Raw genomic sequence first — 68,547 nt, forward strand, 5'->3', positions numbered from 1 at the left:
CATATATATATTTTTTTATAAAAATTAAAATTACAATTTTTTTCAAAAAATTGATAAAATTTTCTATTTTTTATATTGATAAATTTATTATTGGCTTAAAATTTTTCTTTAACTATTTCTTTTAATTACCTCAACTTTGATATTAGGAAAATAAATTAGGAAATCATAGAGAATTTTGCATAAAACTAAATATTCATATCTCTAAATTTTTTACTAACTCATTAAATTTTATTATTAAAGAAAATTTACCAATCTCAGTAGAATATTATAATGATTAAACAAGAGAAATAAAAAGGACGTACTAAAATTGATATTTCGTTATTAATTTACCAAAAAATCTAGGTATTAAATTAAAATTTCTAACTTTGTTATTTTATAACATATTTATTATTATAACAGCTTTAAAAATCCACAACAGAAAATCCTCATTGATTTTTAATATATATATTTTTTAAAATTTTTTTTAACTAAAACTTTAAGCATGTTATTTACCTAACGAGAAATTGATTGAATTTTCTTTTATTGGAAGAAATTATTAAATTTATTAATAATTAGTAAAATTTACACTTACATATTCAGTTTTTAAGAGTTGAAATAAATCGTTCTTATTCTTAAAAAAATATATAAAATTTAATCTTTTTATTACATTTTAATCCCTCACTTATGTTAAATAACTTTTATTATCTATCTTTTAGATAAAATAACATTTTAATCTCTTATATTTGATTTTCTTAGAAATTAAAAATTAATTTTACCTAAAAATTCAAGATTAAAATGTTTTTTAAAGCAAATTATAAAATATTTTAATTGATTAATTATATAATATTTTAATTATATAAGTAGATTATTATAAAATTAAAAAAATTAAGTACTAAATTTATTAAAAAAAGATATAAATGTTAATTTTATTAAAAATAAGAAAATTTAAGGTAATTTAATTTTTATTTTTATTCAAAGGAATATTATACTCTTAATATTTTTTCAAAATATCAAGAGGGCCTATTGTCCCCCTTGGCCCCTTAATACCTCTGTCAGTGTACGCACATACTATTTATAATCAATGTGAAAGTCTAAAAGCTCAACCTCATAAAAAGACTTATACGAGTTGTTGAGTTATACTCACATGTATCAACTCACTCTTCTAAATTTAATTATTTTAAAATAAATACATATATAACTTAAAAATAATACATACCACTTAATAAAATTATAAAATATATTAATTCATATAAATTGTATAAGCACATTATCTACATCAGATGTGAGACTCCGAAAGCTTAAGTAAATGCCGATTAAGGGCCTATTTGGATTAACTGTTGAATACAACTGATAGCTGTTAGCTGATAGCTGTTACTGTTAGCTGATAGCTGATGATAGCTGTTTTATATTAAGTGTTTGGTAAAATTATATTTAGCTGTTGCTGTTAATATGTGAAATGACTAATAAGGGTATATATCATATAATTTATTTTATTATTTGAATAAATATAAAATTATACATTTATTACATTATATTATTTATTTTATTATTAAATTAAATATATAATTATTAAATTAATATATTATATTATTTAAATAAATATATAATTATTAATCTTTTATATTATATCATTTATTTTATTATTGAAATAAGAAAATAATTATTTGTTTAAGATAATTAAATAATTTTAAAAATATTGATAAAATAATAAAATAATTATTATTGTTAATAGAAAAATTTATAATTAATTTTAAGTTTTTAGATATAAATAAATATTTTATATTTTATGTTATTAATAAAAAATATTTTAACAAAGTTGAAATATATTAATTAAAATATTAAAATTATAAATAAAAAAAATATTAATAATATTAATTTTCAAGTTAAATAAAAAAGGATAATATGGTCAAAATAAAAAATAAAATCAGATTAGCTATCAGCTGATGAGAAATAGCTCTAAAAATATAATTGATACAAATTACAATTCATGAATATCATATTAATTGTCTATCAACTATCAATTATACACTTAATAGGTAAATCAAAATCCTCCTAAAAAGCCACCTGGGCGCTACAGCACAGCAGCAGAATCTCAAAGCCAAATAGAAGTAGGGCAGCTGCAACTAACTCAATTTCTACGTGGCAAAATCACGTCCGTTTATAGGAATCCGTATCAGGATGAGGCTTCCTGCTCTTTCCTTTTAAAATATCACACTATATATTCATCCCGATATTTAAACCTAACCCCATTTTCTCGTTGATTCTAGGCTTCTCCATTTTCTCGTTTATTCTTGGCTTCAACTGGAGCCAACAAGCATTGGGAGAGAAGTAAGGGTCCGACGGGCCCCAGAGCCACGCGGCAACTCGACGGTGATTAATCATATGCGAGGGAATCTCACATCCCAAAAATATAAACTCTGTTAAAATGAAAGAAAAAAGGAAAAATGTTTGAATCACTTTTTTTTTTCGTTGAAGAGGAAAAAAAAAATAAAAAAACTCAAAAACACGAGAAATTAAAAAGACATTTATGCAGGCCCAAAAAGGGGCCCACTAGCCCATCTAGCCTCCCTCATCTTCCCCTATATAAGGCACCTTCGCCGTTCATGCAATTCTCGCACAGTTCTACCTTCGTTAGGCGTCTTCTTTGAAAAAAAAAACCAAACCCTAGTTCGTCTCTCTGATCGTTATCCTTTTTGTTTTTCTTTCCGCTACTTTCTCTCATTTTCCTTCCCTTTCCGGGAAAATCCTTTCTTTCTCTCAATCACCCGGGAGTCATTCATTTTTCTTAGATCTGCATGGTTTGGGGTTATTTCGGTGCATAGAATCTGTCTGATTTACATTTTCTAGCGTTGGATTTGGAGTTTTCGTTTTGGGTTCAATTCTTCTGAGGGGTCGGAGTGGGGATTAGAGAGAAGAGTAGGGTAAAGAGAGGGGGTTGGTCCGGTCTCAATAGATCTTATACTGCTTCTTTTGAGGGGGTAGCCGGGGCCTCGGCCTCGGCGGGTTTTAAAGCCCCCACCTTCACAAACTGAAGAAAATCATAATCCTAACCATAACTTTTTAACAAACAGATCGTCGCGGAAGACGATGCCGGCCCTGGCTTGTTGCGTAGATGCTGCCCTTGCGCCTCCCGGCTACGCTTTTCATGCAGGGGATAGCTCCCTTCCGTCGCCGGTCCAATTTTCCGGCGTACCTCCGGCACCAACCACCACCCCCACTGCCTCCATCGAAAACTCTCCTTCCCATTGGTCACCTTCCCTCTCTTCTGCACTCTACAAGATAGACGCTTGGGGTGCTCCTTACTTTTCTGTCAACCACTCCGGCAACATTGCCGTACGTCCTTATGGGACTGACACCCTGGCTCACCAGGAAATCGATCTCTTAAAGATCGTGAGGAAAGTTTCGGATCCGAAATCCGTGGGCGGGCTTGGTTTGCAGCTGCCCCTCATTGTTCGCTTGCCTGATGTGCTGAAGAACCGGCTTGAGTCTCTGCAATCAGCTTTCAATTTTGCAATCCAGTCTCAAGGCTATGAGGCTCATTATCAAGGTGTTTATCCGGTGAAATGTAACCAGGACCGTTTTGTTGTTGAGGACATCGTGAGATTCGGATCTCCATTCCGGTTTGGATTGGAGGCCGGGTCGAAACCGGAGCTCCTCTTGGCTATGAGCTGCTTGTGCAAGGGAAATCCCGAAGCTCTTCTTGTTTGTAATGGATTCAAGGATGGAGAGTACATTTCCCTGGCGTTGCTAGCTAGAAAACTCGCTTTGAACACTGTGATTGTGCTTGAACAAGAAGAAGAACTTGATTTGGTCCTGGCATTGAGCAGGAAAATGTCAGTTAGGCCCGTGATTGGAGTGCGAGCCAAGCTGAGAACCAAACATTCGGGCCATTTCGGGTCCACGTCAGGCGAGAAAGGGAAATTTGGGTTAACCACGACCCAGATTTTACGGGTTGTGAAGAGGCTTGAGGAAGCAGCAATGCTTGATTGTCTCCAGCTGCTGCATATCCATATTGGATCTCAGATTCCCTCTACTGCCTTACTTGCCGATGGTGTAGGCGAGGCTGCGCAGATCTACTGCGAATTAGTCCGTCTCGGTGCCCACATGCAAGTACTCGACATTGGAGGTGGGTTGGGTATCGACTACGATGGATCCAAATCTGGTAATTCAGATCTCTCTGTGGCTTACGGGCTCGAAGAGTACTCTCTAGCTGTTGTCCAAGCTGTTAAGTTTGTTTGTGACCGCAAGAACATTAAGCATCCGGTGCTTTGCAGCGAGAGCGGCCGGGCTATCGTTTCTCATCACTCTATCTTGATATTTGAGGCCGTCTCTGCAAGCGTGTCTAGTGCTGCATCAATGACTTATGCTGGGTGTCAGTATTTTATTGAGGGGCTTACTGAGGATGCTCGTTCGGATTACAGAAATTTATCAGCTGCAGTGGTGAGAGGCGAGCATGACACCTGCTTGCTTTATGCTGAACAATTGAAACAAAGATGTGTTGATCATTTCAAAGAAGGTAGTATTGGTATGGAACAATTAGCTGCTGTTGATGGGTTTTGTGAATTGGTGGGTAAAGTAATTGGATTATCTGAGCCAGTTCGCACTTATCATGTGAATCTGTCAGTTTTCACCTCAATTCCTGATTTCTGGGGGATTGGGCAGTTGTTTCCTATCGTCCCAATTCATCGACTAGAGGAGAGGCCAGCAGTGAGAGGGATTTTGTCTGATTTAACATGTGACAGTGATGGGAAGATTGACAAATTCATTGGCGGTGAGTCAAGCTTGCCGCTGCATGAATTTGAAGGCGGTGGGCGGTACTACTTGGGGATGTTTTTGGGCGGGGCTTACGAGGAGGCGCTCGGTGGAGTTCACAACCTGTTCGGTGGCCCAAGCGTTGTGCGGGTTTCGCAGAGTGATGGACCGCACAGCTTTTCGGTGACTCGCGCCGTGCCGGGCCCGTCTTGTGGTGATGTCCTCCGGGTTATGCAGCACGAGCCTGAGCTTATGTTCGAGACTCTCAAGCACCGTGCTGAAGAATTCTGCCACCATGATGAAGACAGTGATGATGGCGGCGATAGTGATCATGGTATTGGCAATGCTGCTTTAGCTAGCAGTCTAGCTCGATTCTTCCACAACATGCCTTATCTGGTGGCTTCATGTTCATTGACTGCTTTGAATAATGGTGGTTTCTACTATTGCAATGAGGATGCTGCTGATTCGGCTGGTGGTGATGAGGACCAGTGGTCCTATTGCTGTGCTTGAGATTAATTAATTAGCCATATCCCCACCAACTTTATTTACCATCCATGGTTGGCTTTGTGCTAGAGGTCGTCTTGTTTAACTTGTGTTTATTTTTCCTTTGTTAATTCCCATTGTGATATCTGTCTTGTTCTTAAGAGCAAAAGATTGAAGATGCGGGACATTCTTTTGCATTTTGTGGTGAAAGAGGGGATTGGGAGACCGAATAATCCAGCCCTTAGTAAATTCGGAAATCTTGTTCCCTCTTTTTTATTGTGCCTCTAGTAAATCTTTTTTTCAAGAGTTTTTAATTCAATGATGCCTTTGTTCTATGCGTATGTTCTTTTCGGTTTTTTAGAGTCGTATATGCATGTTACAAAGTTGAATCAGTGCACAGTCCAAGTGAACAACATATTCATGTTCTATTGGTGGCTTGTTTGATTTGGTTGCTTTCTTTTTCCTGACTTCTGATCTTGTGTAGGCCCTTTCTCTTTGGTGGTTGGAGAAAAAATTTTTTGTAATATGGGGTTGTCTCTTTTTGTGGAAAAGGCTAGGTAGCAAGATTCTTAAATCATGTTTTGTGGGGTCTCTCCCTGTCTTATATTTTGTCTCGGAGAGGTTAACAAGAGTTTGGCACTTGAATTGGACTTTACCTTCTTCAACTCGAAGGGTTGCAATTTGACGTATCAATTGCTTGAATCAGTCAATAATTACCCGTTTGAATTGGTTCATACTTGTTTAGCATGACCCATTAAAGACGAGATAATGTAATTTTTCAGCACTAGAGGTTTCTTTGCGTAGTACATGTTTTTCGAGGGGCTTCCCGGTTTTGTTGACCACAATTTTGTGGCTTCCAGCTAAGCCTCTAGGCATCTTGTGGTCAAAAATTGGATGCAGTGCGGGGCGGTGGGTGCTAGTTGCGTGGGATAGATGTGAGGACCGTATGGGAGACCCAAATAGTGCCACTCATTGGAATTTTGATGGAATTGCAATGGATTTGTATTTGTAAAAGAAGGCAAATGAACATTAAGGTCACTATCTGTCTAATTTTGCGATCCCTTCTGCAAAACAAGGACTTGAAATTTTCAGCGTATGAATGAAATTTAGTGAGATGTGGATATCTTTTGCTATAATTCACTTTAGAGGTGCAAGTGGGTTCAATGCATCGAGTTTTCTGAAAAAAAATGCTTATATAGATCTTGTGCAATGAGCTCAAAGGTCTACTTTTAAACATCTTAAACGTACATTTGCTTTTATTCGCAGTTACTGTACTGGATAAACCTGGGGCATACGGATTGAAACTGTATCATTGACTCTAGATCGAATCCAATGAAATTTGATATATCTTTCAGTAATCTTTCCTTTATTATGAGCTGATTTATTATCTTTAGATGATGATATTGCTGAATCTCTGGTCTTGAAAAGAGTTGGAGGCGTAAGTTAAAAAAAAAAAAAAAGTAGTATAATATTTTTTATGGGCAAGAAGGTTGTGCTTTACTTATGCTTGTGTTATTTGCTGTTGGTTGTTCGTTTGGTATATGAAAATTTCCTTGAAATTGAGAACAAGGTGCCTTTGATGTGCCTGGTCATATTGAGAACTGTCTAGCTTTACTGTTCTAGGTCCCAATTTTTATTTGCGGAGATTGCCATGCATGTATAGGACAGCGAATACTGCTGTCTCCTGTTTAAGGAATCTTGCAGTGCTGATAGGTTTTCCCCCCATCAATTGTCAGTTAAAAACTTTACTTTCTGATGACATTTGCTCCAAGCATTTCATGTTAATAACTTGCAGGTGAATATCTGCCTGTGGCTTTACTTCTTTCACAAGCTGATCTCAAGTAATGTTCTTGTTTGTAACTTCAGTGCTGGATTTATGCCAAAAGCATAAGGTTTATCTATTCTTCAGAGGACAACTCAGAGGTTTCATCAATTTCACTTCTGTTTGGAGTTGAATAATTTCTAATCATATTCCTCAAATTCTGATGGTAAGGTCCACAATTTTTCTTGGGAACAAATATGGATGCATTCAGGGACATTTATGAACCTTGTTTACACTAATATCCTTCAAAATGATAAAGAAGATGCTTGTCCTGATATGTACAAATAGATATTCTGTAAGCTAGGAATTTTGCCACTCAGCAAGAGCCTTTCAAACTAATGAAATCTGAGTGTTAGAACATAAAATATTTTGTCCACCAAATATTGAGGCAAAAGTCGAAATTATATTTAGAATAACATCTCCTTTCCATTTAGAATTTGGTATTGAGTATTGGAACTTAACTACTGTATTCACTTTTTTGTACAAAAAATGGGAAGAATTTAAGCAAAGTGGTATAGTTATTGAACACTTTATAATAAATTGTCACATTCAAGATTCTATGATCTAGTTCTCAACATACCAATTGCCTTTTCTTTAATGGAGAATAAGCATCCACCAGTGCTCAAAGTTCACTTGCCAATCATGACCATACGAACTAGATTGAACTGTTTTCATGACTTTTTACATTTTTGTATTAAACTCTGCCTATGTGAGTTTAGCAAAATATAGTTGATTTTAATCTCGGATAAAGGAGGAGAGTTGCCATAAATTGATGACGAGCTTAAAATTCAGTAATCTCTTCTGACATGAATTATTATAATATAAATGTTAGGAAGTGCTCACCTAGGTACGCGTTACATCGACATTCGAGTGATATCGCCGCTTAGGTATGCTAGAGGATTTTAATGGAGCTGAATTGCAAAAAAAAATCCATATAATTGATCCCGATTAGTTTAGAATTAAAGTTTAATTGTTGTTTTTTACATTTTTGGATTAATAATGACACGAAAGTCTTGACATTTCTTCTGTTTTATTTTAGATAGACCTAGGAAAATGAACAAAGCATGTTGTGCTTAACCTTTCTTTTTCTGGGAAGTTATAAAGTCTTCAGTTTATTAGTTAATTTTTCTCTAAAATACAGCTCTTTCATACGTGCAGGAAAAAGCATTATCTTTGTTGAAGATTTAATTAAAGTGTTAATGATTGTTGATACTAGATTGCATTATGGCCTGTGTTTCACCTCATTTTGTAGCATTTTGTGATCTGGATGATAATTATATCACTTTTCAACTTGGGAACTATTCTCTATTGAAGAGCATCCATGAGGCTAGCAATGAATTTGCATTTTTGTGTCGGTTAGAAGCTGAAACTGCATCTCGGTGCTATCTTTGGACATCTGTGTTGATTCTATCTGCTTTGGAAGGATATTAACAAGACTTGGGAAACCATTTTCTCTTATCTTTTCTTGCACTACCATTCCACTTAGGCTTGGCGCGAGGTTTGGTTCCGGTTTGTTAGTTCTAGTTCTCAAGATTGAGGATTCGGGATCTGATCGAAGGGTTTCCCCTGGTTTAATTATTACGACCTGATCCCACAGACCAGACCGGTACTAGGACTTGGGTCAACATAAGGCCCCTGAAACCTATAGTAAACCCAACTAAACTCTAACCTATCAATAAGTCCATATTGAGCCCAATTTCAAAAAATTAACTGGATAGAATCCGGCCATAAAATGGACCATCCAACGAGGGAGTTCACAACTCACCCGACCTATAATATCAAACCAATCCAATTGGGGAGCTCAGCTTACCCATCAATCATTCACAATCCAAAATAAAATTAATGGGAGCTCAGTTCCCTCATCCATCATAGATATACAACAACACAATTATACGTACATATAGTTTATAAATTACAATTCCAAATTAATAAATATTACAGTCTCAAACTAAATGATATATTTCTACACATGCGGAGATCTAGAATTTATATTTGACAATACAAAATATAAAAATGATAACAAGTAGACCTACGAAAAATGAAAGCAGATTAAACACAAGGAAAAAACTCTCCTGTAACCTGGAAAAATAGTGAACAGGAGTGAGCATTCCACTCATAGAGTAAGATATTGATTTTACATACAATTTCTATAACTATCTAATTCTAATGCATCTTCAGAAATGAAATGCATCATCTTCATACAAGTCATACAAATTATATTAAGCCACATCAAAGATAATTTGGAGCACTCACACATCCGTGGCAAATCCATACTCACACATACATATATGGGGAGCTGATCCCCCTACCCAGCTCTCTTAGTTCCAACCTCTGCTAGTGAGATCAACTCAAAGCCAGACTTTCTCATATTATCCAAATGCGGAGGCTAGCGAATTCAACTCAAAACTGTGCCTACCCTAACTTATCCATAATAAGGATCGGGTTCTAGCAAGTCAAGCTCTAACCGCGTCTACCCGTACTATCCATACACACCACATACACACCAACCCACATACAAAGCTCCAGATTATCAAAACACAGCAACCAAAGTAATATTATCAAGTATAAATGCAAAATGGGGCATACCTAATATTTAACTACATAAAAATATAAGTATAAATGATGCATGAGTATGCCAGAAATATAATAATATTAAAATTATAAATAAAATTAATATCTACTCACAAACTTGTAGGAAATCACTGCAGTGGCTGGGCAGAGGAGAAAAGTTGACTCGGATCATCTAAAATAATTTTATAACAAATTCATCAATACTCAAATTTTAAACAAAACCTTTAAGAAATAAGACACCCTATTTTATGCTGGAAATCCGGCAGAGTTTCCCTTGCACCTAGAACGTACCCAACCTGCAAAAAGGTTTAAATAACGCTTCTAATTCTCAATTTCACACAACCACAACTCATTAATAACATATGGACCCTCTTGGGCCCTCCAATACATTCAAAACTCATAATCTGAAAAAATTACATCTTAGTCCTTGGAACTAACTTTTTAGCAAAAACCACCTAAACGAGCTTTAAAAATTCTAAAATTGTGTCCCGTGGTCATTAACAATATTACTAAATTAATACAAAAGGAATTATAATTTTCTAACCTACCACGAATATTTTATGAATTTTTAATCACTTAGGTTTCGGATTTATCTACGCCAATTTCAATGCTTGGGACACGTCTGAGACATCTGAAAATGGTGGGGTAGCCTATAATCTCGACCTAGTTCTAAAGTATTTTCAGCAGCCTGTCTATCCGACCCGAAATTGTAAACCCGGGCAATTATCAAATTTTCATAAAATGAAGGTACTTACGTGAAGCTCACAGTACCAGGAGTTAGAAAAAATTATTTACGGAATTAATTAAGCTCGTTTAAAACTCGAAAAATTATAGTGAAACTCGTGGGACCAACCGAAATTTTAGTGTCGAAAAATTTTGAAATTTATATCCTTGCGAAGCTCTCATCGTATAGAGCACGCTGGTACTCTCGGATTTCCAGTGAGATTTCCAGTTTGGGAGGAATTTAGCATAAAAATCAAAATAGGCTAAAATTTCCTGAGCAAAAGTTGGACAATCTACTAGATAAAAATTGATGTTCTTAGTGTCTATGGAAAGCTCTCGACGAGTAGAAGATGTTTGGAATAAGACCTGGTCTAATTGATGGCCGAATCAGTCGGATTTTGACTGGGAAGTCAAAGGGTCGTGCTACGCGCGCAAAGGAGAAAATGGCTAAATTTCCAGCGCTTTGGAGGGCGGCCGGTGATGAGGAAAGGTGGAGGTGGGGCTCCAGAGTGTAGGGGAGGGCTAGGTAGTGGCAACCGGAGATGAGGAAGGGTGGAGGTGGTGCGCTGGAGTGTGAGGGAGGGCTAGGTGGTGGCGGCCGGCGATAGGGAGAGGAGAGAAGAGAGAAATCGTGAGAGAAAGAGAGGGAGTGCAGGCGCGACGCCGGAAGGAGGAAGAAAAAAAGGGCCGGTTTGATTCGATCGGTCTAACTCAATCTAGTTCTATTTGATTGTTTCGATTCAGAAAACCCTAAATTGAATTTTTATTCTACCATGGACCAAAAACGATACCTAAAAATTTTGAAAAATTTTTAGAAAACTCAGAAAAATTTGTGAAGTCTAAATATATTTTTAGTTTTGCCACGTGATCTTTAAATTAATTTTTAAAAATCAACAAAGTTTATTGCCCTTGAAAATCAAACCCAATTTTTACAATTCCAAAAATTCCAAATAAATTTTCAAAATTTTAATGCAATAAAATATTAATATTTACATGTAAAATAGGTATTTTAAAAATTAGGGGTGTTACATTAGTCTTGGTTTCCATTTGGTTTTAGTTTAATTTTGGTTTGGTTTAATTTGATTTATTCAATTTGATCCAGTTTGATGGTCAATTTTTTTTAAAAAAAAAAATTAAAATGAAAAATCCAATTTTTACTTGAAATTGGATCGAATTAGCCAAAATCAATTTGGTCCTATTTTGATCCGACTCAAAACAGTTTTGATCAAATCCAAATTTAATTGATTTTATTTTAATTACTGAGCTATCCAAATTGAACCGTGTCCACGCCAAATTCCCCTTATCGTCGAGGCATTTTCAACTTAAACAGGTTTAGAATGACAAATTAAATTCAGAAGCTAGACAGAATGATAGTGCTTTAGTTATTTTATGAGAATGGCTTATATTGATTTGCCATATGATATTCTAAACATTTGTGGGGCAAGTTAAAAAGCATGGCACCTTTTGTCACTAGGCTTAACTTTGTGGCAAAGGCATGTAGAGTTGAGGGAGACTACTTTACATGGGGATGTGCAATTGATTGGTTTGATTTGGATCAGAAAATTTGATTAATTGAATTGTAAAAATTGGAAAATCGATTTAAGTATATATATATATATATATATATATATATTCGTTATGCCTAAGTAAAATTAGAAAATAACTCTACTTGCTCAAGAGGCAAGGGATCAAGCGGGCTATCGCTATTGCTAAACTTGAGAAGGCCAAGAAGAGCAATTACAGTAAGGGTCGATTAAGAGGCGTAATGCTTAATGCTGGTTATGAGCAAAGCAATAGAAGTGCTCTGTTTAGAGTTGTATTAGCTATTTACCTTAACCGAAAACATTAATAATCAAACATTACAAAAGAATATCTAACTTACACAATGAGTTTTAATTCAGTAATACTGAAATTGTTTCTAGGACTATGAGGTTTCGAGTTCGAGTCTCAGTCGGAGCAAACTGTATTGAAAGAAAAATTATACAGGACCAAAAAGAAAAAGAAGAGAGGGAAAAAAAATGGTAGCTTCTATATAGATAGCAAGTTTCAGACTGGGGTCTGAATTCTGCATCCTTGCCTCTCATGATGGAAGACGTTTGATCTTCAAACACAGAATAAACAAAAAAAATATACAGTTGTTGCACATGTATGCCTTCTCATGAGAGGATGGTTTTAAGTGCGTCTTTCACATAGGGATATTGAAACTGGAAACCCAACTCCCTGGCTCTTGTAGGAAGCACTTTTTGTCCGTCCAAAACCTGTTGTGGAACTCAATGAGCAAGTTCAGCAACCGTGATACGAATGAAAACGAGGAACAGCATGTAAAGTGCAAGTTCTTACCACAGAAGCACCTTCTCCAAGGACTGCTTTGAGGGCAAAGTCTGGTACAGGTAGCCATGAGGGCCGGCCTAGGACATTTCCCAGTTGTTCACACATCTCTGCCAATCGAACAGGATTTGGTGCAGTTCCATTGATTACTCCTGAAATTTAGGCTAATTATAATTGAGTTCAAAATATGAAGTTTCGAATTCAAATGTTCTAATGCAAACGGCACCCAGTTGAGCAAAAGCCACCCACTCAGAAACAAGACATGCTCATTTCATAGGTTGGACAAGAAGGGATTTTCACTTGTAGCATCTTAGGTAGACATGGGCCCAGTAAAACTAGACCAGACTATTTTGGCTGGTTTGGTCCAATTCCTAATCCAGGCCAAATTTTTCACTTAAAAAATAAAAAATTTTAAAAAAATTTTGACCATCAGATTTGATCAAACCAGATCAAATCAAATTGGATCGAATTGGAATTGAAATAAAGACAGAAATCTTTTGGTCTGATCCCAGGCTCTTAAGACTGGAACCACCGTGCCCATGCCTATCTCTATGAGAGGAATATTGTCTGCTAGGTTATGCTTTCACTGTCAATAAGTTAGGCCAGAATATGCATAAACAACATATCTGAAAATGAAAAACTAACATGGAAATTTGCAGTAAAGTTGATGATGTACGTGCTTGTTCAATTGTGCATGTACATGTCTTATCACTAACCAGAGTGGGGTTAAGGCAGCATCAAACACTCATGCACTGATAATTTACATCCCTTTTAAGCAATCAAGAGAAGAGTACCTTTATAAGAAGGATTTGATAAAGCTTCATAGATTAGGTTTACTATGTCATCCAAGTGAATCCAAGAAAACCTGCAGCCGCAGCAATATCATAATTCAAATGGAAGAGGAAAGCCTCATGCTTTACTTTAGTAGTATGTGTTGCTCTCTTCCTGTGTACTACTAGTAACATACCATTGTCGTCCTGAGCCCACAGGTCCACCAGCAAACATCATGAAGAGAGGGATCATTTTTGCTGCAAAGGATCAAAGATGTAAGTGTGCATATAGCACCAAAGCAACCTATCCAAGAGTTTATTGCTCACAGATTTGTACATCGTCACTCTACTAGATGTAATCCAACCCAAGTAGCTAAGAGATAAAGGCTTTCCTTAGATGATTGAAAGAATTTAATCAATTGAAGGAGTTTCTTCCTGATAGTATTACAGATGATAAAGCAAAAATGGCCAAATTAATCTGAATGACTTTAGGAGTATCCCTCTGACAAGATGTGTTTCATGACACAACAAACCTATATTCAAATTATAACACTTGGAAATTGTCTCCATTTTGTTTAGAAGCTGATTATCTATCAAGTAAAAACTGCTAGAATGAAAAATCACTTATTCTTCTCCCTCCCTATCTCTCTATTCCTAGATATTAAGATGTTAAGCACCCAAACACAAAAATTTAGGGACTCGGAAAATCAATTATGATACCTAAAGCACCCCCATCTTTTCCAAGAACAACACCAATGCGAATAAGTGCTAATCTCACATCCTTATTGACTTTAAGGGCTGTTGCTTCCCATTCTCTACAGACCTGAAGAGACATAGTTTGTTAGCAGAAGATCAAAGAAATTGAGATTTCATGACTGCAAAGATGGAACCTAAGGTTAAATCATGTTTCAGAAATTTTGTTCCCATTAGATAAACCTTCTTTTTTTTTTATTTATCTTTTATTACATTTTGATCTATGCCTCTAATATTTCAGTCTACAGAAAGTTGCATGACAGCAAGCAATGCATTTGCAATATAGACCTTATGAACAAAGGTGAACAACATGAGGCTTTGGAGTCTTTTGTCATTTTCATATGTATAGATATTACCAAGTGTAAACAGAATTATGATAGACTTCCTGCATAAGTGTATTCAAAGGGTTGGTATGTTAAAGCCAAAATGCCATGCAAATCAGATAAGAATGCTTCAATCCAATTATTGATGTCAATAATGCACATATCTCATTCCAATTCACTCAAAAGGGAGAGTAGGATTCTCCCATATGGCGTAATCACCTAGTCCCTCATTCCCTAGTCAATCACAATCCTATGGAAGTAAAATTTTCCCAATCATATACAGCTGTGTGCAGGGATGGAGCTAGAAAATTTTTTTCTTTTTTGAGGGGGGCAATGCTGTACATAAAAATTGATTCAAAAATTGGTTTACACTTATTATCTATATATTTTGAGAGGCCAATATTATATATTCAAAAAATACTATAATAGAGTACTTAAGCTATAAATTAAAAAAAAAATTGAGAGAGCCAATGTTAGTAAAATTTATTGGATATTTGATGAGATAAGTGTTGTTAATATTTCGCATTATCTATAATATAATAAAAAATATAAATTATTATTGAGAGGCCAATAATTAAAATAAAGTGGATTTCTTTCTTTCTTATAAATATAAATATATGAATATATCACCCTTAGTCCCCACTTCCGTCCTCCCTTGGCTGTGTGGAAAACATAAAAAATTAAATATTGCATAAAACAAGACGAATAAAACTTGACCAAAAAAATTAAAATTCAGAAACTTTATTAAATAATTGAAATATTTTTTCGACCATTGACAGATTTAAAAATACATGATTGTTCTTTAATAGAAACAAGGGGGAAGGAGGAGAAAGAAAAGAGGCGGTGTCATAGACTACAGTAACACTTTGTGATGAATACATGACATCTAAGTAATTCTCCAATAGGTAAAATTCTATGCTGTTAGTCGTGTTATCAACAAAACTTACAAATTGATAAATACTAAATACATTAACATATTTTGACGTAATTAATCTATGTAACTATATGATGTCAAACAGTCAAAGAAATCTTGGTAGTTCACATCACGCCATTCAAAACATCAACTTCAAAAGCTTATATGGAAGTCAAATAATGCAGAAACTAAAGGCATTAGATCATTTCTATTTTACCTCAGCCAAGTAGTCATTTCCAGATGGACTGCGCTCATCAAATACTTGTGTTTCACTACTTCCTAGGGAGGAAAAGAACAAAAAGGGGAAAAACAGAAAGAAAAGAACCAAAGGAGGGTTACTCGAGCCATAAACCATCCATAGTCTAGATAATCAAATTCTAGAATCTTCATATCAAAGCAAATGTTCCATGATCTGTTCCCTATAAAATTTAAAATTCAAAATTCCAATTTAATTTCTTAAAATTACTAGAATTATATTAAAAGACAGGTGATAGACCGGGATGAATCAATTAATATTGCAAATGAAACAAAGAGGTTTTTTTATCAACCATGATAAGCAAAAAAATGAGGAAGTTGTGTTAGAACAAACCGTAGTAACCGACAGCTGTTGCACTGACCAGAACTGTAGGCCGAATTTCATCTGGTGAATCATTTATTAAATCTATAACCTTCAAAATCAGTCAAAGTGGTTAAATGAATAAACTGTAGAGAGATTCTAAACCTATTTATTGATGTTCAGATTAAGTAATGCTTCTTCCAGGTGAGGAGAAAAAGTGTGCTTTTGGGGGTGGGGCAGGAGCTTCTAAGAGAGTGAGAAAGAAAATAATTCCTTACCTTTGAGGTGACTCTGATCCTGCTTTTTTTAATCTCTTTCTTTATCTGCAATACAGTAATAGATTTATGTATGCCTTCTTTTGAGGGTAAATGGGAACATGACATTTTCCACCTATACATGGTACTCATTCAGATTCACTGCAGACAAATGCAGCTATAAAAGAAAATGTGTTTTGCATCATATACTGTTAGTCATGTATATTTGCGAGTACATGACAACAAATATTTAGATCATTTGTAAAGATGGTTCATATCCCAACTAACAAGTGTATACTCTAGTTCCTATGTTTTTACTTTGAACAAAATTTCAATCCTTTGATTTCCAAGTAAAACTACTTCTCAATCCCTAAAAAGTTAAAACAAGTTGGACTAACATGTCGTTTAATCTAAAAAATTATTTTACCTAAAAGGTGAGAGAATAAAATGTAATGAAATGATTAATGTGTATATCTTTTTCAAAAATCAAGGAATATTTAACTCACTTTTTAAAAAGTGAGAATACAGGTGTGTATTTCATTCAATGTCGGGGTTTTTGCAATTTACCATATTATATAAAAGTAAGAGTCTGCATTGTTCCATAGATAACCTTTTAAAGAAATTTCTTCTCATGTAGTATCATGTGAACAAAATGCAAATGTGTGGTGTATTAAACCCATATGACCTTTTATGGCATCACTTTAACAGTAAAAAAAAGATTTATGATAAATTACACTCAGCTTTTCAGTAACAAATTTATGCAAATCCTAATGAAAAATAGATCAATCTCCCGAGAAATAGTCATTTAATTGCAAAAGAAGACTAGTATTGGCATAAAAAAGCGGATTGTATACAGGATTGTGAGAGAAATCATGTGAACCACCATTTATCTAACACCTGGTAACAAGTGACATTTTTATGTAATATGCAAATTGTATCTTCATGCAGCATGGAACTTCTTTGCAGGCTACCCAATGAACCTGCAATACTAACCTCAGGAGACCATCTTGTATTGATGGGCATTCCAGCCAAATTTACAACAGCATTTGAACCTTGAATGCTGTCTTTCCATTTTGGCTCCTCGGCGATCACAATTCTAGGGAAGTCCTTGACTACAGATGTCATCAAGTAGAAATATTCTTAGACAATTTAAAAAATAAATAAATAAAAGCAAAAAAATAAAAATAAAGAAGTTACATAAAATATAATAGCTTTAGGGATAATATCAAAAAATACGTTGTGGTTTTGCAACTTATCACTTAAGGGGAAAAAAAGTCTGTTATTCATCAAATAGGTACACTGAGGTTTCGTGATCTTACTTGGTCCCTTACTCCATCTAACACCATTAGTCATCCGTAATTAAATTAAGTGGATGCCACCTTAGCATGCGGTTGACAGGAGGAGGGACAAAGTAATGGCACAAAACCACATGGTACCTATTTGACAAAAAGTAAACTTTTATCCCTTAAGTGATAAAGTGCAAAATCATACTTTTTTGAAATTATCACACAGCTTTATTATATGAAATCACAATAGAGCATTGCCAATGTTTGAATTAAAAAAGGAAAAATTCATAGCATATTTCTTTGGAAAGAAAATCTGTTTCCTTGATTACAAATTGAATGTCATCTATAAGCAAGAAAAATGAAAGTTTCTTGTTGTCCTAGTCATTTACCATTTTTAATTAATAAACTTTAAAAAAAAAACATCAATTATAAACATAACTGCAGAAAACTAAAAGTATTTGTTACCTTCTTACCCGGAAATATTAACTCTGCTTTAGATCTGGAACGTGTCAAGACATGAATATAGTGGTTATCTGCAAAAAGTTAGATATAAGAAAATCAAGATTAGCTCAGTCGATGCAAATACAAATCATTCAGAATTCAGATTGCAGTAAATAAGACAACTCATATATAAACAACAGAAAGTCTAAAATACATACAGATTTGGTTGGTGAATATGAGAACCTACAAATATAATTCAACTATGAATTCCTCATTTAGGTTCCAAATGCAGCTTGTATTTGAACAGTGTTGTTATGGAAAGTCAATCATTATATTATTTCTCTGTATATTTTGTATTCTGTATTCCTATTTAGGAATTCTTATTTAGGATTTCTTCCTAATTAGTAGAACACAATTATAGGAATCAATTGTATATATATACCCATGTACAGATTAATTGAGATTAAGGAGAATCATCTCTTTCTACATGGTATCAGAGCAGGTCATCTATCTAGGGTGACTATTTGTTCTCACTACCCATCTCAGGAGAGACCTTGGCCGCCGACCAACCTTTTCGACTCCGATCAAACATTGCCAGCGTCGCCTCAATCCCCTTATTCCACCACTGTGTGCTGTTGCCTGATCCAGTACACCATTAAAGGACTTCTGAGGTTTGGCTCTCAGATCCTATTTCGGTATTTGCTTGATTTGTGATTTTGGGTTATTTTGCTGCTGTAAGCACTTTGGATTATCGTTTCGGTTAGTTTTCTTTGTCTCAACAAATGGCAGACAATAAGAATGTTATTTCTGATGTGATTCCGGTGATGACTAAGATCACGGAACACAAACTTAATGGTTCGAATTACCTGGAGTGGAGTAAGACTGTTAGGGTCTATTTGCGTAGCATTGATAAGGATGATCACCTTACTAAAGATCCACCTACTGATGATACACAACAAACTTGGCTAAGGGAGGATGCTTGGTTGTTTTTGCAGCTTCGGAACTCGATTCACAGTGAGGTAATTAGTTTAATTAATCACTGTGAATTTGTTAAGGAATTGATGGATTACTTAGATTTTCTGTATTCTGGTAAAGGGAATATCTCCCGTATTTATGATGTTTGTAAGGCATTCTACCGTGCTGAGAAAGAGAATAAGTCTCTCACGGCTTATTTTATGGATTTTAAACGGGTATATGAGGAACTTAATGTATTGTTGCCTTTAGTCCTGATGTGAAAGTTCAAAGTCCAACGGAGCAATCGATCATTATGAGTTTTCTTGCAGGCCTTCCTTCAGAGTATGAGACTGCTAAATCTCAGATTCTCTCCAGTTCTGAGATTTCCTCTTTGCATGAAACGTTCACACGGGTCCTTCGTACGGAGAGTATCCAATCATCACAGCTTGCCAGTAGTGCTCTTATTAGCCGTAATCCAAATGGACAACAGGGTAATAGAAGAGGAAGTAGAGGAGGAATTACAGGCAACAGAAGTAATCAACGTAATGGAGAGGCTAGTTCTAATCAGGACTCAAGAGGAGTCATTTGTTATTATTGCCATGAGCCTAACCATACAAAATATAATTATCCGCAACTTCAGAGGAAAAATCAGCGATCACATATGTCAAATATGGCAGCAAAGAATTCTACAGTATCTTCCTCTGAGAAAACTGCTTTGGTATCTGCAGAGGATTTTGCACGCTTTCCAAAGATCGTGCATCTCTAAAGCCTACCAGTTCCTCACATCGCGATCACGAGTCGTAAATCCACTACATGCCTTGTGTCTTCCTCATCCAAATGGGTTATTGATTCTCGTGCAATGCATCACATGACAGTAATTCTAGTCTTCTATCCGCTTTTCATCTAATCTCACTTCCTCATCATTACTTTAGCTGATGGTTCTACTTCTTGTGTCATGGGTTCTGGAACTGCGAATCCGACTTCGTCAATTTCTTTGTCATCTGTTTTGTGTCTACCAAATTTCTCTTTTAATCTACTTTCTGTTAGTAAACTTACTCGTACCTTAAATTGTTCTGTTTCCTTTTTTCCTGACCAGTGTTTATTTCAGGATCTTACGACGAAGCAGATTATTGGTAGAGGACGTGAGTCAGGTGGTCTCTACATTCTGGAAAATCATGTACCGCGGTCGCTTGTTTGCTCCAGTACCTTAACACCTCTTGAAGCTCATTGTAGATTGGGCCATCCTTCTTTGTCTACCATGAAGAAGTTGTGTCCTCAGTTTCAGTCTTTATCAGTACTAGAATGTGAGTCGTGTCAGTTTGCAAAACATCATCGTTTGCCTTCTGTGTCTAGAGTCAATAAACGGGCTTCATCCCCTTTTGAGTTAGTTCATTCTGATGTTTGGGGTCCTTGTTCTGTTACTTCTAAAACTGGATTTCGTTATTTTGTTACTTTTGTTGATGATTACTCTCGTGTTACCTGGTTATATTTAATGAAGAATCGTTCTGAGTTGTTTTCTATCTTTTGTGCCTTTTGTAATGAAATCAAAACTCAATTTAATACTTCTGTGCGCATATTAAGAAGTGACAATGCCAAAGAATACTTTTCAGCACAATTTCAGTCTTATATGACACAAAATGGCATTCTTCATCAGTCTTCCTGTGTGGATACCCCATCCCAAAATGGCGTGGCCGAAAGAAAAAATCGGCATCTTCTTGAGGTAACTCGTGCTCTTCTTTTTCAGATGAAAGTTCCTAAACACTTTTGGGCGGATGCGCTTACGGCATGTTTTTATCAATCGTATGCCGTCTTCTCCCTTAATGGGGATCTTCCGTATAATTATTTGTTCCCTACAAAATATTTTTTTCCCGTTGAACCCCGTATTTTTGGTTGTACCTATTTTGTGCGTGATGTTCGTCCACAGTTACTAAATTGGATCCAAAGTCTCTCAAATGTGTCTTCCTTGGGTACTCCGGATCCAAAAAGGGTACCTGCTTTCTCTTCTACTATTAATCGTTATCTTGTTTCTGCAGATGTCACATTTTTGAGTCCACTCTATTTTTTCCTCAATAATCTATGTATGAGAGTCAGGGGGAGGAGGATGATCTCTTAATATATACTGTCCAACCAATGTCTAGTCCTCTCTCACACTGCTTTTCTTACGTCTCTAGACCTACTCGACCTCCCGTTGTTCATGTTTATTCCAGAGATTGAGATTCCCGACTCGATCCTCCACCGCCTACTTCGTTGGGAGATTCTGTACCTCATACTAATCATGATTCTGATCTAGACTTACCCATTGCTCTTCGTAAAGGTAAACGTTCATGTACTTACCCTATCTCTTCTTTTGTTTCTTATAATCAATTGTCTTCTTGTTCTCGGTGTTTTGTTACTTCTTTAGACTTTGTTCCTATTCCTAATACTGTTGGTGAGGCACTGTCTCATCCTGGCTGGTGTGCTGCTATGAAAGAGGAAATGGAGGCTTTAGATGCTAATGGTACATGGGAATCAAGTTGCCTTCACCGTAAGAAAACTATTGGTTGCAAATGGGTATTTACAGTAAAGGTAAATCCTGATGGTTCTGTGGCTAGGTTAAAAGCACGCCTTGTAGCAAAAGGATATGCTCAGACAAATGGGGTTGATTATTCTGACACTTTTTCTCCTGTAGCTAAACTTACTTCTGTTCGCTTGTTTATCTCTTTAGCAGCTACATATGATTGGCCCCTGCACCAATTGGATATCAAGAATGCTTTCCTTTATGGTGATCTTCAGGAGGAGGTGTATATGGAGCAACCACCTGGGTTTGTTGCTCAGGGGGAGTTGGGTAAAATTTGTAGGCTTCGGAAGTCTCTTTATGGCTTGAAACAAAGTCCTAGGGCCTGGTTTGGGAGATTCAGTGAAGCAGTACAGGAATTTGGTATGCAAAAGAGTAAGTGTGATCACTCAGTATTTTATAGGCAATCTAAGGCTGGTTTAATTCTCCTGGTAGTCTATGTGGATGACATTATCATGGGAGTGACTCTGCAGGTATTTCATCTCTTAAAACCTTCCTCCAAACCCAGTTTCAAACCAAAGACTTGGGATTATTAAAGTATTTTTTGGGTATTGAAGTTATGAGAAGTAAGAAGGGTATTTTCTTGTCTCAAAGAAAATATGTCCTCGATCTATTAACAGAGACAGGAAAATTAGGTGCTAAGCCTTGTAATGCACCAATGACTCCAAATTTACAACTGTTAGCAGGGGATAGTGAGTTGTTTGAAGATCCAGAGAGATACAGGAGATTGGTAGGAAAATTGAACTACCTTACAGTCACTCGTCCTGACATTGCTTATGCCGTTAGTGTAGTAAGTCAGTTTATGTCTTCCCCAACTGTTGCTCATTGGGAAGCCTTAGGACAAATCTTGTGTTATCTAAAGGGAGCTCCAGGAAGAGGTTTGTTATATGGTAATCATGGGCATTTGAATGTTGAATGTTTTTCAGATGCCGACTGGGCTGGATCTAAGGTTGACAGGAGGTCAACTACTGGATATTGCGTTTTTGTTGGAGGAAATTTGGTGTCTTGGAGAAGCAAGAAGCAGAGTGTAGTTTCTCGATCTAGTGCTGAATCCAAATATAGAGCCATGGCACAATCAGTATGTGAGGTAATGTGGATACTTCAATTACTAGATGAGACAGGTTTTAAGACCCCCCTGCCTGCGAAATTATGGTGTGATAATTAAGCTGCTCTACATATTGCTTCTAATCCGGTATTTCATGAGCGGACCAAACATATTGAGATTGATTGTCACTTTATTCGTGAAAAGATTCAACAACAGATCATCTCAACAGGATATATCAAAACTGGAGAGCAATTAGGAGATATTTTCACAAAAGCTCTGAATGGAGCTAGGATTGACTACATTTGTAACAAGTTGGACATGATTAACATCTATGCTCCAACTTGAGGGGGAGTGTTATGGGAAGTCAATCATTATATTATTTCTCTGTATTTTTTGTATTCTGTATTCCTATTTAGGAATTCTTATTTAGGATTTCTTCCTAATTAGTAGAACACAATTATAGGAATCAATTGTATATATATACCCATTTACAGATTAATTGAGATTAAGGAGAATCATCTCTTTCTACAAGTGTCACAAATATAAAAGCTTTCGCATTCAGTGAAATTTTCATTACAAATCCATCATACATAATAAACAAGTTTGTGTCCTAGAAATTTAAATTACATAATATTTTAAGTAGGCATGTAGGGCACTTTCACCTATCGGCTATCCCAACAAACAGAAAGCAAATTCTTAGAATGTGAAGATTATGGGTGACAATTTTCAAGATTCCTGAGGCAAAAAATACATAGATATTGCAATATGAATGTCGCTAATATGAGAAACCATCATATCATGGAACACTGTGGGTAAAAAAAGAAAAAAGAAAACTTGCAAGGAATCATACAAAAATAATGTGACAAAAAAGATAAAGTAACACCGCATAATAAATATGTTCAGGATCACATTAAAAAGAAGCTTTTGATTTTCAATAATTATAATTACAAAATATAATTACAATCACATTAAATGGAAGCTTTTGACTAGCAATAATTATAGCAAGATGGAGAATACCTGCATGCAGTCTTTGCACCAATCTTCTACCTATAAAACCTGTAGCTCCTGTTACCGATACAGTCATCTGACTTCCCTGTATCAACACATGCATAGAGTGAAACAAAATCTCCAAGGAACCAAAAGCTATTCCAAATAACAATGCTAAAAGCAAAAATTATTAAATGGTAGTATATAAATTCTTGGATAGCATTTTCTTTTTTAATCTTTGTTAGTGGCCCTTGAATATGTACCTCTTAGCTGAGCATGCACCAAGAGGTGAAACACAGACATTAGCAATGGTCTTATGGAGGGCATATTAAAAATCTACTAAAGAAATGAAAGATGCCATTTTTATTAGATAAGAAGCCAACATAGACAAGCTTTATGTATTGCTCAGATTCAAATAACATTAGGCAAATTTAGGACCAAAGAAAAAAGGTTTGGATTTGAACCCCCAAGAAAAAAAAAAAAAATCCAGTAGCAAACTCCGACAAGCTAACAATGCACTCAAGTTCAATTTTACAGCGGCACAATGTTTGAAGGAAAAGCAATGTAAATGCACTTGATGAATAATGCATTACTCAAATTACAATTGTAAACAACTATGAATAATACATAGCTCAAACTTTATTCAATTTAGTTGCCAAAACCAATATGCAAAGGAAAAAAATAACCACAAGAGCGCACAAATAGAAAATATCAACATATCTACATTTCAAGAAAAGGATAAAAGTAAACAGAGTTTGGAAAGCACACCTTTTGGGTTTTATCAGAGGCACACGATACAGTTAATCTCCTCGTATCAAGCTTCTACAACACAAAACAAGATTATGCATTACATAAGAAAAGAAGAATGCAAATGCCAGAAAACCCAAAAACATAAGCCACAGAATGTTGACACTGACAGAGAAGGCTTGAGGAATGTGAAGGAAAGGAGGAGAGATGGAGTGAGTCCATGTTAAAGCAGTGGCCCTGCATAACACCTCCATTGCTTTAGCTGCCAAAATTTTGGTTTGTATTTTCAACTAATCTCTGTGTCTCAGGGGTATGCTATAAAGACATTAGAGAAGAAGAAAGAAAATCCTTTCGTTGATCAGTGATCATCGTGTTTGATTTGGAGCCACACCAGCTAAAACTCCACCGTATCCAGTCACAGCAACCTTCCAAAAACCTTCTGCTCTGAAAATGGGCCTTCCATAAGCCCATATTGGTCTATCCGTCGCTTAACCCGACCCGGTCCATCATATAGGAAACCACTTCGAAATAACAACTATAGCCTGCACTTCCTATCTCTCGTCTTTCACTCAGCTTGTGTGTGAAAAACAGTAATGGCGACGATGATGCAGTGGTGCGGCGCTGTAGCGAGGCGGGTGTTGGCGGCTCAGCCGGCAACAAGAGTTGGGGTGGCGCCAATCCTGTGCGGGAGAGGGGATAAGAGGACAAAGAGAGGGAAGAGATTCAAGGGATCGTACGGAAACTCGAGGCCCAAGAAGGACAAGAAGATTGAACGCATCAAGGACAAAGTTGAGGTCCCCAGGTCCACCCCTTGGCCTCTCCCTTTCAAGCTTATCTAATTTGCATTGTCCCTTGTATTCTTTCATGCTCTCTGTGTCTCCGGTCATATGTAGCTTTTCTTTTTAGTGTTGGATTTAGGCTTTCTAGGTTCACTTACATCAGAAATACATGTACATTTTCTTGAAGTCTTGTGTGTTGCTTAATAAACTGTTAAATTTCAGTGATTTTGGTATGCTTTGCAAATTTCATGGTGGAAATTTGTTTTCTTGTTTAATGGATTTTTGGTTTGTAACTTTGAAAATGATATAAACTTTTCTGGATTTTAAGTGCGGGAACCCTTCAATTTTGTCCATCTCTTATATACAAATGAATTTTATAAAATTTTGCCTTAGTTCAATATTGTGCCTGCTTCTTTTGCAAAGGAGTATAGGCAAACTAGGATGGAAAGGCTAGTGCATATAGAGTCATGCTGAAGGTAAAAACTATGAAGTAGGAAGAAGATAGGTTAGGGCGTTGAAGGGAGTATCTGAAACATGACAGAGTCGTGTAGTTCAGCTTGAAAGTGCTGCAAAGACGGAAAAGCATGACAAGAGCGTGGTTTGAAGAAGTAAAAACATAACTTGTAATTCATTATTTGACATGGGATATATCTCCAGGCATCCAAACTGTTGCAACATTGATATTTGCAGATGAACTCAAATAGTTTTGCTAGGTTTGATTGACTCCTTTTGTTTTGCTGAATATATTAGCATGATAAATGGCATGTCTGTGTGGTAGTAAATTAACCAAAAAAGCAAGTTACAGATGTTGGCTTGTATAATCTGTGGAGCCACTGTCATTATAGGTTTACTTTTGGTAGAGCAAGGTATTCTGCACTTCTAGAACAGTAGTGTACAAAATAAGAACACATACTCAACTCAAGTCAACTCAGCTAAGCATTTATTCCAAAAATTTATTGAGGTCGACTATATGGATTCTCTTTCTCCACTCTAAACGATTTTGGGTTAAATCTTCGGAGATGTGTAATGTTTCTAGGTCATATTGTACTACTCTCCTCTAAGTCAGTTTAAGTCTACCTCTTCTTTTCTTTTTATTCTCTAACCCAATGTGTTCTACTTGTCTAACTGGAGCCTCTATATGTCTACGCTTCACATGATCAAACCACCTCAATCTCCCTTCTCTCAACTTATCCTCAATTGACATCAATCTTACATTTTCTCTAATACTCTCATTACGGACTTTATCTAGTCTAGTATGACAACTCATTCTCCTTAACATTCTTATCTCCTTAACATTCTTATCTCCTCAACTCTTATCTTAGACACATAGGACTCCTTTATTGCCTGACATTCACTACCATATAACATGGTCAGTCGTATGGTCGTACGGTAAAATTTTCCTTTCAACCTATTGGGAATCTTGTGATCACATAGAACTCCTGTGGCACGTCTCCACTTCAACCCTCCGGCTTTAATCCTATGACTAACATCCTCCTCACATCCCCCATCTGCTTGAAGGATTGAGCCGAGATATTTAAAGTGAACAAAATAAGAACACATGTTAGTTGGAAATTGAAAGAATAAGAATCATTATTATTATTATTATTATTATTATTATTATTATTATTGGGTACTACTACAATACAGAGAGTTTTATTATGGAAAGCACTGCCCAGTGCGTGAATTGCAAGGGGGAAGATGGTATCTCTGAGACAGCTTAAAGGTCTTTGGATGGGAGAAATTGATTACATATGCAAAAGAAATTCAAAGTTTTTAGGGTTCTTATATCATAGCAAGGTAATTCAAAAATGTTAGAATCTGTGTTCTAGGAGTTGCATGTCACTGAAAGAAAGGATAAATCTTTATAAATTTAGGTTGCAAAGTGGTTGATTGACAAGTTGTGATGGAAAGAATTTGACATTAATGAATTTAGAGTTCTTAAAGTGACTGATGATTCAACTTGAAAGTGCCTGATTGGATTGGATAGGCTTATAAAGAGATCTCTAGGGATAATTCTGATGTGAAATCCTATCCCCCCGTTTGGAAATTATAATTTGCGAGAATTCAATTCAATTGATTTATATTTTGTAAATTCTCATGTTTGGACTTTGGAATGAAATAATTCAATTTTTTTAACTAAAAAAAAAATTCATTTTAAAAGAAATAGAATTCATGCATGATTATATGAGAATTCTTTTAAATTCTTTTCTTCCAAATAATTTATTCCCAAGGAGCCCTTTGACATATCGATTTAGGGAATTCATGGATAAGTACAACAAATAGTCAGACGGTTAAGCACCAAAAATAAAGAGAATAACTGTTCATTGGATCAATTAGCCTTAGAAAGAGGTCTCTAGGGATTGTTCTGATGTGAAATCTTTTTATAATGTCATTTTTAGGGAACCCATGGATGGCTAAAGCAAAATTTTCTTTGGAAAGTTATATGGAAGACTGATTGTTTTACTTTCACTAAAGTAGCTCTATTTTAGAGGAAACTTGTGAGTGAATTTTGACTATTGAGAATCTCTAAAAGGAGGGCAAACCTTGGTCAAATATGTTTTGTCTGTTAAAGTATTGTATAGTACATGCATTACCTGCTTTTGCATTCTGATTGACTGGTAATATGTGGGAATTAGCTTATTTAGTTGTGGGGCTATCCTGGGTACTATCATGTTTAATTGGGGATTTACTATCTTGTAAAAAGAAGGGGGCAAATTTTTGTTCCTCACTGTTTTTAGATTTATTTGGAGGGAATACAAGAAGCAAGCTTTTGACAGGATCCTTTCTTTGTTCTTATAAATTATTTAAAACTCATTATATTTTGCATAGTGGGCACCTTTGTAGCTGATCTTGACAGCATTTTAAACTTTGTAAAATCCTTGTTGAGTTGCCACACTTTGTTGCCCTTCACGAAGATTTTAATGACAAATAGTGAACCAGAACAGATTAAGAAATTGAAGGTTGAAAAGGTGGTTTTTTTTTTTTTTTTTTTTTTGGGGTGTTACCAAAGTTTAAGGAAGAAGAAGTGTCTTAAGATAGTTTATATGTCATGAGATGTGAAAATTTGGTGACGGCGACAATATCTTCAAATTCTTAAAACCTGAGATTCTTCTATGCAATCAGAAGATATAAATTTGTACACAAGGGGTATGAATTATATTCTGGACAATTGTATATTGCTAGTTTAATATCGAGTGTGAAAAAATTTGGTGATGGCAACAATGTCTTTGAATTCTCAAAAACTGAGATTGTTCCTTGCAATCGGTAGATGTAAATTTGTGTACAAGGGAGCTAATTTCTCTTAGTAAACCTATATACTTTATGACATCAAGAACTTGAGATATGTAGGAAACTAGCAACGTGCAATTGTCGAGAAATTAACTCATATCATTCATATCATTGCTTCAACCTTGAGTGAACGGATCTCTAATTATGCCAAGTCCAATGATGAAATAAAGTAATAAACCAAGGGTAAATTACTTTTTCTTCCATGTGTTATATCATAATTAACACTTGGTTCTTATATTTGGAAAATAGATAAAAACATCTCTAAGTTTTGGTTCGGTCATACACTTTCATCTCTTCCTCCATTTTTGTCAATTTAGCCGTTGTTCAAGTTAGTAAAAGGCGGTCAACAAGAGACTAAAGTGTTAATGATAAAACTTAGAGATGAAATAATAATTTATCTTGAGTGGTATTAAGATATTTTCACTCTTCATTAACAACGAAAATTGAGAAAAATGGACGAATAGATTTTCATATGACGGAATCAAAACTTAGAGATGCTTTCATTTATTTTCTAAAATATAGGGACCCAAGTGTTAATTATGACATAACGCGGGAAAAAAAAAATTTACCCATAAACCAAACCAGAGGTAATTGTGACCACACTAATTGAAGATGTGAAGAGATGATATTTGCTGTGTCTTCTATGCTCAGTTGCAAGCCTAAATCCTGTGTAAATGGTCCACCAGAGCATGATCATTATGATCAGAGTGGCAAAGATTCCAACAATAACTTCAGAAATTGTTTGTCTCCCATGCTGCCAAGCCATCCATACTAGTGAGATTGTAAGTTTGAAAATTTATGATTTGCTTTGAGCATAGATGAATGTGCTGGTAATGAAAATTAATGTAGAATTTAAAACAGAAATTCTTGGCTTCATAAGTTGATTATGGCAATATTATGGAGAGAATACTTCTTGTATTCCATGTATAATTTCACAGCAATTTTTGTTGGTTTAGGCATTTTTGCATCATAACATTCATTGCTAGTTTATATCAACTATACATCTCCTTTTTAAGTAGATCAGGTTCTATAACCTTTATGCTTTCCTTAGTTTATGCAATAACATGGAATGGTATGATAATAGAATAAGTGAAAAATAGTCATTTCATAGCCCATGGAATAATTATTTTATTTGTTCTCAATTACACTGAGTCTGTTAACCAAATGAAACATGAGAAAGTTATTGAATGGAAAATCTTAGAGACTGGTCTTTCTATCCTACTAATTCAGTTGCAAAGAAACCTATAGGACAAGAACTAGAGGAAAAGCAATGACATTGAAGCAAAAAACCATCAAAACAATCCCAAAAGAACTTACAAAACAAGACTGTTAGTATCTATATTGCTACCTTTATGAATTCTGGCTTCCTCCTCCTGCAATTCTTGTGACAAATTTAGATATAGGAATCCCAAGTATCAGAAACAAGAAACCGAGGAGCATAGTTAGAACTCCAATGTGAAAAGCCCAGTCTGTACAGCCTGTATATCTGCTTGAATTTATAGCAAGTTTGAACCCACTACGAATTGCCCATAACAGCATCACCATGGTAACCAGAGAGCCAGTAATCTGCAATGTTATTGTATGTACAGTGGCAGCTCTCCGGTGGTTCATCTTCCTCACCTTGGTGTTGGCTGATGCTGCCTCATCATCCATATTAGCCGGATATTCAAACCAAGGGAATGAGGGTGAATATGGGTTGTTGATGGAGGAGCAATCGAAGTGTTTGTGGTTATGGCGATCAGATGTAGTGTCTGAAATAAGATGTTATGATCAAATGTGTATTAAATGTGCAGGGAAAAAGGCTAGAAGGTTTATGGGGTGCCTAGACAAGCTCCAAGCCTAGGCAGGCTTACACTTGTCACTTGTGTAATTGGGAATGGGATTGGTGGGGGACATGTCTTCTATTTAGTTTTTTTTTATTGTGATTGTGATTTTTGACAAGGGAAGGTATTGATTGACGATTTGATTACGTTAATGATGATGAGATGGATCATTCTAACTTCAGGTTTTGAGTGCGAAACACACTTTGCGAATCCTGAATTGGTAAAATCTCCCTATTCCCTCGAATCAGTCATCATGCGTGGGTCTCTTGCCCCTACAGATTGGAGTCTCGTTTTTTATATGCTGGGATCACTTGTTCTCATATGATAAAACAAATATCAATTTACCCAAGTTTCTAATTGTAGCGGGACATGGTCTGTATTCGTGTTATCCATTATAATTGTTCAAGATTGAAAATGTACCGTCTTTCTCTGCGTGATCAATTGATAGTGAATCCAAGAACCTACACACTGCTCATGAGAATGTTATAACTGGAGATCCAGGAAATGAAAACACAGCCTATTTCAGCTGATGTCCGAGGCACAGTAGTTCCAACTTCCAAATGCTTGCTTTCACAAGGGCTAATGATTCTACATTTGCATAGCCACAAGAGGTTTGTAACCTTGTGTCCATGCGTGAACGACTTCTTCCAAAATTTAAGTTCATGAAGAACACGGCCGTACCTAATTTTTTCAAGTGTTCCAATCGAAGAGATAAAGGTGAGATCCCCACCACATTACCACCGTATTCATTTACCATCCATCTCAAAGCGGCAACATTTTTGAAGTGGCAAATTAGATCAAGAAAAAGAATAGTTTTCATTTAAAGAATTCCAGATCACTCCATTCCAGTTTTGATCCAAGTCTGCAACACAATCTCTTTCTTTAGAGAAAACCAAATACACAGCAGTGAAAGATCTTGTAACGTCTATCATTTGCCTTTCAATAAACACAAACATGACACTGGACTCGCTCATTATCTTTTGCAGCAGTCATGGATCATCTCAATCTGCAAAAGCAATACAGAAGCAGCTTCAGTGAGGACATAAAGTGCTTGAATATCACACAAGAGGAATAGCATAGACTATAGAGAGAGAGAGAGAGAGAGAGAGAGAGAGGCCCTGTCTGTTCATTATTGTGGAGATTGACTAGAGAAACAGCACCAAAATTCTTATTTGAAGAATTACCTGAGAGAGGGGAGGAGGAGGTGGGTTGTTTTGTAGGGGGGGTGGGGGATTGGTTTGTTTTGTAGTAATTCAACATTGTTTAATCAAAATGAAATAGGGAGGGAAATTATCATATTGCAGAAACCAGAAGCAAATCATTCAATGTACAAGCTCACACCTAAAATACATTGCCAAAGAAATGCAGCCAATAGCGTGCCAAGCAAGTGATTGTAATGCTAACCTTTATTTATTGATATGGAAAAAGATGCAGAATTAATCATTATCTTCTCGACCATAGTTATACACTATCTCAATCTGCAGTGCCAACCAAATATCAGAATTAAATGAGGAAAAAAAATAAAAAAGGAAGCAAATTAGAGAGCAAAATAATGAATACATCCACCAAGTTTACATCCATATATCAACTTAGTTACAACCAAATATCAACTACTGCTTGGTTCTGACACTGCATTTCACATTGAGGTAAAAACTGATGTAAATGGAAATAGCACAATAAAAACAGTGGGTGGGACCTTTACCTAGATTAGGATTGCTCCCTCCCTTCTTCCCTACCTATCTCTAGAGTATCTCTCCAGTTTATGCTACTATTACTACAATACTTGAAGAACAAAACAATGGATTCTCAAGAAAAAATAAAAAAATAAAAAAATAAAAAAACTCAGATTCACCTTAAGAACAATAGGTCATCAAAACAAGATGACCATCAACCATGAGATTGTACCACACGTAAGTCGCCCATATAAAGTTCAGAGGCATGCATTAAACAATGTATTCCCCGAACCTACTTTAGGCCACCCATTCTGATTCAGAATGTGTAAATAGAAATGACATTATCCAAGGAATGTATATTTGCACGTATACATTTCAGCTACAAATTAAGAATACAAAAGCAATACTCAGGTCTAGAAATTTTAACTTCCACAATACACAAGCACATAAAGGTATTGATTACAACAGCTCAGTGTCATCCTAAACAAAAAAGACACAGAAAGGAAGGAGAATGAATAATTGAAAAGAAAATAAAATGACCGTATATAGACAAGATCAGTAAATTGTAATTGATTACCCCAGAAGGTGGAGTTGGATTTCGAGTAAACTTGCTACCGCCAGGAGCCCAAGGAACTATACACAAAAGAGATCAGTGATTTAGGGAACCATATTAGCAACTCTAAAACTGGGAAAGTACCAAAATAAAACTGCATATTATCACAAACATACAGGTAAATTATGTGCACTAAAAACAAAAAGAAAAGAAAGCATAGATTTTATTGATTCCCATGGATGAAAATAAATTCCTCTTTGTACTTGGTTTCACCTCCTTAGCAAACCTTCAGTGCTTTTTTCTACTCATGAGAGAGAGAGAGAGAATAAAAGGCAGCCATTCATCAGTTACAGTTCCAATAAAATAAGATCCTAGTATCTCAGAATGCAACAATTGAAATTATGGCTCATATTCAGGAGGAGATATTGTACATTAAGGTCCCAACAGAAAGGAGAGAGGGAGGAGTGCTTATAATTTTTTATTTATCCTATTTCTAGCATAAAGGGAAAACCTTACTCTACATAAGCAATTCTAACCTTTTTCTCCTTTATAGATAAAAAGCAGGTGGTTCTCAGTGAATGTAGGCACAATTCCAAACCATGTAAGATCCTAGTTTCTTCTCTCTCTCTCTCTCTCTCTCTCTCTCTCTCTCTCTCTCTCTCTCTCTGTGTGTCTCTGTCTCTGTGTGTGTGTGTGTTTGCGCGCGCGCGCATCTTAATGCATGTGTTTGCTACATAGTTAATTTTCTAACAGGAATTTTCAAAATTTTGCAGCAAGAAGTAAGTGATTTGGGGCCTAAAACCTACAACCTCATAAAGGCTCTTACAATTTAACCAGACAATGCCCCTTACTGAGAGCAATATGGCAACATTGCAACAAATTTTAACAATAAGCATAAGGAAATAAACATATACTTGGGTAATCAGTGATTCTGTCCTTAATATTCTGGTGGTCCAGTGCCAAATAAATTCAATTAATGTCATTTCAGAAAACACCTCCCCATGCCAAGTTGACAAAAATTGAAAAGTCATTAAAGCTGATACAGAGTATTCCTCTTCAATTTATCTGATTCTTGCTTGCCTGAAAACCTGATAATGGCAAAGGGTAATGGGAAAGCAACCTGGCCAGACTCCAACTAAGTCCTAGAAAACCATCCAAAAGAGGAGTAACAAGTTCAAGGGAGTACACCCAGCATATATCTGGCCCCCTATTTTGCTCTTTTTGGGATATCTTCATGACTTCAATAGTTCAGCATTTGCTTAGGACCATATAGACAAGATACGCAGCTTTTGCTTCTGAGAAAACAACCCAGGAAACCCTTTCATTAGAAAAGAATTGGGTTATAAATTAGAGCTTCCCTTGCAAGGGTAATTAGGAGAAACCCTATAAAGTAAAGATGCCGCAATTGATTGAGCTCTCATGCAATAGGGCAACAAATAGAGAGATTATCTACTTCTCCTTGAATAAAGTTAAAATTGTCTAGACTTCTAGGCCAAAGCAAGCAAGGAATTCTTTTATTTCAATACCACTCCAAAGATAAAATAAACTTTCTAGGTGAAAGCCAAATGAGGATAAAACATCTCCTCAAAGAATGGATTTTAAAAAAAATGTGGGCTAGAAAGACAGGCTTGCACAAGCTCTTGAATCTTGCATCAGATAGGGAAAAAAATGACACTAAAAAAATTGAGTTGAGAGGCAATCTAACAATAAACTTAAAATTTTGGGTATTCAACGATCATCATCTTGTGGCATCCCTGTTTAATTCTTAGGTTTTTCACATTTTAACTTGATACAAAAGATCTAAGAGGCAATCCTCAACTACCAAAACAATCTTTTGCTACACATAATTAGAATTTATAGACAAATGATCTACACATAATTGCAAATCACCTTAAATTAGGTTATCATTCTCCAAAAAAAACAAGAATCAGAATGCAAAAGAAAAAAGACCAAAAGCACAGTCCAAGCATCAAATTACTTACCAATATAAGGATCAGGGTGCCGCCACTTATTATACTGTGCCTCACCTTCAGCAATCATTCTATCAATAGCGTCCAGATCCTCCTGCAAGCCCATATAACCCGCAGATTATCACTCTACAAACTTACCAAAAATGCCTTAGATGATTAAAAACAAAAATTTCACAAAAATAAAGACAACGAACCACATGCTTGTTGGCGTCGAACTTCTCGCGGAGGTTCGAAGCCTGGAGGAGATAAGATAATGAAAGAATTAGTGTTAATTACAGGAAGTGCAAGCTGAATTAGAGAGAGATACAAAGGAAATGATGAGATTAGGGAAATGTACATCTTGATAGAAGAGGTGGCGGTGGACGGCCCAGGTGAGAGTGTCTCTCAGAGCTCGACGATAGAGGATCTGAACTCTCTCCTTCTGTGCTGCTCTCCTCGCTAGGTACGCCGCGGTTGACACGCTCATCTCTCTCGTTCGCTCGCGCTCTCTCTCTCTCTCTCTCTCGATCTCTCGACGCTTCTCAGTTCACACTGCTTTTCTTTAAGAAAAAAGGAAATGCATTTTCACAAGTAGTAGCAAAACAGAACGGTGTCGTTTAAGATGTCGCTGTTTTATCGGTCAAAAACGATGTCGTTTCTTTTGAAAAGTGCAATTTGGTCAAAACGTTGCGTTTTTATGCCACTTTGTAATAGGAGAGGTTAGGATTATCTTGTTTAACGTTTATTTGTCAACATGCGCCCGCTGCTGCTTGCCATGATTTTATGAGTCTTTGATTAGAACTTAGGAGTCATTCATCAAAACTTTTATTAAAATTCCATAAAAATTTTAATTATATTATATTAAGATCTATCAAATATAATTATAATATAATTCGAGCTTGACACCTTTTTCGATTTAAAAGATTTTTGACAGATTTTGACACTATTAAAACTTCAATTGAAGCTTAGAAAATAGCACTTGTTTGATATTTATCATTAAAAAATAAAGGAAAAAAAAAGTAGGAACAGAAAAAACCAGGAGCAACATACATGAACAAAATGGGCAAAACCGAGTTCAACTTTGAACATGATACAAGCTAAAATTTTTACAACTCTTAAACAATCACGTGTAAAGAATGCTATATGGCCTAGCCTATTTCAACAAATCACCGCTCTAGTTGGTATACATTTGCCACAGAACAAACCTATAAAAGAGTTGATTTGCTGTATGTCCAGCCCAAGGACCTCCTCCTTGTGCTTGGGGGTGCGAAGCTAAGCCCGAACATCTCCTTCAGAGCTTGCCCCTGTTCTACAAACCTTACCAGCTTTCCAACTATGGCAGCACTCTCCATAATGTGGTTAATATCCTTCGTGTTGCTCCACAAGCTGTTAGCCAATTGTAGCCTCCTACGTTTTGAGTTCAACCCTATACCCCACTTCTGGTAGATTCTCTTTCTCTCTTCTTCTGATAACCTCTTTTGCATCAGCTTGCTTAGCATTCCTCTCTCCTTATGAAGGGCTTTGATGCTGTCTCCCCCAGGTTAAGATATTAGGTGAGTTGAGGGATATTTAATTGGCTACAAGCATAGAGAAAATAATATGTAGCAAGAAAGGATATAATCTACTGAGTAAATCAACTTTGACTGCAATCCTTCCAATGTCACTCATCACACCTCACCCTCATTTTCTACTTTTGTAACCAAATACTGTAACTAACAACAAATTATGCAGGCTATTTGTTGCTGTGGCAAAGAAAAAGAGAAGCAAAAATGGAAGAACTATAAAAAACCCTATGGAAAACATATTTGAATTCAGCATGACAAGGTTGCTTCATAAGTTACAAGAAAGAGAGAATTTTGCCTCTTCTTATTTCCCTCTTTTCACTCTCTCACTTTTTCCCCCTCCTTGTCGGTCATCTAGGCTTGTTAGCAGACAATATAGGAGATTTAAATGGATGAATGCATTATGTGACAAAAGTTTTCAAAGTCTGCAAGATACATGAAAACATGCATTCACAGAAGAGAGAGGGAGAGAGAGAGAGAGGAGAACCTTGTTGCCAATGTCAATGTCTGACTCCAACCACCTCCCACAGAATGATTCCCTTGAGTAAGTGTTTCCTTAAGGAACGAAAGTCTCCTAAGCTCCACTTCCATGTATACAGAATCTGTTGGATCGCCTTTAAAGAGCAGGAAAAAGTAAGCTCTATGAACCAAGGAAACATTACAAGTTTGCCAAAGTTCAATTATCTCTCCCCGCTGCCTCTCAAATGCCAATGGCCAATCACTAGAAGTTTCTAATGCTTCACCCATGGGATCCAATCCAACATCTTTCGCATTCTTTTCAAATTCGCGATCCATTTGGTCTGTCTCCCGAACCTAGCATGTGGAAATTAAGCAATGTCATGTAATAAATTTTTGAGAGACTGATTGACCCAAAATGTGCAAACTTCTTGCAAGGACATGGCAGGAAAATCAAAATACAACTCTCACCTGACCATCAACTAGTTGCTTCTCATACTCCTGCTTGGCCATCTCCTGCAGTCCTTCAACAAAAGTTTGGATGCTAGGTATATCCCCATCTGCAGAAGTTTTGATGCTCTGTGATCTTAAATCATCTGGATAGGCACTACCAAGAGAAGACTCAGAATCATTTCTTGATAACCTTGCAGGGTCAGCACCATAATTTAGTGGAGGAAACTTCCTTCGGACACCTTCCGGCCTCCCAGAAAAGCTTTTCTCAAAACCATTTGGTGGGGTGCTCTCAATTTGTTCTGCCTTCCCAAGATAGGGAGAAGAGTCAGTCATGAGATTCTCTCTACAGCTCCAGCTCCTTGTTAACTGCATGTTCCTGGAACTTGAAATATCAGCTGCCAAGGATTGTGGAGATGTTTCATCAGGGTCAGGACTGACAAGATCATCTACGGTCCTTTGTACATGATGCAGCCTCTGCTCCAACATGTCATATGTGAAACCATTTTGTATGCGACTCACTTCTCTACGTCCATTTGCTGGAGTTGATATTTGTTGCCCTGCTGCTGCATCATCCCCAAACATTGTCAAAGCTAATGTCCCTTCATTTTCACCATTTGATATAGAATGGGGTTCAAAACTGCTCTCTCTTCTTGTCTCATCCATTTCAATACATTGAACTTCCTTGCAGTAGTCATCAGTATTTTCTGCAGGTCCAACAGCGGTATCCTCCAGACTCTGACAGGAACTGGATCTAACAAACTTCTTTCCAATTGACATCAGTGAAGAAGTACCATCAGACACAGAATGGTCATCATTATTATCCTGAAGATAGTAGGACTCCTCCATGTTGCTCCCACTGTCTCCATATTCATCTTCCCATGTATGCCCTGCTTGCTGATTAGGATGAGGGCCAACCACAGCCTAAATTGCCAATACATAAGGCAAGAGTTAACAATTGAAGCAGCATTATCAACATTACTCAGAGTCTAAAATAACTAGGCAGTAAATATACCCCATTTCTTGAAGTTTGATTCTGTCCAATCATTCGCAGCAAATCCTCAACCCGGGATTCAGCAAGATCCCGTTGCTTGGTCAACTCTCGAATCTCCTTCTCCATCTACATGATAGAAAATTGTGTAATCAAAGTAAACCTACACTTCTTCATGAGCTCAAATCATACAGCTGGGTTAAATGATGACAAGGTTAGCTGTTAATAATTTCCTACATTCACCAAATTACAGGATAGCTAGACAAGGCCATCATATGTATTATGAAAAAGAGTAGGTTTCTCCACTCTTCACTGAAACCCCCTAGTTGCAGTTGCCATTTTTTTTTCCTGGTCTCTCCATGGTTGTGGCTTATGTAGAAGTGTAAATTCAAAAGGTGCGACGTATCTAATATACCAGTTGCTAGACATGATACAACAATGACATAACTACAAATGTACCTGGAGCACCTACTTTTGGATACAAACCCATCACATAAGCTCTATCTATAAAGAAAGTATCAATACCTTTTCCATTGAGAATTAATTGGAATCAATTAAAAAAATAGAAAAGTAAATAAATGGCCCCCTATAACATAGAATGTTCTTTAAATTTGTCTATAAAAATATATAAACATGGGTACAAGTATTTGCTGATGAGTTTCAAAAAGCAAATTGTTACCTTTTGAATTTGAAGATCTTTCTTTCTAAGTAATGCCGCATAATCACTGGTTGAAGAAGCAGGGACAGGACTTCTCAACTCACTCTCCAATCTAGCCAACTCTCTTTGCAAATGCTTAACCAGTGCCTTATCTGACATGACTACGTTGACCTGTGCCTTTGTGGTAACTTCTTTTGCACAACAAGCAAACAAAAGAGTATTTCTGGTTTGCTCAACATGTCTACGAGCAGGGCTCAGAGTGCAGATAATGGCAGTTCTAGCATTTCCACCCAAAGCAGGCTGCAGTAACCGTGTCAGCTTAGAATCTCTATAATTGATGTGCCCATATCTCCCCTTGCTGCATCCATTAAAAAACCAAGTTGAAGAGATAAAAATAATGTGCAATCCTCTCATTTGATAATGTTTTTATTAAAGTCTAACTAGAGAGAAATAAAATAGATAGCAGCAAAGAAATATTTACAGAGGGCGGAGGTGATAGAGAAAAGCAGCTCCTCATCATTTGTTAGTGTAGATAGTTGTAAAAAAATTGTTTTGAGAACTGTCCTTGTATCAATTTGGAAAAGGCTTATGATAGTATTCCAAGATATGTCTTATAGAGAGTGTTAGAACAAAAGAGGATATCTATTAGGTACATACAAGTGTTGAAAGATATGTATGATATGTATGAAAGTGCAACTACTATTGTGCGCACAGTGGGAGGGGACACAAGAGATTTTCCTATCTCAATTGGATTACACCAAGATTCAGCTGTGAGCCCTCATCTTGTTACATTAGTTTTAGATGAATTAACGAAACATATACAAGAGAGTATCTCTTGGTGCATGACATTTGCGGATGATATAGTTCTAATAGATGAGGCGCGAGAATGAGTAAATAGAAAGTTAGAGCTTTGGAGAAGTACTCTAGAGTCAAAGGGAAAGTTAAGTAGAACGAAGACAGAATACATGCATTGCAAGTTCAGTGAAGGCCAAACTGGTGATAGATAATGAGTTAGTTTGAATGGAGTGATACTGTCCCAAAGTAATCACTTTAAATATCTTGGCTCAGTCCTTCAAGTAGATGGGGAATGTGAGGAGGATGTTAGTCATAGGATTAAAGCCGGATGGTTGAAGTGGAGACGTGCTACGGGAGTTTTATGTGATCGCAAGATTCCCAATAAGTTGAAAGGAAAATTTTACCGTACAGCCATACGACCGGCCATGTTATATGGCAGTGAGTGTTGGGCACTGAAGGAGTCGTATGTGTCAAAGCTAAGAGTTGCGGAAATGAGAATGTTAAAGTGGATGAGTGGCCATACTAGACTAGATAAAGTCCGTAATGAGAGTATTAGAGAAAAGGTAGGAGTGGTGCCAATTAAAGATAAGTTGAGAGAAGGAAGATTGAGGTGGTTTGGTCATGTGAAGCATAGACATACGGAAGCTCCAGTTAGACAAGTAGAACACATTAGGTTAGAGGATAGAAAGAAAAGAAGAGGTAGGCCTAAACTGACTTGGAGGAGAGTAGTACAACATGACCTAGAAGCATTACACATTTCTGAGGATTTAACCCAAAATCGTTTAGAGTGGAGAAATATAATCCATATGGCCAACCCCAAATTTTTGAGATAAAAGTTTAGTTGAGTTAAGTTAACTGTCCTTGTATCACTTAGCAGTACAGTTATAAACTTATAATGAAGATCAATTTGGCTCTATGTGTATGTCACTGAGCACAAAACCTGTGTGACCTTCCTATATTTATTATTAACAATCTGCATCACACTTCAATGTTTAACATTGTAACGCATGACGTGCAAGCAAGTTGGTGGTCATATCTTAACCATATATTTATCATCTAGCTTCCCAATGTTGGCCATTGAATGAAATTCTGAAGTTGATCAATTTCAATGAAATGAAGTATTGAACACAATGCTGGGAGCAACTGCCTTTTGCCAATTGGCAGTTACCAATTTAAAACAGTGTCATTGAGAAGGCATCAGCCGTGTCCAAAAAATCTAAAAATGCAGCTAAAGCAAGTAAACTACCACATACCATACATCATGGATTATAAAAATTGCAGGGACCAATTGCAATTTACAAAGCTACACCAAAAAGGAAGAAAGAAACAATCGACCTTAGCTTGCGAATGACAGTTCCTAGAGTCAGTAAACTACGGTTTATGTGGCATCCTTCTTTCAATCTTGCCCCAGTGGGTAATGCCTGAGATGCACGCTCACTTCCTGCCAAATCAACAAAATTCTGCACCAAAAAAAAGAGGGGTTACTTTTACTTCCCTACCATTATCAATAATATCATCTCTTCATTAATTTTGCAAATGATAATCAAGAAAGAAAGGATCCATACCACAGTTGCTGAAAGAGTTGTAGAATTTTCTTTGCCTATGAATTCACGAGCAGAACTTTCAATTGTCTGAGAGAAACATAAACAAGAGAAGGGCTAACATGATAAACTCTAATCAATCAAGCAATGCACATACTTGCTAGCAAGTAAATACACTACAACATAAGTGGAGAGGGACTGGCATACCAATCTAAGAATTTGATGAGATCTGGAGCTCTTCTCATTCAGGGAGGTCTCCCCAATCTGTCTTTGACCTGCAAGAATGCAATAAAAATAATCACACACACAACATCATCCAATAATGGCAGGTTTTGTATAACCTTTACCTTCACAAATGGAAAGGAGCTCCTTCAGATGACTCCAGTCCTTTAGTGTTTCCTCCGTAACTTTCTCAATAATGGTCCCTTTCTAAATAAAGCAAGAAAAATTTAGAGCAATTTGTCAACTCATCTGCTATAAAATGAAGAGGATGGGGGGAGGAAGACAAATTCACCTCTGGATCATCTAGCAATCTAAGTGGAGTAGAATCCATGCTAAGAAGATCCCTAATAGCTTCATTGTATATCTCAATTGCTGAGAACTTCAAAACGAATGCTCTGTCTTCATGCTGCAACAATAACATTATGGCAAGAATTTCAGCATTAACTATATTTATGAACAAGAATAATGAGTGAAAAAATGAGAAGGGAATAAAAAAAAATACTAAATTAGAAAATTTTTATTACCCTATGTATATATTCAAATATATCTGCTACCGTATACTCAGTTATCCCCGTCATGGTGTATGTCTTTCCACTGCTTGTCTGCCCATACGCAAAAATACTTGCTGGAAAAAACAAATGGAGGTGAAAAACCTTTACATTTCTTGGTATGTAATGTGAAAGGCACCAAGTCATTCACGTTATACTTACAGTTAATACCACTGACAACTGAAAGTGCAACTTCCTTGGCTCCTTCCTCATACACTTGCCTCGTAGAGTAGTCACCCCGAAATACTCTGTCTATTCCAGTACAAGGGCAAAGAAAAAGAGATGAAATATTTTAACCTAAAAAAAAAGCTTTTGAAAAGCTGATTATGAGTTCTCAGTCCTGTGACTTAATCCAAAGTTTGAGAGTTAATCCGGCAATTAAAGCTAACGTTCAATGCATACATATAGAGATCAAATTTGCAAAAAATGATGCTATTTGCACAAGGTAAATGCAAGTGATCCTGTTGGTTCATAGTGCTATGACATCTGACGGCAGACTGCATCTATTTGTCCTACAGCAGGGGGAAGCAAACTGTTGGCAATGATTTGTGGGTTACTCTGGGTTAAACTATAAACAGAAATTCAAAACGTAACACATTAAATAAGTTGTAAAGTGGTAAATGGGCTGTAAGTTGCCATTTTGTTCATTGACTATGCATACGACCTACACACAAGGGATTTCCCTATCTTTAAGCAACCCAGGTTTGTTAAGCAAAGCATTACGGAAATATTGGAAACATAACAGCCAACCAGGCAAATTGCATCCAGAATGCTTTCAGGAATAGTTAAATGTCTGCATATGATGGTCACAGACAGTGGCATTCAAAGCCACCTAAAAGTTCAATCCAATGGTTCTAACCCCAGTAAATTTTCAACAGAATATAAAGAATTGCTTGGGGTATATACTAGATAAATTCATTGGATTACACCTTTAAAAGTTAAGATCCAATCCTCATTGGTACTTTGGCAGCATCATTTCACCTTTTACACTGAAAAAGATTCAAAGAGCACGTCCTTACCAAAAGTATAGGCAGATGGAAATGTGGAGCCTTCACGAAGGGTATTCCGATACAATATGGTGGTGTCATTGATGCATTCCCAGTCTGCAACTTCATTTGCCGCAATCTCCTTCTCATTCAAAGGTCTCAACCTCACCAAAACAAGAATATTCTCCTCACGTGCACTTGCCATTGGCATCTTCTCCATCTTTGGTAGTTCAGTCCCTCCAATTGACACCATTTCTCACATCCCACGTTTGGTCTTCTCAACCCGCCCAACAATTAAACAAAAAAATCTCATAATTTCAGATCCTGACAAAGGAAAATCAAAGTCTGGGAGTCAAAATACTCATATTTGCTCTTGCTTTCCCAAAATATAAGACAGGTTTAGATGTTAAAAGCAAGGTTGTTGAATTTGGCTTAAAGATAGTAGGTCCATCGCTACTCTGACAGTATCTTCAGGTTAATCATGGGACAAAAGATAAGCAACCAATGAAAATACTAATTATGGGTCATATCAACAACAAGAAGATCATCATCGTTTTTAACCAACCACCGAAAATAATTATTTTCAATCGCAAAAACAGAATAAATAAAAGGAAGGCTAACGACTGATAAACGGGGGTGGTGATAATCCAAAATTCCAAATCACCCAAAAATAGGCACCAACTAAGATAGGAAAAAAATAAATAAATAAACATGGGTACTTATGATTGGTTAAGTCCTTTGTTAATCTTTAGTCCTGAGCTTTATTAAATCAAAAGCCCATAGCCTCATATCACAATTCTTTTTCTTCCTTCAACAATTATCAACTGCAATGTCATAACAGAAAGCTTCTCGTCGTGGTGGCGACCCACCATGCTTAATAACCAAGCAAGAGAAATCCCGTATGAAGCTCGCGTCTTCGCTAGGAAATGGTCCCATACTACCCACCTCCCTCTCCCGTCTTACACAAAAAATAAATGCATACATACTCGTGCATCAATGTGTGTATGTATATATAGAAAAACTGAGAGAAAAATACCTCCAAATACCGTGTCATTGTCAGCAGACCGTTAGTGGACACAGTTCAATGCATTGGAGATGAGGTAATACTGAGTACTGACTGTATTTTCCTTCTCCGGTAAAAAACGCTGTCGTTTTTCAGTTCTCTTTCTCTGATTTCGCTCTGATCTGGCCTGAAAGGGCTGAAAGGGATATTTACTTCAACCTTACTCTTTCTTCCTCAAATCTCGAGCTCTGCAACTTATAAAAAAGCCAAAAATTAAATAATAATAATTACAAGAAATAGCATTTAATATAATGTTCGTCGGTTAAATCCCGAATTCCATGCATTTAGCCGTTGCTTTTTTTTTTTTGGAAAAAACAAAAAAAAACTGAATGTTTATTAATTAAATTAAAAAAAATACATATATAAAAATCTCACTGAGCAATTCCTAAAGAAAGCTAATTTCTCCGCATCACTTCAATTTTTTTTCCTCGAGAAAAAGGGGGAAAATAAATTAAACTAAGCAGAGAAAGCTCGAAATGAAGCCGAACTGTAAACGTAGCTTTGAAGAGAAATGGAGAGAAAACTATTACTTTACGCGTCGAATAAAGCTCAGAAAAGAATACAGAGAAGATAATGTGAGTAAAAGCAAAGGGCATAACCGGAAAAAGAAAAAAAAGGAAACCGATGAAACAGTAAAATCGGCAAGATTTCACACACCACGATCTCTCCCTCTCTCTACAAAACTTCATAAACACAAATTCAAAGAGAGAAGGAGAGAGAAAAAGTGAAAGAGAGGAGCGTATGGTTCTAAGAGAAAGGAAAGCTGTTCTTTTCTTTCTTCTCTGTGTTTGTCTCTCTCTGGTTTTTTTCTCTCTAAAAGGAGCGTAGGGGTGAGCAAATGGGGTGCAGCGTCAACGTCGACGAAGTCTCATAATTTTTTTATTTTTTTATTTTTTTTCTTCTTTCTGGCGGTGTTACGGTTTTGCCCTTCCTTCCGCTCCTTGCTTGGAAAGATAGAAGGGAAGTCACGTGCAATTGTGGGACACGTTGGTTTCTTCTCGCCACGTGGGAGCGTGATTTGTGTACGGAAGACAATTCGTCGTCATTGGTTTGGACCCAACGCTGGATCGTTTGAACTTTAGATGAACGGTTAAGATGGGATTATTAAATTTGATGGATACATTCATCCTCCTTATCAATGGTAATCTGATTAAACCTTAAATTCAAGAATTCAGTACACACACACATATAAGATATTTCTAGAAGTTTAGCAGTAGTATTTTTTTTATAATATTATTATTTTAATAATTTATATTATTTTTTTGTAATACTATAATTTATAATATATTAATTATATATTTTTAAATTAATATTATATATATATATAAATTTTAATTATTTTTTTGAAAATATTTGAGAAATAAAAGTAATAAAATAAAATTTAAAATAATTAATAAAATTTTATATTATTTTTATATATTAAAATTTAAAATATATATAAAAGCATTAGCACGTGCCATTCCTAATTTTGATATATGTTTGTGTTTTCTAATTGCATGATTTCATCACATATTTGAATTGTGCTCAAATAATAACCCACATTTGCTTTATGACACCAAGTGATTAAATAATTTACATGAAAAGTAAGTGTTTTACATGAAAAGTAAGTGTTTGTTTCTAAAATAAAACTCAATTTGCGAAAGTCTAATTTAATTTATTTTTAATTTTTTATCTAATTTAATTTAGAAGTCTTGATTTATGTTTAATTTAATTCAAAATTAAAGAATGAGCAACTCACTCATTACTTAGTATGCAAGTTGCTTTCTTTATTATTTTTTTAATATTTTTAACGTTTTATTACTTAGGTAATTATTTTTTTATTTTTTTGAACATAGTTAATTATTTTTTAATGTTAATTCAATAATTATAATTATTAATTTTATTATATTTTACATTTTTAATATTAATTAGTAATATGGAACTATAAAAATTATATTTTTATATTTTTAATTCTATTTAATTATAATTTTCTAACTTTAATTAAATACATGTAAAAAAGCAATGTTTTTTAATTTAAATAATTAAAATTTGTTATTATCATAATTTTAATTTTAATTAATTGTATGAAAATATAAAAATAATATTTTTCTTATTTCATTTTAATTAATAACATTTCATAATAAAAATAATATTTTTATATTTTAATTTAATTAATTATAATATAGAAAATAATATTTTAGTTTTAAAAATAAAAAAATAATTAAATATTCAGTAAATAGTAATTGTAACATAAATAAGGGAGATTAGACTAAATTAGACATAATTCAGAAGTTTAAGTTAAATTAGACTAAAAATTAAATGAGCTAAATCCGATACTCCCGATAAGTATGAGAGGCAAATTGAGCTTTATTCGGTTTCTAAAAGCATGTGATATTAATGCTAGTACATCATTTTGTAAAATAATATTTTTATACTTTGTAAATATTTTGATATTAATGCTAGTATAAAATAAAATTTTTATACTCCCAATAAAGTCGATATTAAGCATTTTTATATAAAGAAATTAATAATATTTTTATACTTCCTGGGAAATAAAGAAATTAAAAGCCTCAATTTTCCAAAAAGTTAATGATAATGGCTAAATAAGATAATTTTTAACACTTCCTGTGAAATTAAAGTTTCTGAATAATCAAATAAAACTTTAGTTTATGGTTAAATTGGTATTTGATTTGACTTTCAGATTTATTATTATTTAGTTCTTTACATGATTGCAGATTGTATAGAAATGTGCTTCATAAGAGTGTACTTGTTTTCAGTTTATACTTATTTTCAAATGGTTTCGGGTTAACATAATAAAAAATTTAATCCAAACTGAATATATATATGAAACAAGTGAATAACTTTATTTCATTTTTTTATTTTTATTTGTTTTTACTGAATAATAAATTTTTAATTAATATTTATTTTTTAATTAGTGTATGATAATATGTATATACAAAAAGTTTAATAAGTATTTAATTATAAGAACCTAAAAAGTGTAAAAATTATGAAAGCCCAACCCGTTTAATGTGAAAATCGCAAATATTTAGTTTTATAATTTTATTTGTTAGTTTCGGTTTGAATATTATTAAAATTGACTTTATTGGTTTGGTTTAACGAATACAGTAAACCAGTCCAAACTAACTCATGATAGTCATAGCACTTTAGTATTGCAAGTGATCTCTCTCACTCGAGAAATATAATCAGGTTGCTCATGAGTAGTTAAATGTTGCGTAATTACTATTTCTAATTTTATTTGGATTGATGAATCTCTTTTAGTGATTCACTTTTATCGTTACATGACATAAACCCTTTCAATTTGATGAAAGTATTTTTTATATAAAAAAATATTAAGTTTTGATCAATGAGACCTTATTTCATTAGTATTGGAATTGTAAGGTCTTGAATTCCAATCTTAATAAAAGTAAATTGTATTAAAAAAAAAAAACTAAGTGTTTGAGTGTTGAAAACTAGGGATAAGAGTACCATAGATGAGCAATATGTGAATAGTGTTAAAGGGTATATGGTAAGGTATACTATTATGGGATACAGTATATAAGTGGATGTGAAGCTAATCCGACCGATTTTTGAGTAGGTTTGAGAGATTCCCAAATGTCCTTCCGTAAAGTAGTAAAAGGTTAGAGGGTCAAAAGGTTTTATCCCGCTTGGCATTTCAATGGTTAAGTTAGTAACTAGGAGAAGAAATGAAAACAAAGAGAATGTAAGAGTTGGAAGTGTAGAGATTCAAATGTTTACCTGGAGGAAGTAAAGTCTTGTATACTAACCGTTAACTTAGTAGGAAGTGCCAAGTGTGGTTATGGTACTAGTTAGACAATAGCACCCACCTTTTTAGTATGTTACATTGATTTTATCTTTTGTAATAGGTGCCTTGTCGTCAATGTCATGGTGATTATTGTGTGAGTGATGGTGACATTCATTGTGCTTATTATACCACTGTTATTTGGCTCATTAATGCATTTGTCCAGTCGGTGCTCAAGGGTTTGCAGTAGCCTTCACAGGGATTTATTCCTTTCCTAAATGCTATGTCTATGAACAAGGTTTCCACATCACTTAGTAACCTCTTACAAGATATTTATCATCTTTTCTTGATCATGTAGAGCTAGATAACTAGTGCAAAGTGATTGAGCATTTGTATGGTAGTCGAACAACTTATTCAGGTGTTTTATTGATGATACATATTGCTCCTCGTACAAAGAGATAGAGGTTCTTGTATATACAAGCGATATGATCAATGGAGAGATGATATATCTTTTAATTGGATTAAGTGTAAAGAAGTCTTAATGTCCAATTCACATGCATATAACTTGCTTATAAATTAAATATACATATATAATTCAATCATTTTTTAGTATGAGTAGAATGGAAACTGTAATACTGACCATTTTTCAATGTCAGAATATCTACCCTTGAAGGAATATTTTGGTGAAGACTGAGACTTCACTGACAAGAGAGTAGTTGTAAGATGTAAAAATATATTCATATATGTGTGTTTAAAATGTTTAAAATATATTTAAAAATGAAAAATATTTTGGGGGTTTTGTTCTTTAAAAGTTTTAAAGAAGTGTTTTAGGCAAAAAGAACTTTGGCAGCTGAAGTCTCTTTTTGGTTCAGATGCTCATTTGAGCAGAATCAACTCCGACAGCTGAAAGTCCCTCGATAGAGAGGGTATAAAAGGGATCTCAACACATTTTCTGCACAAAACACTTTGGTTTCTTTCTTTTCTCTCTTTCAACTTTGGGGCATACATAAAGTTCTTTGAAGAGATTCCTTTGAGTTTTTAAAGATTCGGAGGTGGATTCTTCCTTTTAAAAGTATGAAAGAGTATATTCAAGTTTTGAAGTTTTGATTCTCTCACCTCCAAGCTCTAAGAAAAGAGGTAACCTTCTTTTCTTATTTACCTAATAGATAGATCTAAGAGAGTTGATGAGAAATTAGGTTTTAAAGCTTTAATTTCATGAAAAGTTGTTTAAGTTAAGTTTTTTATGAAGTTTATGCATGTGGGTTTGGGGGAAACCTAATATTTGAGTTTTGATAGATGTATGTGGATCTTAAGCATATTTTCTAGTTGTTCCAGGCTCTAGAGATGTGCATATGTGATGAGATTGTGTTTTGGAATCTTGAAATGAGTTTTGAGGGTTTTGGGAGAATGGTTTTATAGGTTTTTTACTTGAGGATTCTAGAAATTCTCAGGTTCAACAAATGAAGCTTGCATTTTCTCAGAGAATCTAAAAATTTTCCAAGTTCGGCAGTTGAAGTCCCAAACTTAGGCAGTCACAGTGGCTACTGCCCAAAATTGAGTATCTGATATTCCAAGGTTCGGCAGCCAAAGTATAAGGTCTGATAACCGAACTTGGTTATGCCCACTTATTTTCTCCTTTAATTTTAAGGTTCTAAAATCTAATTTCATAATTTCTAAGGGCCTAAAATAGGATGTTTATGTTATGTATAGAGTTTTAGAGCCTTATATAATACTCTAGGGTCTGATTTAATAGGATCGAGCTTGAGAAACTCAGAAGAGTAAGGATCCGAAGATAGCTCCCATCGAGTAAGGAGGTTGATAAGCTACAAGAGGTGAGTAACTCTAACCTTAATAAAATGAAAACTATTTACAGGTAATTAATGAGCATCCTCATGCATCATATCATATTTATTTAGGATTTATATATCTAGAACACAAAAATATTGCATAATTATATAAATTATTGTTGGTGCATTGATGGATATTAGATAACCCATTACTCCCTTTATGTTATGTTATGTAATGTTATGGATCCATAAGTAAATCCTAAGTAGAGATCTTGACATTGCCCTTCAAGAGAGATCTGATAGTTGCCTCTAGGTACATAACACAGGTCATGTCTAAAAGGAAAGTTTGGGGAGTTATTAATGATAATATCCATTTTACATGAAATATTTGTGATGTGAAAATCCACGTGAATGATGCATTGCACATGTATGAATGAATAATACAATTAATGATGCTTAGTTTATTCACTGAGCTTGTGTAACCTTATCCCATTCCCCTAACCCCCAAGTACAAGATTGCAGGACTAGAAGAGTTCTTCGAAAAGAGAGCTTCAAAGATAGTCTTAGCCCTTCTTTATGTATAATGTATGAGTTGATGGACATGTAACTTATGAATGGATAGTACTATGTTAGTGATTTAAGGAACAATGTAATAATTATTTAAAGTATAATTATGTATATATTGTGTTAACCCTTTTGAGGGTACACATGTTGAACTATTACGCTTTAGATCTTATGTATGCTAAGGTTCAAATTATGAACCATTATTATAATATGAATGTTTATATATAGATGAAAAGACCAAGGTGTAATAGTTTGATGTATGTTAAGATGGTGAGATGTAGGAATGTATATATTGTTCACAGGTTTCAGGCTTGCTATGGGTTCCGGCAGCCTTAAGCTAACTCAATCCCCAGTGCCTGTAATGGTCTCTGGTTTAGGTCGTTACAAAAACTAGTTAGAAAAAGAAAACCATGTGATGACTATGGGATGCGGTCTATGAAAATTTATTGTGGATATAGACCTGCAAAACAGATAATAAATGGGTCAAAAGTCCATTGGGGCATTCCCAGAGTGGACCCTCTGACGCTCAAGTTAGAGCTGATATGAGAGAATATTGTATCAGATTTGTTAGAGAGAAGAACATACCTCTATAAATGATTTGATCTCTTTATATAGGATATAGATAATTGTTGGTTATAATAAGTCAACTATGTAGTTATATGGATATTATTAGTTGGCATAATTATAGGATTATAATTAGCAATCCCACTATAATTGCTTATTTTTAATCAAAATTCTTTCCTTTTATTGAGTGGGTCTTATAATTGTTGAATCGACTGAATGAATCTCATGGCTGAGGGCTATCCGAAAACTCAAGTTGCTGGATTAATTATATATATTTTGGAGAGTTATATCACTATAGTTAAGGAGAATGGAAGGTGGTTTTATTATCATGAATAAAGACATGTGAATTGCAGTAAAAAAATTTCAAAATCAACCTTTTTGACGAAAGAGTCGGTTTGGCCAATGGTGATTCAATTTGGGGCAAGGATTGTTTTCTGTTTCTGCCTCACAGGAGTTTGGAGTCAGGTTAAGGACTTCTCTAGGGATGACAATAGGTAGGGTACCCGCAAAAATCACCTTGTTTGAATCGAACTCGTCCCAAAACACAATTAAAATTTATTTTCAATTACCTGAACCCATTCCAAACCCGATTATTATTGTCCGGTAAATACCTAAACCCATTTAATTTTATATATTTTAATTAATAATCTACATAAAAAATAATTTTTATTAATAATTAATATTTTAAAATTTTAATAATTTCATAAAATATTTCAATTTTATTTTATATAAAATAAAATATATAAAACTTTATAAAATATTATTATAAAAATATATATATTTTTTATATTTAATTAAATATTTTTATAAATGGATTTAAGTAACGAATATCCAACATGTAAAACCCATACCCAATATGTAAAATTCGAATCGGACCCAAATTCATCACAAGCATTAAATTTCAAATCCAAACCCGATTATATACTACTCAAATTCATCCTATAAGGGTCCGATCAAATCAGGTACTCGCCAAAATCCGACTCGTTGCCATCCCTAAACTTCCCTGTTGGGAGCAGGGCGAATTTCTTAGTGAAGACTTTTCTTTTAATTTTTTTTATTTTTTATTTTAATTTATTATTATATAATAAATTTATTTATTAAAAAATAAATTATAAGTTAAAAATATAAATTTTAAATATAATTTTAATAATAAAAATTATAATATTTAAATATATATATATATATAAATGTAAAGAAATTATTTTTTAATAAAAAAATAATATATTATTATGTGACACCAATTACGAAATTCAGGATAGAAAGACTTTCTCCTATTTTTATTCTGCACAATATCAAAATTAAAAAGAAATAATAATTAAATTCGAGCGGATGGAATCAAGCTCATGAACAATTTTTATTCATATAAATCCAAACAAGAAGTAGCACGCAGGAGCACGTTCTCAATTGGCCATTTCTCTAAGCGTCCAAACTAGATATGAGACTTTCCAGCTCTCCTGCCTTACCTAGCCACGTCGCCGAAGCCAGAAAGTTGGTATAAAAGCACCAACACTAGCCACTTTAAATTCAATGAGCTTACATTTTTTATCAATGTATCCAGGGAAGGAAATTTCTTTAATTTTAGGGGATCCAGGGATTAAAAATGTATATATAAATCATATTCATTAAAATTAATATTATGTTATTAATGAAAAATATATAAAAAAAGAAGACCTATGAATTTTCATTAAAAAAATAAATTATGAGTGATTATTTTGCAAACACTTTATTATTATTTTAATTATTATTGTTGTTATTATTACAAAATGTCATTCTACGTGATCGGGTAATTATCACACGCAGTTATTTAATTTTATGAGTATTTTCATAAAATTCACTGAATTTTAATTTTATTTTTTAAAGTCACTGTAATCGGAGTTAAAAATTTTCACGTTAATTGCTAACGTGTCAACTATTTTATGGATAAAATTACCTAATTAATAGTTGTTAAAAATTTGATGACAAGGGAATAGTTTGATATGTTTCATGCACCCTATCTTTTTTAAAAAAATTAATAAAATAAAATAATTTTATTTATAAAATAATTGATAGGCCAGCAGATTAACTAAGTTAATTAACAAATCTTTAATTTCTTATTATATTAATTTTTATGAAATTAAATTGAAATTTAACAAGTTTTATGAAATAAAAAAATTAATAATTTTTATAAAAACACTCATAAAATTGAATAAGCACATATAATATTTGCCCTTATATGACCAAAAGAAATTAAGTTATATTTTAAATTGTAGAATCTAATACTTAAGAATTTAACCATTTACATTAATTTTTATAAATATTTAAAAAAATATTAAATAAGTGTAATAAATTTTTATCTTTCATTAATTAACCCTCTCAAAAATAATATTGGTCTCTCTAATTATTCATAATTTATATACTATAATTCCAATTGAAACACTAAAATTATTTGATTGTTATTAAATAAATACAAAATTTTAATTAAAAACTAATTATTCAAACTTTAATATTTGCAAATGAAAAATTGATTGGTAGATGTTATTTGATGAAAATTAAATATATGTTAATCTAATAATTTTATATCACCCGATTTAAAAATAAAATTAGTAATCTCAACTTTTATGCAGATTTTGGATTGATATATTAACCTAAATTAAATAGAAATTTATATTTATATAATATATTATTTTATTATTTAACTAATCTTTAATTTTTCATGCCTTTTTAATTTTAATGATTATTGTTTTTTTTAATTTTATGCTATTATGTTATATAATATAGTTATTTGCGGTTTATATTTATTATTTTTTGAATTTTAAATTTATAAATTTTATGTAAAAACTTGATGTAATATTATTCTAACTATTTTTATTTTTTTTAGTAATAAAATAATTAAAACTATAATTTCGTAATATTTTTTGTAATAACTTTTTTAATTGATGAATAATTTTTATTTTTTGATATTTTATGTTATTTTTATTTATTATATATTTTATATACATTTTATCATATATATATATATATATATATATATATATATATATATATATATATATGAGAAAATGTTTTATTTATATATTATAATTTATGATTGGTCCTAATTAAATTTTTCTAGCTCTATTATTATTTAACTTGTCATATTTATTTTGGATTTGAGCTCATTTCGAGTTTTAATGTTTCAAGTAAACTCAATTTGTTATAAATATACTAAAACAAAGCTCAATTTGAGCATAATTCATCTCAAACTTATTTATATTATAAGTTATTTGATTTCAAATTTGTTTATATGAAAAAATAAGGATAAATATCACATGCAATCACTCAATTTTATAAGTACTTTCATAAAAAATAATAAATTGTAATTTCTTTCATAAGACAATCCACCTTTAATTTGATTTTTTAAAATTCATTATAATCAGAAATTAAAGGTTTTAGGGTAGCTTAGTTACTGTTAACTATTTTATAAATATTTTTTTTTTAAAATAAGATATATAAAACGCATTCAATTATCCCTCTCGATGTCAAATCCCTCTCATTATTTTTTTCTCACTAGGAACTACTAATTAAATAATTTTATTTTTAAAATAATTTATAGTTCAACAAGTTAACATGAAAATTTTTAATTTCTATAAAAATTAAATTTAAGTTCAGTACTTACATATAATAATTATTAAAAAAATAATATTCATTTAAATACCTTATTTTTTTATTATAGAAGAAAAAATAAATTAAAAAAAAAAAGAAAAGAAAAGAAGAAGAAACATTGATCAATGTGCCCGCGCATCACGGATCAACTTTTCGGTGATGAAGGGATATGCGGGAAAATGATGAGAAGAAGTAGTTGCACCGTTTTGTCGGTTAGATTAACTACACGAATGTTGTCGAGGTCCTAAATGCCAACTGCCAACTGCCAAGAATCAAATCATCCAATTCTAAAAGCATTTGGTTATCCACTAATCTTACTTTATACATCTTCAAATTATTGTTTAAGCTTTAGGAAAGGAACTAATTCTCTTTTTAATTATTATTATTTCTTTCTTTCTTTCCTTTGATTAGGTCAAACTTCTTGTTTGTCTTAGTTCAAATTCTTATTAATCAAGTAGCTTTCGATTGTATTATTTATTCTTATTCAAGATCAAAGTAGTTTATTTCTAAATATCAATTAATTATATCTTTACTTCTATGAATATAATTATATTTTGTATAAATGAATTATTTTATTGTAATTATCCTATATATCTCTACAATTCTATGAAGTTTCCAACTTCGTTTATGAAATAATTTACTACTCTCTTAGTCTGAAAGATTATAAAATATTTTCAGTGTATACAAAAATAATAATTCTTTTCTCATAAAAAATTGATTTATTTTGTAATATGAATAGTGGGTCCCATATAGTTATGAGAAATGATACATGTGCATCGAGTGCACCTAATAATCTCTCATATAACACCCCCTGATTTTTAAATATACTATTTTTGGGCAAATATTGATGTTTTTTTATTTTTTTTTTTTTAAAAAATTTTTTTTTTTTTTTTTTTTTTTAAAAAAAAATTTTTTTTAAATATAAACTTTGATGATTTTAAAAAAAAATTTTAAAAAAAAAAAAAAAAAAAAAAAAAATTATAATATATAAATTTTTTTTTTTTTTTTTTTTTTTTTTTTTTTTTTTTTATTTGTTTTAAAATAAAAAAAAAAATTTTTTTTTTTTTTTTGAATCGAGAATCGAAATCGAGATGATCTGACAGACTCGACGACCTTTTCCCTTTTTCTTCTTTTCTCCCTCTTTCTCTTCTCTCTCTTCTCTCCTCTCTCTCTCTTCTCCTCCCTCCCCGGCCCCACCCACACCCCCGCACCCCCCCCCCACCACCGCCCCCACACTCCATCCTACGCCGCCCGCCGCCCCAAACGGGGGGAAAACATGCGCGAACGCCCCTTTTTCTTTCCGACTTTTTTTTCCAACACTCCCCGACTTTTCTCCGACCAAATAAACTCATATCTAATCTTCATATAAACTATATAATTCATAAGAACTTTCCATCATACCAAATTTTTTATTTTTTTTTTTTTTTTTTTTTTTTTTTTTTTTTTTTTTTTTTTTTTTTTTTTTCCTTTACCGCCGAGTTCAAAAAAAAGAAAAAGAGAACCGAAACCGCTAGTACTCGGAGCGCAGTTTTTCGAGATTTTTTTTTTTTTTAATTTTTTTTTTTTTTTTAGTTTTTTTTTTGGGTTTTTTTTTAAAAAATTTTAGAAAATTTGAAGAAAATTTAAAAAAAAAAAAATTTCGAAATGTATTGTTATTTACGGCATCTTCAATTTTCGTATCTGAATTTCAATTTGCATCTTTGATGAGTTGAATTTTTTCTCATTCAGAGTCCGCTTGAAAAGTCTCAACCCGACCGTTGTTTGGGCCCCCCCATGTCCCATGTCCCCCTCCCAGGCCCCACCCTCGTTTTGAAAAGGAAAAAACCTTAAACTTTTTTTTAATTTTTTTTAAAAAAATTAAATAAAAAAAAAAAAAAATAAAAAAATTAAATTATGTAAATTTTGAAATTATTTGAAAATTTTTATTTTTTGTGTTTTTTTTTTTATTTTTTTTTTTTTTTTTTTTTTTTTTTTTTTTTTTTTTTTTTTTTTTTGAAAAATTTTTTTATAATAATGATTGAAATTGATTTATGTGATGGATGTGACATGTGATGATGGATGATGTGTTTGATGGATGGATTTGTGATGTGGATATATGAAATGTTTTGGATATATGAGTTGGGTTTTTGAGATTTTTAGGCCTAGAGATTAGTTGGAATTATTTTAGACTTTTTTTAATTTTCGATTTTTTAATTTTTTATGTTGTGTTTTGATTTAATAATTGTAATTTTGTAAAATGTAATTGTAATTATTGTAATTGTAGACATTCGTGATTTAAATTGTAATTTCAATTGTAATATTAATTTAATTGTAATTATTTATATTAATTTTTATATATTATTATTATTTAATATATGTATATATTATATATTATTATATGCATATATATACTTATATGATGCATATGTTATATTGCATTGTTGCAAGCATATGTTGTGCAAGTTTTGTAGCGGTTGTTGTGGTAATGCGCGTGGGGTGGCATTGGTGTGGTGGTGGATGTGGTGCTAGTGGGGCGGTTGGTGGGATGGCTTCTTCTGACACCTTGATTCGATTTTCTTTTTTTTGGTATTTTTGGTACTAGTCCTTTTTTGAGTTCTTTGGGAGGAAGTCTGTTATTTTAGAGATTTTTATTTATGATTTATGAGATGATATTAGGATATTTATTTTATATTGATATTATTATTTATGATATATTATTGATGTTAATTACCTTTTTGATGTATGATTTGAATTTATTGATGATGTATTATTTTTTATTTATGATTTAGTTAGTTTTAGATAGTTATAGAGATTTATTTTTTTTATTTATTTTACTTTTTTTTAATTTTTTTCAATATTCTCGATTTTTTTTTTTTTCTTTATTTTTTATTTTTTTATTATTTTTTTTTTTTTTTTTTTTATATTTATATTTATTTTTTTTTATTTTTATTTATTTTTTTGATTTTTTTAATTTAATTTATATTTTTTTATTTAATATTTATTATAAATATATTTATGGATATTATTAAATTATTTATTATATGTATGTTGGATTATGTTATGAGTTTGAGTATTATTTGATTTATATATTGTTTGATGAGTATGAAATTGGAGAGTATTTTTGTTTTGATGATTTTTTTTTTTGTTTTGGCTCCCAATTGTCCGGTCCCTTTTGGAGTTTTGGGATTTTTAATGGCCGGAATGTTGATGGAAATTATTGAAATTGGGCCCTAAATAGCCTTTAGAGTTGGATTAGTGGAATTTATAGGCTCACTACTAGCTTCTAATGGCCCAATTAGGTCGGCTTCGCTTCTCATCTTAGATAGACTATCTGACTTTTATTTTCACATAGTTTAAGAAAATATAATTAATATGTTTAAAGACTATATTTAAAATAAGAAATTTTAATTAATTTTTTTCTAATGTACCTTCCATTCGTATTGTTTCATTAAAAAATAAATAATTTATGTTACTAAATTATTTTCAAAATTAATAAATTTTATTTTTCGAATTCATATTAAATAGGGATATGATTAGTGAATAAAAGATAAATTATTATTTAAAAATAGTTACAATTTAAAATAAATAAAAAAACAAATTTCTCTTTATGAAACAGAAAGAATATATTTAAGCTATTATATATAAGTTATGCAGTGAATTAGTCAAAATTAGAGTTATTATGAGCATATATCCATCAAATGTTAAACCCTAGCTAATTATTATTATTATTATATCAAATGAAGTAGTGGAGGGCATGATTGAAGCTTTTCTTTGTGGTGACAAAAGTGGTGCATAACACTACAACAATAGAATATGAGAAAAAGAACAAGCTATCTCACCAAGTCAAAGACTACGACATTTTGCTTTTCTATTGTAATCATCGTAAAGGCTTGCACGCCTATCATTACCATCATATGGGACCATTCCACTCACCCAAAGAAATGAATGAGCGCAAGTGTTAAAATAGATTTTAAGTAGATTATTATTAGTATTTTACATTGAAATTTTACTTTGATTATCCGGAGAAGAAGAAGCAATGGCAATATTTTGGGGAAATTTGGGAAATAAGCATCGATTAATTCTGTATCAATAGCCACAATAATATACATATAAGAATTATTCGAAAATGATTTATTATTATTTATTTGATACCATTCTTAATGAACAAATTCTTTCTTTTAATAAAAGGGGCTTTTCCCCTTTATACTTTCTCTCATCTTAAAGTGCTTTGTGGATTCTAAATGTCCTAGCACAAGGCCAACTCGAGCAAGTGTGTTGAGGGTTTGCATGGCTAGTTAGCCAAGATTTTATAACCCCGCAATAAGAAAATGGTTGATGACAAAATGAAAGAGTTGTATTTATCAATAGCTTGAATTTAATAGTGCTAAAATCATCATATTTAAAATTGTAATGTCTTGAATTCGATCTCAAATCAAAATAAATAATATTAAAAAAAAAATTTACTTCAAATTTTATTTTAGTTGATTTTACCCATTAGAAAGTAATTAGACTTTATCACGTACATAGAAACCCATTTAACTAATTAAAAAAAAAGGAAAAATTAAAGTTAAACTTACAAATTAGATAAGGGAGTGAGGTTAGAGAAATTGGTTTGGGTGTTTATTTTGAGGGGTAAAATGAAGGTTACAAGTTAAAATGTTCACATTCTTCAACCTTTAGATATTAAGTTTAATTAAAAATAGAGTGTAAAGCCCATTAATGAACCTCAAATTCCTTTTAAAACTCCCAAATAAAGTAAGATCAATTAACATATCTTTTCCATTCCATTAATTGATTCGCCTTCATTAACTTTCCTTTTCATCACCCTTAAAATTTTCATGCAATGCATTAACTAAAAGAGTTTATTCGGTAAACTTTATTATTATAATTATTATTATCATTATTATTTGGATAGAGGATTGGGAAATGGGAACTTAAACCTGGTTCAGTCAGGTGATTATTATGCATTTTTTAATAACTAAGTCAGGCTAGCCGATATATGAATTTAATGTTTAATTAAAATCAATGAATTTTGAATAATAAATTAGAGGGTATTATTTTAATATTTTTTTCAATTTTATTTTATTTTAGTTTTAGATTTTGATTTCAATTCCCACCCAATTTATTTTAGAACTTGATTTCGATTATAATTTTGGTATCGTTTTAGGTTTTGATTTTCATTTATAATTTAGCTCAGTTTAAATTAATTTTGGTTTAATTTTCGATTTTGATTTTAGTTTTCAACTCTAATTCTATGTTCAACCCTATTTCGTTAGTCAGTCAAATTACTTTTTTTAAAGAAAATAAGTTTTAAGTAACTTATTATTTAGTAAAAATTAAATTGAAAGTGTGAAATTAATTATTAAAAGAAAAAAATTTGTATTTTTAAAGGTATTAAGTAAAATGTAATTTAAAAAAAAAAACTTTAAAATTACATGAAAATAATTTGCCTTAAGTAAATGGGTCGAACCTAATTCACCCCTAAAATTTATGAAAATTTATAAACATTATTAAAAAAATTTATATTTTACATTAAATTAAGTATTTATATAAACGGATTTGGGTAACGGATACCCAACATGTAAAACTCGAATCCGCTCGAAAGTCATAGGTATTATTTTTCAAATCCGAACACATCCTAAACCCATTATATCAAGATTTGGTTATATTACGTAGCTGCAAAAATTCAACTCATTGCCATCCCTAAGAAAGAGTACTCAATACCTTATAAGCGATGCAATATCTCTATTCTAAACTAACATGAGATATTAATTTTGAGCTCAGTCTGACTTATTATCAGTCCTAGATAAAGATTCCATCCAGATAATAATTCAATTTACCAATTTTAGATTCAATATTTGATCAGATCGATGTCAGTTCATTTTTTATAGTAAAATCATTATATTAAAGTAATCAATATTATTTTATTAAAATTAAAATTTTAAATTACTCGTCTTATTAAAATAATTAAATTGAAAATCTAAAAATTTTAAATTTAACTATAAATTTTCAAATAATAAATTTTAAATGTTAAATTTCGAATTTATCTATAGAAACTCAACCTAAGCAAATTTCAACAAATATGCCTTTACCCTTTTCAAACAAAGTAAAATTAATTATTCTAAAAAAAATCATTAAACTTCCATAAAATGTGATAAGTATAGAGAAAATGGACCGGATGGACTGGACCTAACTCTACCCCAAATGCTAATTAAAGGAGAGACAGTTTATCCAAATCATATTATATAGCTCAGATATCTCATCTACTAATGTATGACAATAATTTCTCTACAATAAGCATATATGCGATACTATGATTATAATTTTAATTAAAAAGAAAAACCTTTTGTTACAAGTTAAAAAATTAAAAGTTAGGTGTTCCTTAGTAAGTTTTAAATGGGTAATTATTAAAAAAATAGTGTAATTAAAAAAAAAGATAGTGTAATAATTAATGGTATTTAAGTGTAATAGTTAATGGTATTTGATAAGAGAGAACAAATAATTGATGGTGTAACCGTTAATAATATTTAGTAGAAAAAAACATTAAAAAATGCCTTATTAGCATTTGTTAAATCCTATCAACCTAACCTCTAAAGTTAATGTTTAGCATGTTTGGGAGGAAATTATTAACGGTAAGAGATATGAGTTTTTAAAATAACGAGTTTACTTGGAAGGAAGATTTTTTTTTTAAAAGGAAATAATGTTTTTGAAAGTTTTAAATTTCTAAAAATCTCTTTTTATTTTATTTTATTAAGGCTGTATTAGCTATTTTAGTAGCTTTTAGCTATTGAATAACCGTTTGTTGTCTTACTAGCTGTTTTAATAATTGTTAATTATCTTACTAACTGTTAGTTATTAGTGATTAGTTGTTTATGTAGTGATTTAAAATAAAAGTATTCAATAAAAATAATTATTAAATTAGCCATTAAATGTAAAAATAGTTGTATTATCTTATTAACTCTAGTTAAAATATTCTCTTAATTTCTAAAAGTTAAGAGAGGTAACTTTTTATAAATCATTTTCTAAATCTCTAAACACTACTATAAATATTTTATTACCAAACAGTATAAATATGAGAGGTAGTATTTTAATTATAGTTAAAACGCTAAACCCTACCTTAAAAGCTATTGCCAAATAAGGTCAAAATGTTTGTTTAGCATTGAGTCACAGGATTAAAAGTGCTTTTCAGGAAAAGACACCATTTAGGTGCCACTGGAAACAATTATTTTGAAAAAAATTATTTTATTATTTTAGTATTCTTATAACTAAAACTTATCAAATTTAACTTAAATTATTTTTTAATTTTTTGTAACTAGTATATAAATTTTTTTTTCTTAATTTGTAATACTAATACTAAATAAGCCCTAAATTTGTAGATCTAGAATGTTTTGATACTTTACTTTCCATTATCTTATCTCATCTTTAAAAAAAAAAAAACCTCCATGCATTCCATCTATACATACTATACTATATCTCTAAAGATGGATAAATATTAAATAGATTAAAAATTAACTTAAATCGAAAAAAAAATGCCCTCATATTTTCAATTGAGAATCAAATAAGTTCAAAATTAAGTTTTGAGTTAAATAAGTGATGAACTTTTTAATTAAGGTGAATAAGTCATTGATTAATAAAATATTATTTTTTAATAATAAAATATTTTTTTAATTTTTAAATATTAAAATTATTCATTATTTTAATTAAAATAAAATTAAAAAAAATAAATTAAAGAATATGATGAACAAACAATAATTATCTTTAAAATTTAAAATATAAATTATATTTTATTATAAAAAAAATCAGAGAAAATAATATTTTAATTTTGTTTACCAAAAATTAAGTCTATTTAATCTTTATTAGAAAATTCAATTTTTATTTGACCTAAAACTTTATTTTAGATTTATTTGATCTTGATTAAAAGTATAAGGGCTTAATTAATCTTATTTTTATTTCTTATTAGCTTAAAATATATATATATATATATATATATATATATATATATATATATATATATATATAAAGTGATAAAACTTGTGTAATTAATCTTTATTAACCTTAAACCCTTTTACCAAATGTCTCATAAAGTGATAAAATTCCTGAAAATGATGGATTTCAAAAGAAAAAAAAAAAGTAATATTAGGATGAAGAAGCTGCAGAAGAAGCAACAGAGTCACATAGAGATGCCATAAAAAGAGGGGCTTTTCTAGAGAGGCTGAATCAGAAGATCATGTGAACAAAGTCCATAAGGCTATAATGGACCATAATGTTTATAAAGATATAAAATATTTTTATATAAATTGTGAAACAAAACTACTTATGATGTAGGCTAATCCTTTCAAACTAACACATACTACTGTGAAGTCCCAAATTCGAATCAAATCTTAATTGAAACTATTTTATAAATATAACATCTTATTAATTTCTAAAATTAATGTTTAATTATACTAATTTGTAATTATAGCCTTTATTATGGAAAGAGCCATTGATGTGGAATTAATCTCAAGTGAACTTTATCTGTAAAGTTTGATTCAAATCTTAGAGTTCTATTTATTAAGGGGACTTTACTTGAATATCACTCGTTATCCCGAACATTAAAATGGGAATATAATAAGTTTGGAGTTTTTGTTTGGGAGCCAATACACTAATTAAAAAGGGTTGATAAAGTCAAGGCCAAAATGAGTAGAGTTGGACTTTTTTTTTCATGAAGAAAACCAAAACCCTCTCCTCCCCTTAATTCTTTATTCTCATTCCTCCATTATTTTTCCACAATCAATAACTACTTAATTTGAACTCATTTGTGATGGGTATAAGTGTTAACCCTTTATCCTAATTTTGCTCAACTTGTTAATTATCAATGAAAAAAATTATTACTACTACTAATTAAATTTTAATATAAATATGTGTTCATATATTCATTGTAAAAAAGTATTAATATATAATTATGGATGTCAATTTCATATTATTTGATTATATATAGATAAAAAAAATTTATAAAATAAATTAATTTAGTTGATAAAGCTCGATCAATGCTTTCATTATAATGAAAGTTATAATCTTATCTGTATATGAAATTTACAAATAAATACATTTACAGATGACTTAACATTAAAATAAGATAAATTCTGATGCTATGTGAAAAAATTAAACCAAGTCTAACTTTAACTTTTAAGATGGAGTTAAGTTTAATATATTTTTTCTATATATTTTTTAAAATTTATAAATCTTTTAATCCTAATTCTCTTCACATAATTTTACTCTCTCATTTCTCACTTTATATAAAACAAAATAATGGTAATAATATAATTGAAAAAAATGAGTAACTTTTGGATTTTATCAATTCTAGAAAGGCCCAACTAATCTGGGCCTAAGCTCACTGTACCCTACCAGTCCAAAAAAAGAAAAGAAACAATCCAAACACAAGTGCAGTATAGCAATCCAGATTTTTCAAACGTGGCAAGAAACTATTGGCCAATTTTTTTTTAGAAAAAAATTGAAATTGAAATTGAGCACAAAATGATACCAAACAAGGAATAAATACTCTGTTTTGGTGGCTAGTTTTGCAAGGAAAGTTGTGGGGCATTGAGATGTGGACTAGAAAAGCTGAAGGTGTAGGGGAAAGAAAAAGAAATGAGAGAGGGGGCCATGAGAAATCATGATTAGTGGCTCTCAATGGTTTGGAAGCTGCTTTCATCACTCTCTGTCAAAGCTTTGTCTCTATCAATCAACCAATACCAAACACTTCACATGTGACCAAAGTTACTTACTTTTCTCTCACTTACCATTTTCTACCCTCCATTTTTTTTTATTAATTATTTTTGATTAAATCTATGTTTAAAAATTTTTTTAAAGAGGAAAAATAAGAAAAAAAAATAAAAGTGATATAAAAATTATTTTTTAATTTTTATTGAAATATTAGAGAGAAAAATAAGAGGAAAAGTAACTTTTTAAATAATAAAATATTTATTTTATTTGAAATTAAAATAAAAAAATTATAGAATTAAAAGGTAATATTTATTTCTCTCTCGGATAAAAATAAATAGTAATATTTATTTATTATTATTCATCTTTATTTTTTATCTTTCTCAAATTTTTTTCATTCCCAAATAAAAGGAGAGGGAAAATATTTTTATTTTCTTTCATAATTTTTTTTTTCATTCTTTGTTTCTCTTCCATCCAAAAATACCTTAAAAATGGAGAAGAAAAAAATTTTGAAATAAAAATAAATGTTATATTCCTTTCTTATTTTTTTCTTAAATTAAAAAAAATGAGAGAAAAATATTTAAAATTATAAAAATATTTTTATATTTTTTAAATTTTTTTAAATATTTATAAGTAAAATTATAATTTTATTATTCAAAAAGTAACATTTCTCTTAATATTTTTCTTCCTAATCATTATTTTCTTTTATTTTTTCTATTATTTTATTTTCTTCCATCATTTAATTTAATAATTGTGATTAGCTATTAATAATAAATAATTATCAGTCAAATATTATTGATTGAAGTGTCAAAATCAGATAATTAAAAATCAAAATAATTGCAGGAGTAATGGCAAAGTTTAATAATATTGAAGCCTCAAAGGTTGAGAGATTCAAAGCTTAAGTCTCACCATCATTATTTTGATTTGTCATATTTCCCTATTTATTTTACATTTATAAATTTATTTTAATTATAATTATAATTATTTTTAATAATTCATTCTCACAGACTGACAGCAAAATTGTTTCGATAAATTTATCAGGATACGCATTTCGATATAATTTTAAAATTGATTATAATATTATTAATATTAAATATAATTAATATAAGTATAATATATATTATATTTCTTGTGGGTCCAATCCCAAAGCATGGCTGCCACGTACTTTTAGAATCTCTGTTGCACCCATCCACTCTTTAGCAACTCTTTGACTTTATTTTGTAAAAATATATAGTACTTATGAATTAATATTTAATTTAATAATAAAATAAAACTACTTATCAATAACTATAAAAATTCAATTTAACATTATTATATGAATTATTTTTCAAAAAATAACATCTAAAAGTTTTAAAGAGCGTTTAATTTAACTATTTATTTTTAATTTTTAATTTAAACATATTTTTTAATTTATAAATTAAATTGAAAATAATTAATTAATTATTTAATAAAATTATTTAAAAATAACTTTTAAATAATTTAAGTGTTTAATTAAAATATAATTAAAAATAATTTAATTTATTAAAATTATTAAAAAGATATATAATAAGTGTTGTAATTATTAAAATAAAGATAATATTGATATTTTTAAAAATTATTAAAATAATATAATTTTTTTACTTAATTAAATAATAATTTTAAAATAAATAAATAATTATAAATAAAATCCTAATTTATTTATATAATTTTTTAAATTTATAAATCAAATCAAATAACAATCTCATTACAACTTTTTATAAATAAATAAAATTAATTATTTTATAAGATAAATTAAATATCCTCTTATTAATAAAATGCCAGAAAACATTGTTTTAAATGAAATTTAGAATGTTTTATTCATACAAGTTTTAAAATAATTAAATAAATTTAAATTAATTTTTAATAATATTTAAAACTTATTTTCCAAATCAATTTTTACCACAACCCAACCCCAAATTGGTCAATTACACAAGCCTGCCTTGTTTTAATTGAAAATATTTTTTTTATTTATATTTTTTTAAAATGGACTAATAAGTAATAATGTCATGTCCCCTTGACTAATAGCATTTTGGCACATGGCCACCCACTAAGAAGACTTTGCTGCCATTAGTCTAATCTATTGATAAGATTGGGATGATCTATCAACTATAACATCCATTTCTCATTATTAAACAATATCTCTTGGGTCCCAATTATTTATCCTTAACCATATGTATTTGGATTATTTTACTTCATTTATAAATAATATAAGTAAATTTAATTATGAAATTTTATAATTTATAATTAATGTCTTATCCTAACCATAATACAAGTCTTATTAAAAATAGATGTCTATATTTAAATCTCTTCAATATAATTGACATCTCAACACTAAAAACAAATGATATAAAAATTATTAAATATAAAATTTTGGCTTTGGACTCCTTGTTCTCTAAATTTTTTTTTATCAAAATTATTTACCATTGTTTTTAAAATTTTTTCTTATTTAAATTCGATTCATTATGAATTCAAGACACATATTAAATACATCAATTTTATATATTTACATCTTCAATTCATAATAGATCAAATCTAAATAAAAACTTCAGTTGATCAACGTGTGGACATAACTTGTATATATTTTGATTTTTTTATTACATTTTTATAAATTTATAAATTTAATAATTATATTTTTATAAAATTTAGGTATCAAATAAGACGCAATTAAAAGTGAAAATATTAAATAATTTTGTGCAGATATCAGTTATGCTTTCTAACTAAATTTTTATTGGCAAAATTGATTGATTTCAATGGAAGTCAAAATAACTCTAATTTTTTTTTTTTTTGTCACATGTACATTTTGTTAAGGGTTCGGACTTGGGGTATTGCTTAGGGTGAGCGATGTCTTAACCATTAGCCTAAACTTGGGCGGACAAAATAACTCCAAGTTAGACGTAACCAACTTATGCCTCCTTTTATCTCTGATGCCTTTTATCTCTAAAAGAAAATTTAATTTGAAGATATTATTGATGATTTCACTGATGCTAAATTCTTTTTTTTTTAATTATGAATATGAATATATAAAAATTTGTTTTACATATACAACGCACATATTTAAAAAATTAATTTATAAAAATTCTCATTGATATTAAAATCACCCTTTTTAATATTAAAATATTATATGTAATTATCAATTTTTTTTTAAAATAAGTTTAAATCTAATTGAGAAGAAAAATAATATTCATTAATGAATATTTAATTATTTAATTAAATAAACTATATAATTAAATTTATTTTTATTACTTAATATAAACTTATTTATTATTGAGAATATACTTGTTAGAGGGTATTAATAAATAATTTAATATTAAATTTAATAAATTTTAATTATAAAAATATTAAAATAATAAAATAATTTTTAAAATTATTTTTTAATAATATTTAAAATAATACTTTTATTTAAAAAAATAATTTTCATCTCTCAATTTTAATTAAAAAAAAACACTATAAGCGTATAAAATTTTAATGAATTATCATTTTCAGAAAAAAAAAAGCCTCTCTAGACGCCGAGAATTTTGTGTACTTGGAGCCCTTTTATATACAGCTTTATTTAACAGCCGCATATTGCCACCAGACGAGTCGCACTCGCATCTACCCACGAAAAGCGTCGGGTAGACTGGTGAAACACGCCATCACCACCGAACGTGCGTTTCACACCCCATGATGAAGCGTGGGATTTGGTAATATTCCTCATTCACCATTAGCAGAAATGGAGCCGGTCACCAAAAAGAAAAAAATAGCAACTCCAGCTATAACAAACTCTACTCCACGCGTCTGCACTTGAATACATCACAGTCGCCACCCTTGGGGACCAATCACAGGTCTGTAATAGGCTGACTTAGTTTCCCACCAAATTAAATTAAAGTTTATAATCGAATGTGATTATATATATATATACATATATATATATATATATATATGATTTATAATCTAATGGGCGCAGAGAATTTATAAATTCTTACTTCTTTATTCATCACTTTGAATTCTATTTTCAAGGTAAAAAAATTTATTTTTTTTTCAATAATAATTGAATTTGATTTATTTTCTTTCCTTAGATTGTTACAACTACTCTAAAAATTTATTTTTTTTCTTTGACCATTGATATTGAATTCGATTGATCATGATTACTGTGAGATAAAAACCTTGAATTTAGATTTTATATATATATATATAATTGTTGTTAAAGTTATTATTATATTATTTTTTTACTTTATTTTTATATATTTTTTAAAATTAATCTATTTTTATTAATTTCATTATTAATATTATTATTATTATAACTTTGATTTCAAAATAAAATTTTTATATATATTCAATGGGATTGTCATATTAGTTTAGTGATTAAATTTTTGCTATATTTTGGGTATGTAGGAGATTCAACTATTCAAGCTGTTAGCTGAAATTGTCTCTCTTTCATTGAATATAACTATTGTCTTAGAGGTTTTAGGTGAGTGGTAATTATAGTACATGGCACTGTTTTAGTCCCTTTAAACATTTTTTAGCATTCAATTTGTTATTAAATGAAAATTTAAATTAATATTTTAATAATTATTTTACATGTGATTTTTTAAAATTTTATTTTATTATTGAATTTTAATTCAATTTTGATTAAATAATTTATTTTATCAATTATCTCTGCATTAGAGCTATTAAAATTATGGAAATAAGCCTTTAATGTCTTTATATTGATTGATATCTGACTATAAAATTTACCGATATATTACACTGAATTGATTTGAGATTCATTGATCGATCTTATTGACTATCTGAAATTATTTTCATTGATTTGTACATATTGATTTTCTATTTTGAATTGGTACCTATACCCAGTATCTATATCTGTTATCTGGCCCTACTGTGTGGACTATTACGGTATTAGGTTATATTATTGAGTCATGCATCATTGCAATTTATAGTTTGAATTAGTATTATACGCATTGATATCAGTGAAGTAGGAGGAAGTTTTATAATATCTGGTAGCGCAATTATCATCTGACC

General features: G+C 32.0%; 5 protein-coding genes and 1 long non-coding RNA gene across 13 annotated transcripts; 2 read left to right on the forward strand and 4 right to left on the reverse strand.

The window, feature by feature from the left end:
• The first annotated feature begins 2,579 nt into the window (after window positions 1-2,579).
• Window positions 2,580-5,555, forward strand: LOC110650048 (arginine decarboxylase). The gene has a single exon (XM_021804839.2). It carries the CDS (start codon window positions 3,067-3,069, stop codon window positions 5,239-5,241), a length of 2,175 nt encoding a protein of 724 aa, XP_021660531.2. The 5' UTR covers window positions 2,580-3,066; the 3' UTR covers window positions 5,242-5,555.
• Window positions 5,556-12,162: 6,607 nt separating this feature from the next.
• Window positions 12,163-24,643, reverse strand: LOC110650044 (epimerase family protein SDR39U1 homolog, chloroplastic). Its single transcript, XM_021804832.2, has 13 exons — window positions 24,412-24,643; window positions 24,263-24,316; window positions 23,525-23,600; window positions 17,987-18,046; window positions 17,221-17,339; window positions 16,252-16,296; window positions 16,007-16,085; window positions 15,635-15,696; window positions 14,149-14,251; window positions 13,626-13,686; window positions 13,453-13,523; window positions 12,671-12,810; window positions 12,163-12,588 (listed from the first exon to the last, which is right to left on the reverse strand). The coding sequence occupies exons 1-13, from the start codon at window positions 24,493-24,495 to the stop codon at window positions 12,487-12,489; spliced, it is 1,056 nt and encodes a 351-aa protein (XP_021660524.2). The 5' UTR covers window positions 24,496-24,643; the 3' UTR covers window positions 12,163-12,486.
• Window positions 24,644-24,699: 56 nt separating this feature from the next.
• Window positions 24,700-30,312, forward strand: LOC110650047 (30S ribosomal protein S31, mitochondrial). 3 transcript variants are annotated; one of them, XM_021804836.2, is made up of 3 exons: window positions 24,700-25,043; window positions 28,960-29,090; window positions 29,898-30,312. In XM_021804836.2, the coding sequence occupies exons 1-2, from the start codon at window positions 24,835-24,837 to the stop codon at window positions 29,081-29,083; spliced, it is 333 nt and encodes a 110-aa protein (XP_021660528.2). In that variant the 5' UTR covers window positions 24,700-24,834; the 3' UTR covers window positions 29,084-29,090; window positions 29,898-30,312. The 3 variants fall into 3 exon arrangements, with proteins under 3 accessions (XP_021660528.2, XP_021660527.2, XP_021660530.2); XM_021804835.2 differs by lacking the exon at window positions 29,898-30,312 and having other exon boundaries at window positions 28,960-29,226; XM_021804838.2 differs by lacking the exon at window positions 28,960-29,090 and having other exon boundaries at window positions 24,747-25,043.
• Window positions 28,387-29,721, reverse strand: LOC131176291 (uncharacterized). Its single transcript, XR_009146412.1, has 2 exons — window positions 29,657-29,721; window positions 28,387-29,062 (listed from the first exon to the last, which is right to left on the reverse strand). It is a non-coding gene; the product is annotated as an uncharacterized LOC131176291 (long non-coding RNA).
• A 611-nt stretch (window positions 30,313-30,923) lies between the features above and the next one.
• LOC110650046 (NADH dehydrogenase [ubiquinone] 1 beta subcomplex subunit 9) lies at window positions 30,924-34,873 on the reverse strand. 2 transcript variants are annotated; one of them, XM_021804833.2, is made up of 6 exons: window positions 34,665-34,871; window positions 34,522-34,563; window positions 34,340-34,421; window positions 32,382-32,437; window positions 31,536-31,609; window positions 30,924-31,137 (listed from the first exon to the last, which is right to left on the reverse strand). In XM_021804833.2, the coding sequence occupies exons 1-5, from the start codon at window positions 34,791-34,793 to the stop codon at window positions 31,568-31,570; spliced, it is 351 nt and encodes a 116-aa protein (XP_021660525.2). In that variant the 5' UTR covers window positions 34,794-34,871; the 3' UTR covers window positions 30,924-31,137; window positions 31,536-31,567. The 2 variants fall into 2 exon arrangements, with proteins under 2 accessions (XP_021660525.2, XP_057997261.1); XM_058141278.1 differs by lacking the exons at window positions 30,924-31,137; window positions 31,536-31,609; window positions 32,382-32,437 and adding an exon at window positions 33,045-33,652 and having other exon boundaries at window positions 34,665-34,873.
• A 455-nt stretch (window positions 34,874-35,328) lies between these two features.
• Window positions 35,329-44,435, reverse strand: LOC110650043 (kinesin-like protein KIN-7E). 5 transcript variants are annotated; one of them, XM_058141277.1, is made up of 15 exons: window positions 43,954-44,435; window positions 43,552-43,766; window positions 42,549-42,860; window positions 41,692-41,781; window positions 41,506-41,606; window positions 41,274-41,387; window positions 41,107-41,188; window positions 40,967-41,034; window positions 40,784-40,849; window positions 40,554-40,678; window positions 38,445-38,781; window positions 37,790-37,894; window positions 36,796-37,698; window positions 36,356-36,681; window positions 35,329-35,833 (listed from the first exon to the last, which is right to left on the reverse strand). In XM_058141277.1, exons 3-15 carry the CDS (start codon window positions 42,766-42,768, stop codon window positions 35,512-35,514), a joined length of 2,859 nt encoding a protein of 952 aa, XP_057997260.1. In that variant the 5' UTR covers window positions 42,769-42,860; window positions 43,552-43,766; window positions 43,954-44,435; the 3' UTR covers window positions 35,329-35,511. The 5 variants fall into 5 exon arrangements, with proteins under 5 accessions (XP_057997260.1, XP_021660523.2, XP_057997259.1 ...); XM_021804831.2 differs by having other exon boundaries at window positions 42,549-42,839; window positions 44,178-44,434; XM_058141276.1 differs by having other exon boundaries at window positions 42,549-42,839; window positions 44,109-44,434.
• Between the last annotated feature and the right edge of the window lie 24,112 nt (window positions 44,436-68,547).

Source organism: Hevea brasiliensis, unplaced genomic scaffold (genome assembly GCF_030052815.1).
Source record: "Hevea brasiliensis isolate MT/VB/25A 57/8 unplaced genomic scaffold, ASM3005281v1 Scaf1, whole genome shotgun sequence".
NCBI lineage: Eukaryota > Viridiplantae > Streptophyta > Magnoliopsida > Malpighiales > Euphorbiaceae > Hevea > Hevea brasiliensis.

Excerpts from the sequence above, each read along its gene's own strand:
- LOC110650044 (XM_021804832.2), bottom strand. The coding sequence starts at position 24,495 with ATGGAGGTGTTATGCAGGGCCACTGCTTTAACATGGACTCACTCCATC. Across the intron at positions 23,601-24,262 it reads CCTCTGATAAAACCCAAAAG|GGAAGTCAGATGACTGTATC; the intron begins GTGTGCTTTCCA and ends GTGTTGATACAG. Across the intron at positions 12,811-13,452 it reads ATCAAATCCTTCTTATAAAG|GAGTAATCAATGGAACTGCA; the intron begins GTACTCTTCTCT and ends CCTAAATTTCAG.
- LOC110650047 (XM_021804836.2), top strand. The coding sequence starts at position 24,835 with ATGGCGACGATGATGCAGTGGTGCGGCGCTGTAGCGAGGCGGGTGTTG. Across the intron at positions 25,044-28,959 it reads GACAAAGTTGAGGTCCCCAG|TTGCAAGCCTAAATCCTGTG; the intron begins GTCCACCCCTTG and ends TTCTATGCTCAG.
- LOC110650043 (XM_058141277.1), bottom strand. The coding sequence starts at position 42,768 with ATGGTGTCAATTGGAGGGACTGAACTACCAAAGATGGAGAAGATGCCA. Across the intron at positions 41,189-41,273 it reads GATTGCTAGATGATCCAGAG|AAAGGGACCATTATTGAGAA; the intron begins GTGAATTTGTCT and ends TGCTTTATTTAG. Across the intron at positions 37,699-37,789 it reads ATCAAACTTCAAGAAATGGG|GCTGTGGTTGGCCCTCATCC; the intron begins GTATATTTACTG and ends TTGGCAATTTAG.
- LOC110650048 (XM_021804839.2), top strand. The coding sequence starts at position 3,067 with ATGCCGGCCCTGGCTTGTTGCGTAGATGCTGCCCTTGCGCCTCCCGGC.
- LOC110650046 (XM_021804833.2), bottom strand. The coding sequence starts at position 34,793 with ATGAGCGTGTCAACCGCGGCGTACCTAGCGAGGAGAGCAGCACAGAAG. Across the intron at positions 34,564-34,664 it reads GCCACCTCTTCTATCAAGAT|GCTTCGAACCTCCGCGAGAA; the intron begins GTACATTTCCCT and ends TATCTCCTCCAG. Across the intron at positions 31,610-32,381 it reads ATCCAACTCCACCTTCTGGG|ATTGAGATAGTGTATAACTA; the intron begins GTAATCAATTAC and ends TTGGCACTGCAG.